The 72,089-nt window shown below is 46.4% G+C and overlaps 2 protein-coding genes across 7 annotated transcripts in view; both read right to left on the reverse strand.

Moving 5' to 3' along the window:
• Positions 1 to 19,477: 19,477 nt before the first annotated feature.
• LOC119456939 (chondroadherin-like protein) lies at positions 19,478 to 46,674 on the reverse strand. Its single transcript, XM_049669149.1, has 5 exons — positions 46,362 to 46,674; positions 37,753 to 38,794; positions 35,600 to 35,866; positions 23,558 to 24,637; positions 19,478 to 21,363 (listed from the first exon to the last, which is right to left on the reverse strand). The coding sequence occupies exons 1-5, from the start codon at positions 46,612 to 46,614 to the stop codon at positions 21,051 to 21,053; spliced, it is 2,955 nt and encodes a 984-aa protein (XP_049525106.1). The 5' UTR covers positions 46,615 to 46,674; the 3' UTR covers positions 19,478 to 21,050.
• Positions 46,675 to 59,422: 12,748 nt separating this feature from the next.
• Positions 59,423 to 72,089, reverse strand: part of LOC119456126 (uncharacterized) — a 241,705-nt gene continuing 229,038 nt past the window's right edge. For all 6 annotated transcript variants that reach the window (XM_037717734.2, XM_049669556.1, XM_037717735.2 and 3 more), the window contains 2 exons: positions 70,042 to 70,183; positions 59,423 to 63,696 (listed from right to left, as the gene is read on the reverse strand). In XM_037717734.2, the coding sequence (XP_037573662.1) occupies positions 60,434 to 63,696; positions 70,042 to 70,183 (3,405 nt within the window). In that variant the 3' untranslated portion in view covers positions 59,423 to 60,433. The remainder of the gene's footprint in view (positions 63,697 to 70,041; positions 70,184 to 72,089) is intronic.

The raw sequence follows: 72,089 nt of genomic DNA on the forward strand, positions 1-72,089 counted from the left end.
TCATGTACGCCTTTTGGTGTACTGTCACGTGTTCGAATTCGATTGAGGAGCTTTGAAAAAACACTTGTCCATCAGCCAGAACACGTCGTCTGAGACTAGTCCATTTTGCTACCCTGGTCGTATAGTGAAGATCTACACCATATTAGCAAGAAATATTCATTCCCAAGGCCAGCAAAGGCTGGAGTTAGAAATGATCTGTAGAGAAAAGTATGTAGTCGCTCTATTGAAAACTAAAAATGCTGAAATTGAAAAATAACAAAGAACCTTCAAAGTCACAGACCACGTAAGGATCAAAACGAAAATAAAGTAGTAGGCATAGCATTAATATATGAATGGACAGTACAGTGCGGTTTAGTGATCAAATGCCAATTAGCAATGTTTTAGTTTTGATTTTTTAAAAATAAGCGGTCTGTTTGTGAAGGTCAAGTAAAGTTTGGGCAACCAGATAACTGGTTGTTCACTGTAGCTACAAAGATTGATACCACAAGGAAAGATCGGCCGCTATATCAGCGGATGTACCTGTGGATATACATTAACAGGCTATACGTATAAAAGTAGCGTGAAGTGGCTTGTAGAACCCTTTCGTGCTCACCATTTATGCGCCCCTCCAGCCTGCGTATAATAAAAAATAACTTGCTACGTAACACGTGACCATATAATGTCAGCTTACATGCATCTCTAAAGCACACCGATCTTTTAATGGAATGGTGAATTATATTTAACAGATTCTTTTGTTTTTTATTTTCTTTGATTGAGCCACTCAGTATGTGCCACCGGTGGTGCGCCCGTTCTTGGCCAGTCTTCCAGAAAGGGTATGTCCCCCCTACGATTCTTACATGAAACCTGAACATTTAATGTCGGCTCACAATCTCTGAAGCATGCCGATCTTGCAATAAAATGGTAAATATCATATTCCACAAATTATTTTATTTACTTTACTTTCTTTAATTTAGCCATTCGATAGGTGCCACCGAGGGTGTGCCCGTTCTTGGCCAGTGCTCCAGCATTGCAGAATTGGATCTGCATAAGCAATCAAAATTGTACGCATTGCCGTAAGTTGTAAAGCATTTAAATAACCGCTTTACTAAAGCTTCGCTTCACATGATATTCAAACATGTACGTTGGATCCGCATAATTTTTCTTCTACCTTGTGATTTATGTCTGCCTTGTCGCTACTGCTATTTTCGAATTCGACGCACGTAACCTTATTGTCAAAAGTTCTCTGATCAACGCAAACTTCACAGAAGCTGGTGCTGCCAAGTATGTCTGGGTTTTTGAGATACGCTCAACATTACAAAGCTACGAAATGTAAGAAGGTGAGATTGCCTAGCTTTCAGTAACACTCTGGAGCGTCCGTGATGCAATACGAAAGTCATTGCGCTGCCCAGAGTGTGAAAGCTTTTCACGGTCGCAATGCCTTGGGAGATTTAGGCAAAGGCGACACACCCAGCGTGGTCGATGGATGTTAGCTAGGTGGAAAATATGAAACCTACCCGACGTCCTACTCGACGTGACTCGAGTCACCTTGTGGAATGGTCTCTCTTATGCTGCAGATAGATAGCACTGTTTTTTTTTCTTGTTTTTTTACGTAAGGGATGTTTCCATGACTAGTTTGAAGGCTTTCAACAGCGCTGAAATACGGATGCCAGAGGTCCTGCACATTAATTCTCGTTTTCGAGAAAGCCTGCTTGTTCCGTGAATAGTTCATCAGTCCTTCGGCCCTATATCAGCTCGCGGGCCAAAAAATGTATTATTGACAACGAACAAGAACTTTCAGTTTTTCGAACTGGGCGCACAAGAAACAAAAATTAGAAGCCAAGACCCGCATTACATTATTTTCTCTCTAGCGAGGTAATCAGAGAAGCATGAAAGAAAAAGATATGAGGTCAGCAAAGCTTCTCTAGCTAGTCACACGCATTGATGATCCTGTAATATGCTCGGTAGAAACGACCCATCATTCTATTCGGATGATGGAATGCACAAGCGAGCCGCTCGGGCCTAACAGATTTCCTGACTTTATTTAGCCTTTCTTGCGTTTATTTAAACACGTAAAATCGACTCGAGCAGCAACTCAGACGCGCTCATAACTAACGTTCAGGCGGTGGACTGAATATCACTCTCCGGCTGGCAGTATATCCCGTCGCATGCGATAGCGAAACCCATACAACTGCCTGCACAATGAATTCCGCAGTTAGCCGTTACTGAGTGTCACAGCAGCCCTGCACGAGATCACTTTCAGCCACTCTGCCCGGGTTCACAATATACACGCAGTGGTGGTGACATCCTTGGTGACTAACCGCACAATTCTCAAATTATAGCCTCCTCTTGAAGTCCTTCCTGATCGACACCGAGTAAAATTGAACCCCTATCGGAGCACAGCGCCGCTACTGGATTGAAGTTTAAACAACCGCATGCTCACGCATGATAGGTGACTATTTGCCGTCGCTCCGCTTCAAAGAGAATAGCATTAGAGATAATCATCATTGAGTCGGTGCGTAGTGTCGAGTTGAGGGCAGTTTCAGAATAAGTAGGCACATAACTTAAACAAGTTGTTTAGGTGTTTATTGTCGTGACGGGAGTGAGCTCTAGGAGCATAAATGTCCAGGGTGATAAGAGTTCAAAATCGATTAACCGCAGAAAACCTGTCACATGTTTATCTTATGACACACTGAGTAAGCACCCGCGCTCTCGTACCAACATGATACGCGTCATATTTTGTTGAACCACTATACTGGGAGTGCGAGAACGAAGACAGCAGCAAAGTTTTTCACCTTTTCTTTTGTTGTTTCTTATTCTGCGTGGTCGCATAGGTACAGTCTAGATGTTTGCTCTCTCAGGTGACTTGAATTGCGCATTTGCATGAACTGTCATCGACTAGCCACGTGATCACCTCCGCTTAATGTTTCTTCGCGTCCCTAAATCAAGCAGGTGAACCTTCTCTCTCACGGCCAGTGTTCTAGAGTCATGACGGGACGTAGTTTCCTCCAGGCCAGAAGCATATAAACAGTATAGATGTGAGAACGGGAACGCTACCTCCATTTAGTCCGCCGTAGGCTTCTAATTAGGAATTGCGCAGTTACTCGCGCTCTCGAGGGGTGCTTGTAGGCGCGCAAAGGCTCGTACAGGGCACGAGGCAGCTGGCAGCGCTAATAACCCGCATCCATTCTCATCACGAGTGCGTGCAACTATGGAACTACTATCTCCTCGACCACGTCCCCACTCAGCCACTCCTGCACGGCCAAGTGTGAGGGGCGGAATTCGTAGAGCTCGCTCTCAAAAAAGCGCCTCTTTCTCTCACCCTCTCTGTTTCTCTCGCACTCCGCAAGTGGGCACAGCTGGAAGTCAAGGTTCAGCAAAACAAAGTATGAGACAACTTTAGAATCACGGTGACGCGCACAGAGCGAGGCCGATTGTGAAGAATCAGTTACGCACGAACACATATTGGCGGTGTTGTTTACTCGTTATAAGCCTTTCTTTGGTTTCGCCGTTACGTTTCTCGCCGTTACGACAAACTTCACTTGTTAGCGTTACATGTTCTCAGAGAAGCTTGAGCAACAGAGACGATGCGGAAGAGAAGGCGAGAAGGACCCGCGAACACGGTGTTACAATAAGCAAAGTGAGGTTGGTGCGAATCTACTATAGTACTATGCATTCCTCGATTCTTCGGTGCAACAAAATTTTAGATAGTGTGGGACCTCGGAGTTCCGGAAATATTAATGAGGAGCTGCGCATAACCAAAGTGCTTTTCTCGCTTGCTTAATTGTCTGTTTCTTTCTCCTGAGGTTTAACATTTCGCACTTGCTACCAATAATGTCGGTAACAAGCAGCTAGCCTCTCCATGGTTCAAAAGCTATGCGCGTGTACTTAGCAAAAAAAAAAAAAACAACTTGTGATGGGAAAACAGAAGAAACAACAATCAGCTTTAGCATTATAAATTAGTGTCAGTCAATAATTGCCGATGGGAGGATTACACTGAAGCCCCCGAGTCACTGTATTTTCCAGTCTCTTCCATTAGAACGATATTGGACCCTGATGTTGCGAAGCTTCGCTTTCATTTTGCGCACCTCTGGCCATAACAACCTTGTTTATTGCAGCGCCTAGCTAAATATTTCTCTTGGCTGTTAGCTTTTGAATTCAGAACTAGGCTAACTTATTGTTTGAAAGAAACCAGTAATTAGATATATCAAAAAACAGCACCACTGGAAGCTGCGAGCTCGAAAGAAGCGCACATTCTATAGGAAAACGCCGTTTTCCTTACTTTGCTTTTCTTTTGAATAACTTATCTGTCCGGGGCAATCGCATGCGTTTAGCCCCGCAACGTTTAGCGCCATAAACCTTTAGCCCCACATCCCACATGAGCGATGCTATTTTCGCTGGCTAAATGATTTTCAAACAAACTATGGCATCGACTGGAATATTTCATGAGTTTGGCAAACTTCAGGGACTCCAACATGAGCCAGTTATAACAGCGCATCTCAAAACGACAAGAAAGTTGTTTTATGATTGCTATATTCATAACCAAGTCATGTCATCAAACGCAATATGATACGTGTGAGCCTGCTGTTGAGCCGAAAGGATCGCTCAAACTCGTTGATAACATAATCCCGAGTTCTCTGGTTTGGTTAAGGCATGCATAGCTTGTGAACGCTACAGTGAATAAGGATTGCGTTAGATAAAGTCGTGACTGTGCGATGCATAAACGCTTGTATGAGGCTATACGTTGCATAGGGTAAAAACAATTGTACACCTCGTATTTAGGTGTACACCTATTTACTAACTTCGCTTCACGTGATTTCAACATGCGAGCTTGATCTGCATAAATTTCGTTTTTTGCTCTGCTCTGCTTGCGCCCATAACTCGGCTTAACTTAGTTATTGGTGGCATATCGTACTCTACATTTGTATACGTTTCTGTTTGCCTCATGGAATTAGGAATGTACTACGATCTTCGTAATAAACTAGTAATCACTCCTTAAGGACGTGTTTTAATACATTTACGCTTGCGCTGGCAATGTCGCGTCTCTTGGATATCAGAAACATACATGCATGGCTATTAATCAGCGCATAATTACGCTGTCGAAGAGTGCAACATTACTACAGGCTCTTCGTGCAAACGTGCAACGCTTGGTACTTCGTAGCCACAGTGCAGTCCTTGCAGCCGCAGTACCTTCCTCGAACCCTACAGGACGTCCAACGGTCTAATTTTCAGTGACCCGCATTAGCGTCGTTGAAGACACTCATGTGGCCACCTACATGAAATGTATTTCCATTGCATTTCCGGGCGCTCCGCCTACGGGTCTTATCATTAGCTTTTTAGGGCTGTGCAAATATTCGAAATTTCGAATACAAATTGAGCCGTTCCTGCTATTTGATTCGTACAGGATTCGAGAATTCGCTATTTCGATGTTTTCAAATTTTTGTTTCTTTTCGAATATAAGTGACAGCAACGCATTTTTGGAGTTTACAGAGAGAAAGATAGATACAAGTGGTGGCTGTTTGGTGATGATTCTGATACTGTGGAGCTGCGGTTGCTACCAGTTGCTGAGCAAATGCATGCAGTGGCTAACTCCTGCTCAATAATTTCCAGTTATTCAACAAGAACGGTTAGGCAGCTAAAGTATTGGGTCTCTCCATTTAAGCAAAGCAATTGATTATTTGAGAAATCTCACCATATTTGCATTAATTTTAATCGACGGGCGGGGCTGCAGCATTACACTTCACTCCATTCAACGAACATGGCACTGGATACGTGCACCTGGTAACGTGCTTTTCCTCTGTTCTATTACTGTCAATGTGATGGTGGAGAAGATGCGATCCCCTTTCAGTTGTTTCTCATTTACAAGCTCCGCATTTGACCGGACGTCCAGATGTGAACGGCATTGCTTGTATCTAATTATTTAAGTAGACCTGGATGTTTTAGCAAACGGACTTTGCACAACCTTTAAATTTCACTATTTTTAGAAACGATAAAATATTCCTTATTCGATTCTATATTTTATTGTTGTTTTCATCGAATAATCTTGTTCAATTCGTAGTCACTACAACGTATTGAATGTTCGTAGTCACTACAACGCACATGCCTGAAAATTCTCGCCTATTATACGTATCTGTTTCGGAGAAGAAGCGCGGGTTTAGCCGCACAACTGTCCCAGGAAGTACAAATTCTCATTGCCATTATTTGCAGAGGTTGTTGATTCATTACAACGGTTGACGCCTCCTGTCTTTTTTTTTTCTTTGTGTTCCTTTCCGTATTCACATCACAAACATCCTAACGTCTCCTTAAACAACATCAGCCGCCTTCGACCCTTCCTCTGGCTCTGAATTTATCTACAGCGGCAGCAGCATCTCTCCCAGCGGGCACAGCAGCTCATCAAGTGCAAGTTCTTTGCAACGCACACAACGTTCTCTTCGTCCACTACAGTATTATCGACTCTGGTCCCCGAAATACATGCACAGATGCCGCAACTCTCAGAGCCTGTGTGGCACACAAAGGCAAGCGCCAAAAATTCGCCCGTCTTGCTCCCGTGTCCCTGCTCCCGGATCTTGTTTAAGGCGCACCACAAAGTGTAATCTCTTTTCCAGAAATAAAGTTGCGTAGACACAGAGTGTTCAAGTGTTCTAATCAACAAGGACAAGATAGAACAATTCAAGAGAAGCTGCGTGCCCTCGTGAGTTCTTTTCTTTAAATTTGGTTTATAGGTACTGACGGCCTAGTTGTTGATCCATGATTTTAGTGAAGCAGCGCACTTGGAAAAAAGACATTCGCACCGATATTAATGATTAGGACATACAATGGCGCTGATATATGCCAGCGCCTGGGTATGTTTAACGTTTTTGAAAACTTGCAAGGTTTACTGCGGAGCTCTTAACGCCCGACCCTGATTATGGGCGAGGATAGGGAACGTAGTGGGGAAGAAGCAGGGCTTCTTTTAATTAAAAAGATTCTTCGGCCATGTTCCAAAATTCAAAAGTTTCCACTGGTATTACATGCTGCAGCGCTCTAAACAACGTGATATTAATTTTGCTGAACCGATTCCCTGCAGAAGCTTCCACATTCGTATTTATCTTCCGATTGTGTACCTTCAATACAACAACGCGCCTCGGCTTTAAACGGTATGACAAAGATGGTCGTTCGTATCGTTTTTTTTTTTTCTCGTTTTTTTTTCTCGCGCATTATGATTATAAGTTCTCGTAAAGAACGTGCGTCGAATCACAGAGCATTTAGAAGGAAGAATTCCCACCATCGCTGAAAACAAGTTGCAAGACCATCGAGTCAGAAAAAACATAACAGCTGGCACAGCTGAGCGATGTCAGATGTCGTCGCACGTGATATTTCTTAATTCTCTTTATCAATCAACTGTCGTTTTAACTCTTCCGGAACGAAATGAAACTTTGGTACCTATCTGACTGCAGTTACAACACAGCTTCATTGGAAGACAGTCTTACCGTCACCTTATGCAAATTCGCTGGTGGGCTGTTGTTCCCCCGAGTCTGCATTCACTGCCGACACTTGTGAGGCAATACAAGCTTCGCTTAAAAATACAGGTAAACGAGAAAGCGGGAAAGTAGCCGGTATCTCCGGACCTCGCTTGTCGCTCGTAGAGGCGCTGACGTCACGGCAGTGGTTTGCGAACCTTGTGGGTAGGCGAAGCGACTGCCTAGCGCGCTTCTGCGAAGACTGTGGCAGAAAAGGAACAGAAAACTGGAAAAGCAAGGCGAGACCGCCATGACTGCAGAGCAACGGGAATAAACGTTGCGCCGACGACTTTCATGGATAATTCGGCGGATTCAGAAAGCTATTCGCTTACTTTGACATTCACCTGCATAATACATTCTGCATAATGTTTCCTTGAAGTTAAAGAATTCGTGCCTTTTGGAATTTCACAGATCGAATATTTCTTTTCAGTCTGGAGCGTAGCTAGGCATTCCTTTGGAAATGCGTCGGCATTCCATGTCATTTCGCTTCAATACGTGTACAGCGCCGAGCACACCTGTGTAGAGTGCGGGAGCGCGTGCAGATGATGAAGACTTCTAATGGCATTACCTTTGATCCGGCGTGCCAACAAAGTGTTATTTAGCCCGCGTGAGCTAGTTACATGCTACCATATCGTCATTTAACACACTGCCTTTCACTGCTTTATCACGTTAAGTTACTTATGCCTGTGACGGCACTGCCATTTTTGTTATAGTACAGGCTTTCTCTTCTTATTTCTTCCTCGCCGCTTTTGTCAATTTCCATGGACTTTTTTTGTTTCCATCATTTGCATCCAATTTACCATCTCTCTTTCACTTCGTTTATGACGACTTCTGTGTGTCTACTTGTACTTCCAATTACCCTGTGCTCTGTTATTAACTTTCCAGGCGTCCTTTTTCGTTTTTCGTGTCTACCCTGTTTTCTCAGGTACTGACATCAGCGCACTCTAGCTATCCGTTTATTTTCATCCATGCTCCTCAGTCTTTCCTCAAAACATATGTTGCTCTGCGCTTAATTCTCTGACTTCAAAAGAGGTCCAACTAATGTTTCCCTGCACTGCTTCACTTGTGCTTTTACCATTATGGGTACCCAATCGGCCCATCATGCTAAGGAGTGTGTCAGCGCCTCCTAATGCAGACGCCACTGATTTGAGATTGGTTCGTTTCTGCGGAAATGAACAAAATCAAACGCAAAACGTTATATGCTTGCTGGTGAGCAAGTGTGCTCGGTTGGGCAGTGGCGCACTGCTTTTTACAGACTGAGTTTAAACTTACTGATAAGATAAACGTCATGTTGATTCTTGCGTTCGGTGCACATTCTCGTTTTCTTTTTTCCTTAATCTATCTCATTTGGGCCTTAAGTGACAGTTTGCGTCACCATGGGAGATCACGTACGGGACGCCATGAGGCGGCGGTGGTGCACGTGTTGTCTGTGGTATCGGTAGTGTCGTTGGTGGAGTGGCCCACGCTCCATTCTAATATGTTCATAATTCCTGGTTGTGGAACACGCAAAAGCAGGTCTAACAGCTCAAGGACCTTCTATCTCGGAGTCCAAGATAAAGAGCTAATGATGCAATGGGGTTTGCTGCTAGTGACCCAACACGTTAGTCATTGAAATAAACGCACTGACAATAGACACAGTAAACATGACAAATAACGTTAGCTTTCTATTACAATGCTAATTACTTCTCATGAACACAGCAAGCGATACACACGAATGGTCTTTTCAGAGCACCCCGACAGCGCTGGAAAAGTCCTGTAGGACAGTAGTGAAAAGGTAGTACTAGAGTAAGAAGGCTCTGATACTAACGCTCAGCTTTCATTATTCCATTCCGGGGCCAAAAATTCCAGGGCCGCACAACGCATTCTTGATGGAGCGCACCAGCTGCCACCACACATACAAATCGTGTGGACTCCGGGGCATGAGTCCTTACGCGGCAATCAGCAGGCACACGCCTACGCCCGAGCGCATGCACACCGGGAGCCGTGAGATGACCGCGCCGAGAAGTTCCAACCAGCCCATGCCATTAACCTACGCGCACATCCTACAACACTATCGCCTTTCACGAACACTACCCCCCCCCCCCCCCCCCCCCTGTATAATGCTCTGACGCGAGAGGAAAGCCGTAATATGGCGAAAACTCCAAACAAACACATATCCACATTTGAGTCTTTACCACGCCATACAACCTGGCCAAGCGAGCGAGAAGGGCAGCTAAGGCCGCTGGACTCATGGACTGAGGGGACCACCCACTGCATAGTGCAGGAGCTGCCTACGCTCGCGTGCTCTTTAGATTAAAGTTTATTCTCTCTCTCTCTCTCTCTCTCTTTCTCACCATCGAAGCGTAGCTTACGCTCACATTCTATCTTCTTTGCTGTCCTAAATAATATCGGTAGCACTGCCAAATTGTTGTGATACGTTAATTCGCAGACAGAGCAGAATTCACCAAGCGAAACAGTCGTATTCGACCGATTTGCTCACAGGTTTTCCTGTTCGTCCTAATATTATCTTTTAACTATCAGCGCTTACACCGTTTTATCCGAGGTATAACTGTGATATCAATCATCTCTAACTTCCTTCTGGGAGTTTAATTCCAGCAAAACGTAGCTGGCAGCACCACGGAGCAGTCGCAAGGAAAGGTCTGCAAACAATCAAAGATGAAGTCACTAAGTTTGTATATTACCATCTTTGTACTGCACAACGCAAAGGGGGGGAGACGGTGAGAATGGGCAAATATTTCACCCGTACATGCACCACGCTTGTGCCTTCTCTGGTGATTTACGGTAACAGCCACCTGCAGACCAGGGCTCATTTCAACATCGCGGGTAATGTTTAGTTTTTCCTTAAGTTCCTACAGCTAGCAAATCTTTGCAATTTCAAACCGTATTCTCCCACGAGTGCTATTCGTTCAGCGCACCGCAATAAGCAGAACTTTTTGCAGGATTACAAAGCCACAGTCAAGTCTACTTCAGTATTTGTAGCATGGCCTCATTACAACGTTACTTCCGCAGCCTTAATGGAAACTGGCTCAAAGAAACAAACAAAATATAGCTACCTAAGTCGTGGCATTTGCTACGCCAGCGCGGTCTTTCATTCTCTCTCTCTCCTCTAGCAAGTACTGGCGCATAATGCGATATTGCGCAATCTAATGACCCACAAAGCCTCACTTATGAAAAATCAGTCAGAGAACTAAAAAGAAATGGCACTTCACTCGGTCTAGGCCTGCTGTATAATATAGTGATGACGACGACGGGCCAGTGCCCGGGAGGGGGGGGGGGGGGGGGGGGGGGTTGAAGAAGGAAGCCCGGAGAACAAGGCACAGCGAAAGGAATGCAGGGCTGCATATACCACGGTCCTCTTTCTTTTGTTTCTTCTTTTTCCACTGCGATGCGCAAATTGCCCTCGGTGGGGCTGTATAGGCGTGATGGAGGTGGTAGTTTTGTTGAAATATAATACCATTTTCTGAGTGCAAAGTCATAACTGCCACGCCGACAGAGAGGGTGTCGCGCGCGAGAATCTCAAAACCATTTCTTTTTTTTTTCTTTCTCCCTCTTCTCCCGTCGCCATATTTAGCAACGTAAGAGTAAAATCGCTGGCGCAGGAATCACAAAGGCAGGAACAAAGTTTCGGTTAAAAATAGTTTCGAACTGGTGCCCCTGATTGCCATAAAATCTACATTAAATTTCCCATTTTTCTCTTTCTATTTTTACGACGCAGCAGAGTGTATATAGAGACAGTTTTGTGATGCGACGTAGTTCTTTATAAGTTTCAGACAGTGTCAGTTATGTCTACGTGAGCGTACTGTTTGCTGTTGCCCCCGAAATACGCGTGCACACCATGCCACATGGAGGAAGTAAAATACTGCCTCCATGCTACGCTACAATGCGAGGCTGCATCGTGCACCTGGCGCACCCAGCACCCACGTGAATCCACGTAATGACCAGACGTGAGAGTTCTCCTTTTGTGCTGCACGTTTTTCTTCCTTGCTTTCTTTTTCATGAAACCAATTCCCGATGACATGGTTGCAAGAAGAAATAACAGGCCATTTATTGCCGCATGCTGACGACGGCTACTACTTTTCACTTAATTGTTAAATGTGATAAGAGAAATGCAATGCTGACGAGCGCGCGCGCGCACACACACTGTTACACTGATTAACTTACAAAAGAAAAAAAATAGTTGGGACACTTGATGCTGATTTTTCTCGGGCATGAAGTGTTGCAACTTTTTCAACATTTCACCTAATTTGACGAGATTCGTCGCATTCAAAAAAGAACGTTAAGTCTATTTTCTGTTGGTAGCAGATTTTTCGATGGGCCTTGATACTCTATAAAAACGACTCACAATAAAAGATCTTTAAAAAATGAATCATCGAGTTCACGACTCTGCGACTGCACAATCAAAACAGATTATACAATTTTGCGAGCTGCACAAGTATGTTCAAAGCAGACGAAATTCACATAACAAAGTTTTCAAGTATGCCACTAATTTTGTGAGCAAGACTTTTGAAAAATCTATGTAAATAGCGTAACAATTTCACTTAACCTGTCGAGCCGTGAAAGGGCTAGAATTCGTGAGGTTTGATTATTGAGCTCACTTGTTCAACATTAAAGCACTTGAAAAAGAAGTGAACTTAAGTATAATACTGGCGAAATATTTTCGTCAGGAATATTGCTGAGTGGTACAGGTTATCCGAGCCGCGAGTGTATACTTTAAATATGAAAACGAAGTCAGAAAATGCTGTAACGCCAGTGCTGTAACGCCCTTCGGTAATGTAGCGTGATTCTTAATTAAGAATAGTAAGCTAACGTATAAGTTTTGTCCATCTTACGCGCTTCTTAGTACATACAGGTGCTAGTTGCATATCAGGCACTTACAATCTACAACAGTCTGTCGCTGACGTTCGTTACTCACTCGCTCATTTGTTTCTCCACGGGGATGCGGGGCTGGTTTACCAGTCAAGGGCGCGCACGTTACAAGTCGTACATAAAGCGCAAGTCAGCATTGGCTCAATGGTTGGCGATTTGCAATACGAACAGAGTGTGGTATACCGCGTCAGTTACTGTTATTCCGCGGATGCATTTTTTTTTTTTTTGCGATGCTCTCAAAATTACCTGTCCAAGAAATATTCCAACGCACAGTCTGATCCACTGTTAAAGAGAACACGAGTGCTGTGGTGACGCAAGTTTTTCTCTTGAACGTCAACAATGGCCCGGCTTTGCAGCAGATGACTTTTGGTTGGTGTCACTGGCACCTTTTTACGCATCTGTGCAGTGCACTGACATAGTTTCAGCCGCCACTTGAAGCTAGACTTGCTCCCTGTAACTGTAGAACGCATGCACTTTATACGGTTACCGTCACAACAGTCCCCGGAGGCTTCCGATTGCAATCGATAGACGCGGGCAGAGTGCCGGAAATTGTTTGCACGCACATCATAGTAACAGCATCGTTCCTTAATCACTCGTAAATGCGAGTTCAGAAGACACAGCAGTTTCCAGTTACTCTTCCAAATTTAGCAGCCAAGTTCAGCAGCGTTCTTTTGTGTCCAAGTTAACTGAGGAAGCTCAAAACCCTATTAAACTTCGTTCGCGCCCTTCTGCCGCCTCGGACGTCATTACATTTTAATAAGTAAACTCGTTATACCGAGACCAGCTTGCTGAGTCATACTGCACGCAGCAGCGGTCACTAAGTAAAAACTAGCGAAGCGCTGCACCCAACTCGCTGTGGCTGCTTCTCATGCGGTGATGCACCAGTGGAGCCAGTGTTGCCGGTGCGTGTTGTGCTTCGTCTGCTTTGGACTCAGCGACGCCCTTTATTCGGTGCACTCGCTCGCTTAAGACGATTAGCCCCCGTGCTCTGCTGAGTTCCCTAATTAAAGTAAGAAGTTTCCACTCCAAAAAATCTCCCGGACACATGACCCGCGCTCTCGACGTCGCCTCGCCCGCCGCAGGCGTCTAGGTGAATATAAACACCGTCATCGCTGGCGCCTTCGCGCGCGAAGTTTCCAATTAGCAGTCGCTTTCTCAGTCGAGCATCCCAGCAAACTACAGCGCCGCACGGCGGTAGCAGCCCTCTCGACAGATGGCACTGCAAGAACTCTCCGAAACTCTTTCTTTAAACGGGAATAGCTTGCTGCAACTTCGCATACCAATATAAAGAAAAGGAGGTTGAAGCGTGGCTCAAGAAGGGCCATACACAGAGTCTGTCGCGTAACTGTATACAACCAAACTTCTTGAACATATACATCGTGGGCAGGTATTATCGACGGCATGTTGTTTAAGGTCGCCTTGAGCTAGTCAGGATATTTTTTGTAGAGCGCTTTGTTATAGATACGTGAAGATAAATTCTTCGCTTTCTTGATGATCACGTGTCGTGCTCCCAGAATAACTTGGTAACCATCGTTAAGCCTCCACATGACGTTAATTCATTTCTTTCTGTTCTTATTGGGCCGTCGATCATGACTGTATAAGTTACGTTGCTTTTTCAATAAAGAACTAGTGAGAAAGCTCTCGTGTCATCCTTTACGTCCATATCTCGTTCGAGCTCACTTTCACTATGATAAGCTAAAATCAATTATGCAAATTTTATTTATTGAATTTTAGTTACTTCTGCTTTGGAAAGCTGTATTGGGTGATCACAAATACCATATCGGGTTGTTTCTACGTAGCTACTCGCGACTCCAACTAAATGCTAGCCCCCCCTGCCGGCCGCACCGAGGACCAGCTCTGATCTAGGTTCAGCCTCAGGTTCTCACATTACAGCGTGCGCCCCAACGTTTCCTCGTAGTTCTCAAATCGTCTTGTGTCGCCGCGCATGTTCGGAAAAGAAAAATATGGATATCGGAAGAATTTTGCTATGTACCATTATGCTTCTCATCGCGGTGGAAAGACAGCAATGTATGATTTTATCGTTTCCCTAAAGAAGCAGACGACGCGCATCGGAGACCGACGTGGATAAGAATCTTACGCGTTGCGAAAACGTGACCGATACTATGCCGGTTTACTCGAAACACTTCGCTCGGGACGACTTCTTTATTGCCGGCGAGTAGGACACTGCTTTCTTTTTATACATTTTAAACATGTTGCCGGCGTTTCAAATCGCCGAGTGTACTTTGTCTAGGCAGGCACTTTCATAAATTAGTGATGAGCGCCTAAGTTTCATTTGTCTTTTTTTAGTTTAGTTTTCTGCCCCTGAGTTATTGTTATATGCCTTAATTAAGCAACAGAAATATTCTTGCTATTGTATTTTTGTCCGCAGGCACCGGTATAGCAGTAACAATAACTAGCTCGGAAGATCTGAAGTTGATCATGACACACGTTATGCCGCTAGGCGACATATCATTTTGATAGCCTGCTTTAGTTTAGAGGCGTAAGAATAAGATGATGTATTCTCATTCGCGTGGTGAGTTGTCAGTTTATTTGCTGGCAAGAAATTTAGAAGCAAGCTTCAAACAGCACTCGTTCCAGATTTGGAGCATTCGAGCTGGCCACAGCGCCGCTAGTTTGCTTTCCGACTCTGTGCACACAGCTAAATTCCATCGAAGCGGGTTCGATTAGGTTCCAAGTCATGCATTTACACTAATACAAGTGACCCTGCTCGAAAGAAAACTCGAGCTAAATTTCGGAAGCTCGTTAGAAGAAACGCAGATTGGTCTGATTGGTCGTTATTTACGTATCACGTTTCACCAGAGTTTCAGAATGCCTACGGGCGGCGGCTGTCTGCTGTGTTCCCAAGCCGGGACCCTACCTGGAAGGCTGCGTACTGCGAGCATCAGACGAAGACTGCCTTTCCACGAGGACCAGCTAACTATAAAGAGAAAGGTACACCCCGACTCACAAACCGAACTCTCATTTGTTTTTATCCCAATACACATTGATCAGGTAACTTAATAGTTTTTAGCCTCGTTCTATCAGTGCACAATATCCGTATTTAGCTTTTGAAGGCACGACAGGCATTAATGTCTATAAATTGTGGGTTGCTATGTGATACACTGCAAACGAGTCGCGGTGCAGGAGTTGCTTAAATGAAGGTCTAAAACGTCAAGTATCGCAAATGTAGCAGCGGAGCAATGCCGCGAACAAGTGCTTGCACCTTTCGGATGCACGCTACACAAACACTTCCCTTTTTTAACCTCCGGCTAGCTTGAAAGGCTTTGTCTTTAAAAAGACTGATGCGGCTCGCTAGGCAGGCCAGACGTTTGTACGAGTGCAACTATTTCCGCGGTTAGGTCGCTGAAATCCTTGAGACCGATCAAAATAACGTAATTGGCAGCAAGGATCCTTTCGACTTCGACGAAACACCTCGATTCTACACCACAAACTTGAAACTTCAGCACAGCACACACAGTATCAAGTGAAAGAGCCGCCGTGAACCTGAATGTCGTATACAGCCATCTGTTTATTTAGACAGTGTCGCCAGTGCAGATAACGGATTCTGGAGTTGCCAATCGCTTTTAATTTAGTATTTTCCGTGCTGTCAAGAGACGTAGCGAAATATGTAATAAATGATGTCGCCCTCGTTCGCGACTGGATAGCAGCTCTCTCAAGTATGTTTTCAATAAGCATGCGCGTGTTCACCGTAAAACAAGAACAGAGAGTTTCAGTATGCCTCCGGCGACTACCCATCTCTTATCATTTGCGACCTCGGCGGCTTTGTGTCTTCACAATGAAGTTGCTGACGTGGCTGGCTGGCTTACGCTCGAAGCCGAGCCGGTCGCTTGTTGGCGGCCGGCATGGCCTGCATGCGGGAGTACGGTTTCACGAAAACACTTCAAGCGCTCAAACACGTATACCTTTAATATTTTGCTGGCGGCGGCTCATCAAAGTAAGGGGAACATTTTTGAAGACTTAACGCACATGTTGGAACCTATGTGAAGTGAAGCTTTAGATAAACAGCGTGTATAAAATTGTACAAACTGCTTGCAATGACGTCATCGTGACCGCCATCTTGGGGTACTTGCACGTCAAGAAACGTGGCAGCACGACCGGTGCGTCATGCGCAGAGCGACAAATCGATAACAGTGATAATCCGGTGAAACACGGTCACCGTCAAAAAGCAAAACAATGTACGTGTGATAATATGGTGCCCTGACGTCATCGTGGCTTTTATGTTTGGGCTTCTATATCACTAGATAGGACCGGTGCCTACGGATACGCCAGCGGAATAAGGGGCAGAAAATGGCGTTGCTTAAATTTCTTCTGGAGACGTTTCAAATAGCTTTGCGTCTTTGTAATTCGACCATATCCAACAAAATATTTGCGTCCTAAATGCACGCAACAACTTACAATGATTATGCATGCGCGCAGAGTTCTATGCCTTGGTGTGTTTAGAGATATTCGCATATCGACGCTTAAAAATTTAGACAAATAAACCGTAATAAATAAGGCCACAACATCGTCTTAAGCTAAAAGCATATGCTAAAAGCGCGAAAATTGAAAAATTCGATGTGTAACCCACTATGGCTGAACGATCGCAGCGCCACAGTTCCCTCTAGTGATTTTTGTACGAGGCTGATTGCAGCATGACCTTCGAGATGAGGCGGCACGCACACAGTCATATATTAGAAGCCGTGGTTGCGGACGCCACGTCTCGAATAACGCTGTGGTATGGTGCACAAGATGACCACGAGATGAGCACGACGAAAAACCCGCCAGGGTTTGACCCAAACAGCTGGGCCATTTTTCAGCCCTCGTAACGTAGCCATTCTAGAAACTCACGCGATAATATATGCCATATAAGAGGCATTTCTACTTACTAAGCACCAGTCCAATAAGGCCAACATTTATACCGACTCCAGCTAAACGATTCGCAACACATACAACGCCGACTACTGGAAACTCACCTACATGACATTCTAATATAAGCCGGTAACCGCAACCCGAACATAGCTGAACACTACAAGAACATCAAGCAAAACCGCATCAAAACCGCATCAAACTTTAAGACCACATCTTAGTGCTGGTCCTTAAAGTTTCTTCCTCCTCCACCACCTCCTCCTTTGTCAGAGCACAACGAAAATGTATTTTTCTGTTCGCTCCCGCAAAGGCGGTCGTGGCCAACAAACAAGTTTTTAGGACGCCAAGAATCGCACTTCCTTAAAGGTGGCATTGCCAAGCAACCGATCTTTGTTTCAGGGGAGATCGCTTATCTGTTGCCTAAATGCAGAAGACCACGCACGAATTCGATGTGAATGCAAAGTATGAGCCTAATGCCTTTGTTGCGTGTCATCGCGCAGATATCAGCGCAGATGAGATGTTTCTTTTTTCGAGTAAGCGAGCGTGATTTGGCATTTGAAATCAATGGTTTTGCCTACAAACTCTACCCCGTACGTTCGCAAGTGTTGCACAAAGAACGCATTGCGCGGAACGTTAATGGTGACGAAAACCCGGAACTGCGGTTTATGCCTCATTGCTGCGTCAAAGTTGTCAGAGTAGCAGGATTCCCGTTGCGAAACTAAAAGACACGGCATATTGCGAGATCAACCTCGCGAACGTTTCTCTGTTGATCTCTGCTACGAGATCGCTCTTCATAGCATTAGCGCCGAACTCAGAAATGCTATTTTGTCTAGCTTGTATGCGTTACAAGCGAAACACCAGCCTGCACTTGTTCCAAACGCCGAAGTGTCGGCAGGGGCTGAAGTTCAAGCTTTTCCCAGATTCTCTTCTGACGCAAAAATGCATTGCTATTGATATGTAAAAGCGTAGTTTTGTGCATCGTTTCCTTTTTCCTCAAGTAATTCAGAATACAACTGTAGTGAACAGAAAGGCGAGAACACGCCGCATAACCAACTTCATCTTTCCTGCGAAATGGCGGACTGACGTCGACAACTTTTTTTTTTTTTTGTCACTTGTGATCATTTGGACCAGAACGAAATACGTCCGTTTGGCATTTTCGCGACTGGTATATATAATAATATATAACGTCTCTAGAGTTGAGGTATACTCCCAACGGCAAAAGCTTCGAAACACGGAATCCGTGGAAACAAACAAAAAAAAAAAAACGAAATCTCGGCGAAGCCGGTATGCATCCGCCCTCTCAACAAAACATGAAACAGTTCCCCGTACGACCAGAACATCGCTCACCTCGATTCCAGTTAGAGTCGACGTCGCGAGGAAATACACGAGTCACGGTGTGAAAGGTCAGGCGTAGAGAACACCGGCACAAGAGGAACGAAAAGGACAACGAAAACGCATACTATCAACTGAAAGGTAGCACAGTGGGGTCACGGGAAGACGACGCAAGAAGCTACGTATTAACACGTGCTCAGGCGAAAGCAGCGCCAGTCCGTCCATCATGAGCACGACAGACATGTTCAGGCACGACAGTTCCTTTGGCAGTTCTTCCATAGAATAACATACGAATACTTGTATATGTTGCTCTATGGTTCTTCTTTGTAACCGATACCGGAGGCTGGCGTATACGCGTGCTACCGCAGTTACTGATACGGCATGACTCGACGATACGGCGCACTTCTTCATTCCTGTGTCTGATTAAAATTTCACAAATTTTGAGCACATTCACATCCGCGACAGTGCCAGAGAACTTTAGAAGGGCGTCTTTCTTATGATAGAGGGCGTATCATTTGTTGTAAGGCTTCATCGTAGTATCTTGCGCCTTGCTGCTGCAAGTTTATGTTCTATTGCAGTAGATACGAAGCATCATTTAAGTTATTGTGTTTACGGAAAAAAAGTGATATTCTCATCCTTGTAATTGATCCCTACCGTGAACAGAATAGCACACTGAAATATTTTCAGTATAACTATAAAGTGTTCAAACAATGGTTCAGATAACTTTCTCCGCAAATCATACAACTTTTCGCAAGACACCAGTTTTCTTTTTTTTCTTTTCCTTTTCTTTTTGTCGAAATGCTTATTTTATCTTCGTATCTTGCTTTCTTCTCATCCTACGCAGAACGTTGATGGTCCGGGGACACTGCTTGCATGCACGTTGTACAAGTGCAAGCAAAACTACATAATCCCATATGTGGAACAGTGACAGACATGTGGCGTCCTTAAACTCTTTTTATTATCACAATTAAGTGACAGGTGAAAACTATAAATAAGAATCTGTGCGCAAATAAAAAATAAGCATACTCATTTTGTGAGCGAGGGTGCGTGATATGTTTATGCTCAAACGTAGACAAGGAATGCAAAGCCACGTGGCAGCACAAAGCAAAAAGCATTACAGTGTGGGGCTTAAAATGGGGGACAAGTGGCTAATGCTCTTCTAGCGTGCGCGCTTGAACCACAAGGATGTCGTTATTTCGATAACATACTCAACCATATAAAGGAGCTGCCTCGTGAACGCTGATCAGTTAAAAAGGCTCGCTGAACGATCGACATTTACGCGCGCAGGTTTCAGAAGCGGCGCAGCAGTGGCAGAACGGCACAAAATAATTATACAGTTGAAAAAGCGAACAAGGGGAATTAAGAGACAACATGTCGCTAAAGGAGTTATTTCTCCCTTCCCTCTCTTTGATCATTGAGGTGCAGATTTTTTTTTCCCAGTTTGGCACTGACTAGCTAAGCATAAATCACAAAACGGCCCTCAGATAGCAGCCCCATATGGGAAAACAACAGTGGGAAGAGAAAAAAAAAGGTCGTTGTGAGATCTATGTAAACTTCTCAATATGTATACATCAAGAACTAGCGTCAGCTAAAAGCGAACTTCTACGTTCAGTATGGATCAAGCTCCTACTATGGCGCGAATAAGTACAAGGCCTTTTGTACAAGCCCGCTACAGAGTGGCCTATTTTGTAAGGCGTGTGTGGGAAAATTGCCTACCACAGCGCGCTTTGCATGAAAGAGCGAGCACAACCACTGAGAACGAGCATGAATAACGGGTTGGGTTTACGGTGCCTCCGATCACATATGCATGAGCGTATTTCGCACCGGGCCAGAAACTTACCCGTTATGCCGCATGGCTGAAGCGACGATGGTTCTTTCTAATCGAAGCACCTCTACATGCCAATTAAGTTGGGTGCGAGGACTGTGTATATTCTGTTCGTCAATACTGAATATGGGCGTCCGGAGGCTCCGCATTTGTTGTTGTTGTTATTGTTGTTGTTGTTGTTGTTGTTGTTGTTGTTGTTGTTGTTGTTGTTGTTGTTGTTGTTGTTGTTGTTGTTGTTGTTGTTCCGCATTTGTACCTGCCCTCGTGCTCAACTGTCTGTCCTTGTCGTCTTTTTCCTCTTTCCCCAAATATCTGCCCTCCCGTAACACACACTTCATCACACTCCGCCAGTTTCTAATAAAGATCAAAGTGAAAGCGAGCGGGAGCGAAGTATCTCGGCATAGTAGCAGAGGCATAGCAACAGCCCGAGCTGCACCAGGTGATAGTGGCGGAGAAAAGCCCATATGTAGCTATTTTAAAAGAAGATAACACATAACTGGAGGAAGCAATTGTGTTCGTAGGCACGCTGGCGTTTCAAACCGAAAACACTCAAAGCAGTTCCTTCACGATCCTTCCAATGCTATACACTTGCACCAGCAGTCCTCCTGAAGAAGAAAAATGGGCGAGGGGAAGGGTGCTCTGACGTAGATGGGCGAGGATTCGTCCGATTTTTAATCCGGCGCTGGTCAGACCTGCGAGCAACGCGACGTGGGGCCCGAGTTGGCCTTGACGTAGTAGACGGCGCCGATGCGCTTCCGGTCCTGGTACCAGTCGCGGATGTCCTTGTGCCGGAAGGCGACCAGCGCCACGGCCAGCACCATGAGAAGCGTCACGAGTCCCGCAGTGACCACCAGCAGCCGCAGCGTCATGTGGCCGTGGTGGTGCTCCTCCTCCTCTCGTTCGTTGCCCGAAGCTGCCGCACTGTGCTGCACGCAGTGCAGGTCATCGTCCGTCAGCTGCGTCACCAGCACGCCCGAGAGATCGGCCGGGGAGTCGCACCTGCGCGACGGGTGTGGCGGTGACTAAAACACTTCACTTCGATTTGAGATCCGAATTGGAGAGAGAATATGTGGAAAAAAAACGTTTTTTTTTTCTTTAGTATCTGACAAATTAGCTAAAATTTACAGTCCCCTAAAATAGCAACGTAAAATTTAAACAAAGTTTTGTGCGAAAACGGGACCAAGAAATCCCCAAGCGAAAGCAGTGATATCGACCACAATAAGCAGTGCACTAACTTTTGTTTCGTGTGTTTTGTATTTCGAAATATTTACATTGTGTTTGAAGAAAATGTATGCTTTGATGTCACATTGACTTCGGCAAATCTGCTTATTCTTTGAATTTCATGCCAAGCGAATAAAATATATTGACAGCTTGTTCATATTGTTTACTGGATAGCGTACAAAATGTCCATGCTACGAAGCAATAAGCTTCGGCGCGTTTGTCAGCGCGTGCGTGTTTCGGTACACCTTTGCAATGGCGTGTTGGTGCGCGAAATTTCCTTCTATTAAAACGCCACGTCATTCCTTTCCCGCCACTGTGTCAGCGCTGTCGGCTTCACGTGGTTCGACACATCTAATCCCCGCGAACTTGACAAAACTTTCTCAGTTTTCTCTGAGCGTCATACGCGATTTAATCTGCAGCGTCGAGTAAACGTCTTTATTTTTCTTTTTTTTTTCTTCTTTTTCCTTTTTTTTTTTTTTTTTTTTTTTTGTCGCTCGCAGTGGAGTCTTTTTGATAAGCCGTGTACAAAGGAAGCGACTGAGACGTCACAGGCGCCACGTGAAACGCTGACCGCACGTTATCTTGTGCGCGTGATTTCCTCGCACTGCTTCTTGTGGCTCGTGGGAAGTCAATAACAACGATTTCGATGAAATCCAATCGGTACCCTACGAATTGCGTTCGACGACTGCTTTTTTTGCCGCGAAGTGAGACTAGAGAAAAATTTTATGGTTCTCGTGGCAGAGCACGACCAAATGCAAGCGTAAATATGTCGCTAAAAGGGATGATCACAAACTCCCTGCGAGTGCAGCAGACTAGTCGCAACGTTGAATTTGCAGGGCCTGCCCGTGTCCGGCAGTTCCTCCTCCTTATAGCAGTCATGCAGTTAGAGCTTGAAAGTAATCTTTGCTTTTTCTCTTGACGTGTGATCTGTTTGAAGTAGAATGACGGCGTACTATATTCTCAAACAATGATAACCTAGAGAACCATCCCGAATTTGAACGGTTGAGTAAACGAATAGGTAGAGGGGATACCCAGATGATAGAGTAAAGGCAAACTATTTACATATTTACAACGAAACGACGAAGTAAAAATGTCCATAGTTCGCTTGTGGAGTGACTTCCGCGAATGTGTTTGTCACCCGGCCCAGGACACCGGCACTGTTGGTAACGCAGAGCAGTCGAATGGCAAGGCCCGGCTGCTCGAGGTAGTCGCACAGTGTATTGTAAGCTGCTTCCCGCACGCGAAGGAGACCGCGGGGCCCTGCCATGAACTTTTTTACCTACCGACCCACCCAAATGTACCCGCTATGAGGCACAGAATGCTTCGCATAAAAAAAATTGAAGCACGAAGTTTACAACACCGCAACTTCGCCGCAAAAGCAGATATCGATGTTTCTGTAAATTGTGTTGAGTATTTCAAGCAGGAAAATCTGACATATTAATTTTACGTGAAATTGGTGCATCATTTACGTGTGTTACTCAAAAAGCTTATTCGCAAATTGCTGGTATATTTTACAACACTGTATTGTACATCATAGACATTTACAGTACGTACGTCCTAGTTGATGCAGCTCGCGGTGTCGTGCTGTGTATTTTCACTGCGGAGTTGCGGAATTGTATACTTGATACCTGATACGAGTTAGATATTTCACTTTTAGGTAATATTTAAATAAAACCATTAAAGAGATAAGGAAGAAATCTGCTTCGACCCCTCGATAGAGTTCAACTTTCTCTTTTAGGTAGAACAAATCTTGCCAAATTAACATCATTGAATGCCAAGCAATATTTTTTTTTCATTATCGCATATTTATATAGGAGCTCCTTATATAAAACTTGCTCTTATACCTTTGAGTAGTAACTAAACATGATGCACTGCCCACGGTAGTGTCATATGAAATCTTATACAGTAGAGAAGATAGCATTCGAGAAAGAACAGGGACATGCAAAAGTTAAAAAAAAACATTATCGCTTACAAAAACTTGGTCTTAAGTTCCGGTGCGAAGTGGCAGCCTTTGACCCAATACAAGGAGCAGTCACAATGCCAAGGGTTTCCACGCAGGTCCAGAACGTCGATGCTGCACCACTCGAAGCCGGCAAAAGACAGTGACGTCAGGTTGGCATAAGCCAAATACAGTTCCTTCAGGGTATTGTTGCTGGGCTCTATACTAAGAGCGCCGGCAGCGATGGAACTCAAAGCAGGGTTGTTGGCCAGGTCCAAGATCTTCAGATGCTCAAGGCCAGTGAAGGCTCCTTCTTCCACAGACTCCAGTTTGGGCATCGCCGATAAGTGGAGCTCTTCGATAGCGAAGATATCGACGAAAGACTCGGAAGTGAGCGTAATGATAGGATTGTGCTCCAAGTGTAAAATCTTCAGAGACTTCGCGCTGGCCAGCGCCTTTGTTGGCACGTCTTCGAACTCGTTGTCAGAAAGTTCCAGCAGGTGTAGCTGCGGCAAGTCCCGAAACGCGTCTTTGGGCAGCGAGCGAAGGCCAAGCATACGCAAGTCCAGGTGTTCCAGCCTGTGCAAGCCGGCCAGCCACGATGAGTCGATGGCCGTGAGAGTGTTTCCAGCAAGCAGAAGCTTCTTGAGGAGGGGCATTGTGCTAAACACCTTGGGCTGGAGAACCTCTAGGAAGTTCTCAGTCAAATTCAACACCGAAAGCCTCTCGAGTCCCTCGAAGCATTCCGGACGCACGTCAGCGATGTTGTTGTGGCTCAAGTCGAGGAATTCGAGTGAGTTTAGTTCGGCAAACACACCGGCCGGTATCTCACTTATGCGATTGAAGTGCAAGTCCAACACTTCGAGAGACAGTTTTGGGAATTTGATCAACTCACTAATCATGTTATGGCTAGCGTCAATGCCGACCACGGCGTTGGCCAGTTCAGGTAGCCTCTGGAGCGAGCGGTTCGCACATTGAAGGAACATTTCACCGACGTCATCGAACACGTTGCATGCACAGCCTTGGCACGTGTCCTTGGCATTTTCAGATGCAACTTTGGCGAGTAGCAGCAACAGCAACCACGGCTTCAGGGGTGTCTTCTTGCCCATGGCTCACCTGGAGAAAAACAATTACACTGATTGAATCGTCAAGTAAGTGGGAAACAGCGACACGCAGAGTGCGCAGTAGTTTTTCGCACATGCTTGAACTAGGCGTCTTTGTAGCACGCAAGCATGTCTCAAAATGAATGTGCGAGATGGGCAAGGATGTTGTGAATTAGCGAGGCTCGGCGATAGCTCTGCTGAAACATGCTTAATTGATACAGACTGCAAGCATACCATGCGTTCAAAACCAGGGACTACATTATCGTCATCGCCATCAGCGCTTTTTAAGACTATATTAGGACAAAGGCCTCTCCTACAGGAATCACCGTTTACCCATGTCCGATAAAAAAACGAACCCATATGATTGATGACAAGATTCCATCTAAAAGCCTGGCGCCTTAAAATGTATTTTCCTCCCCTTGGCACGCACTGTGGTTGTCTTATAAGCCGCCGCTTATCTGTTACACACAATGCATGACCTTCCCATGGAGCTCCACATCTTCCTCTCAAGGGCCAGCTTGGCAAGCTCTACTTTGGGGCTCCTACTGAAGTGCATGGGAACAGATAAATCGTTTGTCTGGGTATCCAGTGAAATGAGTTTAGTGATTTTTGTTGCATTTTAAACAGCGATAAACATAAGAACAATTAACTGCTGGGAGTAAGCGTTTTATTTAACTTCTTCATTATTCCGCTCAAATTGCCGAAAATGAGAAGCATTCAGTAATTGAGGCATCAAGTTTGCAACTCCCGCTTAGTAATGAAAACAGATATGTCACAATACCAGGAAATGCACGATTGATACACTTTACAGATGCGTCATATCTGTTCCAGTATGGAGTCACGAAGTAGCAACTTGAGGCTCCAGCTGCCTGTCTGTTTGTTTTTGTTTGTTTTTCTTGTTGTTGGTGTTGTTTATTTACTGAGTCCTGGCAATTTTTTAAAAACGTTTTCGAGGTTATAAATTAAAATTCTGTTTTTACGTCTGCTTGAGTTGGTTAATTATTCATAAATGCGGCAAAGAATTACGTTGCATACCAAATGAATGAATCAAAGTACTCCAGCTAAATACGACGAAATAAATACTTTTGTAGTCATTACTGACGTCTCAATGACGTACCGGCGCTTATGTTTCAGCGTGAAATTTCAGACAAAAAAATTTGTACGGTATTTTGCTGGGCTATAGTCAGTGCATAACGACAGGTTCGGCCAGCATAACGACAATTAACGGTGCTCTCGTTTCCTTTCTGTCGTCCTTGCGTAATTTGTAGCCTGTCAAGTAGGTTTGGGTTATAATTTTCTTCAAAATCAGCCAACTCCTTCCCCGCCAAGTGACTCTTTCAATTTTCCCCCAATTTTCCTCCTCTAAGCTTTGACAGAACCAATTGTCAGTCTAAGCTAATTTATGTACTCGACAGTGCCCCGTTAACAAGATAAAATATCGCACGGAAGAATTAGGACCACGTGTCCGTAAAATCTCCTCTAAATTTGTCTTTATTTAGATTTCAGAAACATTCGCACATGCCATGGACAATTGATATATTTGGTACTCTTATGTGCTGTAAGCACGAAAGCCCGACGATCTCATATCACTGCAACGATTCCAGAGCGAACCAACCAAAGTAACCTAAACGTCCTTTATTTATTTTTTCTACTAAGTTTCACAATGGTCCACTCTTGTACCCATCGGTCACATCTGCTGAAGTGAATTTGCTCGGTAGTCCTCCGTCGGACGCTCTGCGACTTAGTTCAACCAGTACTGATGTTATCGTAAACACTCCAACAGTCGAGGCCCGTAAGTTTTCAGCTTTCCGTAAAACAAACAGAAATGTGCGCTTTATTACTATTTTTCGTGGTACATTCGCCAGTGAACAATAACTGAAGAATATTACATGCGACAACATAAAACAGTCCCTATAACTTCAGTCGGCAGGAGCAACCTGAGAGAGTCGGGCTTAGGAAGAAAGCGGCGATTCAGAGTTCATGTCGTAGCATCTTCATGCGGCAAAACAAGTTTGAGCAACTCTGTGGCTCAGAGGCCGCATCACATTAAATACAAGGCTCGTATTCACAAAGACGTTCGTACGCTAGATCGGTGCGTAACGACAATCGTAATTGTATGCATGAGATCAGTGATGGCAGCAAAGCAGTGCATGCCAAGCAGTTTTTAGAATGGAGACCTTTATCCAACCTGAGAATGGTGTCCAGCCGCGTGTTCGGTAGAAGAGCATCAAAACGAGGGTTTTAATACACACGTGGCTCTGCTACCCTCGACCAAGTGGAAGAAGAAAGCAAACTGTGCACCTCGTGCGTGATTGAAAACAACTAATCGTGTGTATGTTTACAATAATAATAATAATAATAATAATAATAATAATAATAATAATAATAATAATAATAATAATAATAATAATAATACACATCCAATGCCCCGCAAGGCCCCCTCCATGTCACGACAACTTCATCATACCTTAGCTAAACTGTGAGCGGGGCGAGTACAACGCTCGGACACTCGATGAGCGTATCCGGAAAAAAAAAAAACATAAACACGTGCGTTTGAGAAGAAATACAGCACGTTACCTTTCCTGAGAATGGACAGTTGAGCTTTCCGGTTATACGTTCACATAATCGCCGTCCGAATACAAAAGAAGACGACGAATCACTAGCACCAGCTCACGTGGGCACGGAAGGCGTCCACTTATGCGTTCCCGCTCCGGCTCACGGCGAGACGTGTTTTGCTCGCGGTTATCGCCGCCCGCCCAGGCTCCATAGTTCAAGTTTTGCCATGCTGAGGCAACGGTGGTGCTCGAAAGCGGCCGCCGCGCATATCGGCTAACCCTCCGAAGAGGAAGGAGCGCAGATTATCTGGCGGCTCGGCCCATAAGTGCGCGCCTGCTGGGGACGCGCCGAGGACGGAGATAAGCGTGACAACGCGAGCCGTGTAAGTGACGGCGCGGCAGATAACGAAGTGACGTATTACGTGCCTTGAAGACGACGCACTGTGGTTACATACCACCCGCTATTTGGTATCTCACGGTTCAGCAACGCTTAAGTTCGAAAGAAGGGGTTTTCTGTTACTGCGATGGCCAGCAAGAGAGAATGGAGGGAAATGGAGGAAGGCATTCGGAATCTAGCGTTGACGAAACAACAGCTGGCTAAAGAATGTTCCATTGTTGTTATTTCAGTGTGTGCACGCAACCGACAAATGCACGCACCCCCCCCCCCCCCCAAAAAAAAAAAAAGACAGAAAAATAAAAATAAGGCTGGCTCTCGGCGTGTTTAGCCGCGGTGACGTATAAGCACAATATCGCAATGACGTCGTGTGAGTGCACTCAGTTGCCTGTCACGCTCAGGTCACATGTTCAATGAGAGATAGACTTTACTGACAGCTCGAGATGTTAACCTAGCAAAATGCCTGGCATGCTACGCCAAATGATTAGTGTGAAAGATAAAAAAAGAAACAAACGCAACCACGTCAACTTTTTGATCTCATCAGAGGGTGACACGGCATTCAGGAATCAAGCGCGTCACATAGAGAGTGACGCGCTTGATTGCGTGACACATCGAGGTCTCCTTTGATAAAATATTACTCGATGTACTTACTTGGGAGCAAGCACTGCTTTTCATCTGGTGTCGTTTCTCTCTTTCGCTATCTCTCTCCGTACACACATTTATGAGGAGTATGCGCTTACGTCATCTTAGAAAGTCGTCTACAAAACTAAAAACTTAGATTACACTTGTTCCTTAGAGACATATTTGTTAATCTTCCTGCCTTGCATGCATAGCTAACCTATAGCGACCTGTTTTTAGCTATGCATGACCGGCAGATCAACAAATGTCACCAAGGAACAAGTGTGATCCAAGTTTTTAGTTTTGTAGACGACTTTCAAATCACCATTGACAACGCCAATGCGGATTTTCATCAAACAGATGGAAGTGTGCTTGACATTTTCAAGCGAAACTTAACACCTTTAATTTCTACGCATGAACTCCATTGGTTTTTATGAGCTCCAAGAATTCCATTAGGCTTTTAGAGCAATGTCTAAAGTTTTTTTAATAATCACATATGTTGGGGTTATGAACCAAGAGCAAAAAAAAAGCTTTATTACCCGCTGCATGTGCCTACTGCAAGCTCATGAAGCTTAGCATTGTTAAGTACTGCTTTACTAATGCTCTGCCAAAGTCTAGCGAACACGTCCTCCGAGAAAGCCTAGCACTTCAAAATAGACGGCTGTCTGACGCGACATACCCGGAGCCCCTTGTGGTCTTCGTGGCTGAGGGTTTGCTGAAAAAAAAAATGAAAGCAGTCCGGCAATCTGAGAAGAAAGATGTGGCAGGTTCGGATGTGCGCAAAAAAACAGCCGTTGTCCCGTATATCCACAAGGCTTCCCACAACCTGAAGAACTTGGGAAACGCGTAGTCGTTGATGTTCTGTTTTCGGCTCCACTAAAACTTTCAATCCAGGAAACAAACCCGCGCAATAGCAAAGAGAAAAAAATCAAGCACGATTCGACACCAAAATTGTTTTGTCACTTGCGACAAGGGTGTCGTATATCGCGTGCCGTTCTCTTGCGGACGCGAATATATTGGATAGATTGACAGATGCATAAACACCAGACTAAAAAAGCACACCAAGAATATAAGTGACGGTAATCAGGGTCAGCTTAGCTTACATTGCCGTAAATGTGGTGATAAGTCGACTCTTCGTCTTGCGAAGCCATGCGTGCCTGAGTTCCAAGAAAAGCCGAGATTGTTTCTCGACACAACGATCAGTGCGTCGGAGAGATAATCGAGGCGGTTAAGATTGCTCGTGCAGGAGAGGTGTTTATATGGTTGGTGATTAGGACCATGGTGTTATCACCTTGTGCCATTCATGCTGATTGGTGTTATTTTCCTTTTCCTTTCTTTTTTTTTTCCTTTTGCTGCTGGTGCTTCGTATTTGTACATATGCCTAGCATCGTCAGTAGAATAAACAGTTGGAAGTCCGCACTCTTTTCATTCTGTCTCTATCGTCCTCCCTCCCTTATTTTTCGCGCTGTTACATAAGTAGCGTATTGTTCGCTGTCGTCTTGAGGTGTTCGATTTTTTTAAATGCGATTAGATAGCTAGTTAATTGCGTTTAATTATTTAAAATCCTAAATATTCGTTCTTAGGTCAGAGAGAGAGAAATAACTTATTTAAAAGAAGGCAGAAAGGTCGGGCTGAGACAGCGCACTCTGGCCTGCTACTCTGCACAGGGGGAGGGGGAATGGGCACTTAAAGGTGTGATGAGAAATGATGATGGCACAAAAGAGGGATGCACAACGGCGAAGGAAAGGCAAGCTCAGCATTGTGTTTATTCTCAAGTAAGTCCAAAAATTTCATTGGGAAATGTCAACCATCAAGCCACTGGGTTCCAGATCGTGGCTGGGGTAACTAATTCGAGTGAAACTTCAGAAAAACGCGTAAAGAAGAGATTCCTGCGTGGGCTTCCCCTGCGTGAGCAACACAGGCGCCAAGAAAAGGACTTGTATGTAAAGAGCTGCGATAAGCAGCTCCAGTGTGGCGAGCCCCTGCACGGCGCCTTTGGCGGCCGGAGTCTCACGACCGCGGAGAATCGCGAACATTGATTCTAGCACATGCTACAGCTTATTTTTTTTTCAGCGCTTTTGTTCTCATTCTTTCCATCTTGTTACTCGCCTCCAGTGTCGCCATCTTTATTGCCCCTATCATTCGATGCTTTACCTAGAGGACCACTACGGCACGGTGTCACGCCCATGGGTCGAGAGTACAGCAAAGGCGATTCAGTGTCTGTATCAGCCAGGGGCGACGAATACTCGCACTGTGCTCTCACCAACCTTGAATAGAAGTTGTTTCCATAACGTTACCTTTTAGATGATTCTTTTTTTCTGAAATCCGAGCAAAGCACGCGAAACGTTCTTTTTTTTTTCCTTTTTTTTATTATGTTACTGCGCGCCTACGCGTTTGGATTGCAGCACCCTCAATCGTGTTTCCAAATAACGAAGCAGGCATGCACATTGAAAAAATGAAAGCGATCGGCCACAGTGTCCAGCGTATGTTCCCACCGTCGCTATGGAGATTGAAATTTGCAGCGGTCCTAAATGATAAGTGATGGACTACCGCTGAATACAAATGCACACACTATTTGTCTTTCGACAGGCATGCGGGCTTCATTCTTTTGAAACACGATTGCGTGCGCTGCAATTAAGACGCGAGAGTGCGCAATGACGTCATTTTTTTTCGCGGGCTTTCTTCAGGGCCCGGAAGAAGGAATCACGTAAAAAGATAACGTCATGGAAACAAATTTATGCGTTTCTGAGCACGCTCCGTTACTTATTCCCTCAAATGAATATTTGAAATCTTGTTTAAAAACAGAGCTAACTAGCAAACTAATCGCACTTCAAAAATAACTGTTAGTAGCTCAATACGATTGCGAACATTATGCGTTAGTCTCATTCGACTAATGTGTGTCAGACTATATTTAATGTTCGCTTCTAGTTTCTTGAAACACACGGTATAGTATTGCGTTAGTGCTTCATTTTTTTTTTTTTTTTAATGAGGTGCATCGCAGACACGGTGTAAGAATAAGGAGAGGTGCTGACACTCTCCCCCCAACGCGCGCAAAAGCGCCGCTCGCTCGCGTCCAGATTATGTTCGGCTTGGTTGCAGCTGGTTCGGCGCCGTCGTAGAGGGCGCTGCGGTATGCGGTCCCAGCCTCGGCGGGAAGGCGCGTGCTTCGCTGTCTTTGTGCGCTTTGTGCTTGCAAGTGTGGCCGTGCTGTTTTGAAGGCACATTTTTTGTTCACGCGCCTTTCATCATCTTGTGCTTGTGTATTGTCGCCACGGGTCCTCGACCAAGGTGGAAGCGGCCTTCTGAGAGTTTGAAATGGGTAGAAAGTGCTTCGTCACGAACTGCAATTCTGGATACCGAACTTGTGCGGAGCGTGTGCCTCTATTCAAAGTGCCGTCCGACAGCGACCGTGTAAATCTGAGGGCAGACCGAACTCTAATGCCTACCGACCATGTTTGCGCCAAGCATTTTTCAGAGGATATGATATCGACGGCATATTACGCGGAGCTCGATAAAATGGTGCTACTTGACGCGCCAAAGAGCCCTGTTCTGTCTGCAAATACAGTTCCCACCTTATTTCCGAACTGTCTAAAGAACCTCACACGGTCAAATAAACCTCGAAAGCCGCTGCGGAAGAGAGAACCTCCTGTGTGCCACAAAAACTGTTGTGTCCACAGCAGTCTGTGCAAATTTTGCTGCATGTATAAGATATATACCGGGTGTCTTAACTATCATGCACCAAGATTTAAAAATATGAAAATGTCACATAGCTGGACAGAACCAAGGCAGTGTTGTCTGTCGTCTATATTGAGATTATTTTTTGTATTCCGCCTTATTACATAATTATTTTCATAACTGATTAATCAACTTTTCTAATGCTATAATTAGATAAAAAAAGTGTGAACGAGAGAATTGCACAGCAACATGAAAGATTCCCGAAACAGCTTTCTGTTGCTCAATGCGTGATACATAAAAAGTGTTATCCGAACGTGAAAGAAACCCGCGAATACACTCAAAATTGCCTCGAGGCACTTTGCGTGTATTCGTGGGCTTCTTTCACGCTCGGAAAAATACTTCTACGTAGCGTGTATTGAGTAATAGAAAGATGTATCGGGAGTCTTTCATGTTGCTCTCCAATTTTCTCATTGAAACTTTTAATATAATTATAATATTTGAGAAGTTGATTAATTAATTAAGACTAATCATGTAATTAGGCCGAATGTAAAAAATAATCTCAGTATCTCCAAGGGACGGAAAACAACATTACCTTGGTTCTGTTCAGCTACGTGACATTTACATGTTTTTAAATCTTTGTGCACCTTGTATAATACTGCTGTTTTCTGTGCAGATGTGTGCCTGATTTTCAAATTTGTGCCATCCTGGATGCTGAATGTTTTTTACAATGCGCGTGCGGTGTATATTACACACTTGCATGTTTTTATTCAACATTTTTGCATTGTGGGAGTGTATGAGAGGGTAAGCTTCTGGGAAGGCTATCCTCTATCAAAATTATCGAGCTGCTTTATGCACAATTTTTTTTATTATTCTGTCATTGCAAAATAAAAAATAAAAAGTCTGTTACATTATTGTGTGCTGGGTATAAGTGTATTTGTGGCAGGCTGTAGCATGCATTGTCAAATACGCTTACATTGGCACATTCTCATATGCAATTTAAGAAAAAAGAAAATCACCTCTTAGATCCTGCAAGAGTCATTCGCTCCCCAAACGACGAAAGTCAAGTGAATAATATACACAGTCTATGTTAAGTGGAACTGAAATAAAGATTTTCACAAGTAAAGTGTATTAGTGATATTGTAATCCAAGATAAAACGCATGCCTTCGTCCCGCCTGATAAATTATCTTTTGAAAGATTTCTTTACATAGCTATGTGCTTTCTCATCATAGGTTCTAGCCATGAACACCCACTTTGCTCTAGTGCTTTGCATATCGCGAGCTTGCGCCGTTTCATTTCTTAAATTATATCGCGCCCACACTGAATTTGCGCGACGATGCTTGAACGGTTTTCTGAGTTTGAATTTTCCGGTGCAGTCAGTATTTTCTTCTGATCGAGGGGTAGCACGCGGGCTTACGCTTTCATTTTTTTATGCTTGAATGCATGACTAGATCGGCCGCAACAAAATGTGCGCGCGAGCGGAATGTGAGTGGGCGTTGAGTGCTGCCCGATTGATCCGTGTTCGCGTCATCCACGCCCTGCACAAGGAACCTTCATGTTAGCGAAGCCTGGTACACTTATCACTTTAATGTGAAATAACGATTTTTTTTTCGCGCTTTGAGATTTACTCACTCCACTATGAACGAAAATTTAGCGGAGGCAGAGGAATGCCAAGCCGCCGGCGCCGCTAAGCTGGGACCGCTGGCCGCGGCGCCATCTATCTGCTCGCAGCAGAGCTACTCGGTGTGCCCGCGCGCGGCCGAACATAATCTGGACGCTCGCTCGCGCGCAGTGTCAGCACCTAAATATTCTTCCACCGTGATCGCAGACAACGCGAGAATTCCAAAAGGTGAAGCATCACCAGACAGCTAACGTGTACTACGCGAAATACAAGAACGGCAGGAAAGAAAGATAGGACAGAGCGCAGTGGCCCTCTTTCCGACCTTGTATTTTGTGCAGTATAAGTTACTTGTTCAGTAGGAACCAAGTCCAGCTGCAAAGCATTTCTGACGCATTAACCTTACAACCCTTGTGACTTCGCTATGAAAGCAGATAATGTGAACGTATCAATATGGACGACCAAATCGGGGGAAATCTGTCAGCGCTGTGAATTATGTCGCTTGTAAATAGATCTTTATGAAGCTCACGCCAGCGGTGTAAAAATTGCACGTGAGCTCCAATTATATCAAATTTGTTCGCTTAAGACACTAACATGCAAAGCTTACAGCGTTGCAGTACGTGTTTTAGGTGCAACTTACTAATACTTACTGTTCGTGTCAATCACAAGCTCGTCAAAGCTGTATATAGGATCTGTAAGAGTTCCACATAGACAGTAACACACTTGAAGTGACGTGATTTCTGTAGTTCCCACGAATGTAATAGTAGCACTGTCATATTAAACAGGGCCAGCTGTCGAGACGGCCATGTCAAGCCGGGCGAAGGGGTTGATGGAATGCTCGCCACTGAGCATGACGATTACGATAATTGCATCATGGCTGAACACGCTGCCAAGTATTGACGATGATGAAGTCCCACCAACTACCCCTGTCGTACCTTTGCTATTCGATAATTGCACTAAATTACTTATGAAGAAGCACTATTGAAATGTAAATAACCTTGCAATAGAATAATAGTTCCAAAATAAAATATTCTGATTTCGATAACAATTTATCAGCAAGCTCCTTACTTTTTCAGTCGAAAGACGCATCAGCGCGCGGTGGCTGAGAGCACCACTCTGTCCACGCACTGGTTTCCAGTAATAGCTTCAAGGCTCTTTCCATGTCACCCCGTGCACCAGTGGTTCGTATTTTGTCGTCAGTTAACAAGGAAGGCGTGATAATGCCATTGGTTGCTTATGTGAACAGTCTATATCACGAAATGAACGTATTCAACGATTATTTGGTATTTGCTTTCAATTTCTATAGCTATTGCTAAATTAAGAAGGTTGGAAGGCAAGCTCGTTGGTTTGTATCCATGGTAGAAAACAGCGCTAAAGACATGGACTTGAACGTTCGTGTCTTTAGCGTCCTGTCTTCTTTCGTCTAGTCCGTGTCCTATAGCGCTGTTTTCTACCATCTAATGCTATTAATAACGCATTTTAAGCCTCGTTTTTCTGGCGGGTATATAAAGGAGTACACTCCCTCGCCAAATCACTGCCATCACCTGCTCATCACAATTTGTTGAAGATGCAACAACCTTTTTCTCGATTTGATAACTGTGGTAAGACTTCATTGTATGTGCTGTATACCCAACCCTTAAGCATATCCATACGGGAAATGAAATGATATCAGGAAATTTGTTCATTGTTGAAAAAAATTTAACAACAATCGAACAACAACATTGTTGTTGGCTATGTAGTTTTGACTAAAAATGAAAAATGCAATCTTTACTGAACAATGGCATTCATTTTCTACCACGAGAAAAGAATATTGCGATATAAACATGACTGGCATGACACGAACGTTTGTAATCAAGCACATATGTGCTTGGGACAATTGTACCCACCAGTACAACTGTCCTAAAGTTTTGTGAAACACAGATATTATCCGTTACGTGCAGCGTGGATTTCGGTGGCGATGTGGTGCGCTGTCACACGTGAATGGTCTATAATTGCGCGCTTGCTGACGCAAGGTCAAACGGTCTCGTCAGTGACAAACGGTGCAGTTTCGCCCACTGCAGTTTGCGGTTCGAAGCGCGTTCCTTTTTAGCCGGAAGGTCCACGCGCACGTTCACGAAGCGTCGCCTTTCGGAGTCACATGCACGTAGTGGACGGCGCTGTAACGGGTGTCTTTTTGCAGGTGCCGCTTCCGCCCCCGCCAAAAGCACAAACCTGCGGCCAATGTCACAGTGAGCGCGCTCACCCCCACAATCGCGAGCATGAGTTTGTTGCTACCAGTCTCTTCGAAGCGAAGGAGAAGTCGCTGGCTCAGTGGACAACTCATCTCGGACAGCTTCAGTTGGCCGATGTATTTGCCAGCCAAGGTTGGTGGGCTGTTACACCTTCAAAAAAAAAAAAAAAAGAACGCAGGAGTCAGAAAGTCTGCCCGAAATATACGATCAAAAGCAAAGATAATAAATTGAATACTAAAATGATTCTGTCGGCGGAGAAAGCGGGTGGCTTTGATGGACGCCCACCTCATCAACCCTTTTCCCGCCGAACAGCACAGTATTTTTTTACTTCTTCGCTTTCTTTGGTTTTATGGTGTCTGTCATCTTCCTAATACCGTTTTCCACACTTTCTTCTTTTTTTTTTGTGGCTTAACCTCACTGTTAATGTGACAAAAGAGACAGATCACCATCGACACCCTTCCTCCTAACTCTTGACCATGATGTATTCTCGACCACGTGTTGTGTACGTTATGAGCTAATTGCACCTTCCCAAGACGCTACTTCTGCAGACAGAATGCAATATACGTTCAGTGAAAATAAATCGCTGTTCCTATTCACACAGGGCGCACAGCCAGGCAGATATCTATGTATCACTGTTTTTTGTTTTTTCGTTTTTTTTTCCTCCCTTCTCCGTAACCCTGTCTCTCTCCTCTTACGTTTTATCGTGCTCTTCCAGCATTGTTATACTCTTGTGCATCAGTGACACCCTGTGGAGGGCTCCGTAAACGTAAGAGACAATTGTATAGCTTCCAAGATTAGAACATCAGCGCGCCGCTGAAATCTCTGAGGCTATGTACACACAATGAAAACTACGCGCAGACAACGCCAGGGAACCCCACAGTTTAATAACAATCTTCTCTGCCAACAGACAGCGCAGAGCCGCTCACAAAGACCTCCTATAATAAGTATATTTACCTTCTAGTCAAATGATAGAAATTGTCGCTCTGTGCGTGACGTCATGTATAGGAAGGCCTACATACCTGCTTAACAGCGGTATTTTTGAAAACGATTATCACCCCAAGCGACACCCGCCTCTCCTGCTGAAACATATGTGCTCTCGGCCTTCCCACGTGACTTCACAGTTCAAAGCACGCATTCTTTCTTATATCTATGAGCTGTTGCACCAGCGCGCCACTGCAATGAATCAGGCAGTGCATTAAAGGTACGCCTTGATCCTTCTCTCTTCGCCTAGCCTTCATATTGCTCTCAAGCTCAACCATTAATTTCACTAACTCGTTTATTCTGTGCATACTATTGCTCCTACTCCACTGTCATATCTGCTATCCTCCCTCCCTGTCCTTTACTCGCACATCCTCAACCCCCTCTGCTTGCGTCGTTCAAGTGTCAGCCACTCAAGCTAAACAGTTACAGCGCGGCCAGCGGCAATTTTCCCATTTTCCCAGAACTTGACATTACCCACTCAGTTCCTGACGACTCAACCATTCACTGCTACGTCCTCTCCCCCTGTTTTCTTTTAGCCACAATGCCTTTGGAAAGTGCACAGGCAACGTCCATGTTACACAAAAGAAAACGACTACTAACTTTCTGCCAGTGCGATATTGATCAGAAAGGAGGGGAGGGGGGAGTGCTTGGCAATCTCATATATTTTGAATCGAAAACATAAACTGTAAGGGGATGCAGTGAGGTCTCCAGGGACACTGCAGACTGCACTGGTCTTTGTTTATTTTTTATGGGTTTTATTGGGTGGTAGGGAGAGGGCGCTTCAGCATTGCTGGTTGCCATATTGAATTTCCGTTGAGACCCAAACGTTGAGGAGAACACCTGAACTTCTTCAAAACCTAAAAGGTTCAACTATTGCTCAGAGTGTTGTAGTAAATGCTCGGCGCGGTGCCGAACTTCCACAGATTCAACTCTTAAGATCTCTGGTTGTGACAGAAAATGATTTGAAAGCGGAACCAATAATTAATGTTCCCGACAAGGTTCCTATACGCCAGGTTTCGTATACATAAAAGAGAGGACCACACGCGCTTGCTCACCTTAGATCTTGCGTCGCATTGCAGCGTCTCATCCAAAGCACTTGACAGTCGCACATCCACGGGTTACCATCAAGGTTCAGCATTCCTGCATCGCAGAGTCCGCTGTATGCGTAATCAAGAGACTGCAAGCTGTTGTTGGTCAATATAAGCTTGACGACCGGCGACTTCACCCAATGGAACGCCGAGTCACTTATCTGCTTTAGTCGCACGTTGTTGCTCATATTGACGAGGGTTAGGCGCCTCATGTTCCAAAGACTGCCCTTCTCGACGCTTTCGAGTCGCGGCATTTCACTCAGGTGAAGCTCCTCCAAATTTCTTGCACCCGACAGAGAAGCCCTGCTCAAGTTCACCACGGGATTCTGGTCCATTCTTAGGAACCTGAGATTCCGTGCGCTGTCAAGCCCTTTGGGAACCTCGGTGAAGTCATTTTCGGACAGATCGATCGTGTGCAGCCGGGGAGCGAGCACGAAGGCGTCGGCGGCCAGGCTGTAAGCATCTATTGCCCGCAGCTCTACCAGTTCGAGGACATCCAAGTTCTTGAACCACGAGCTGTCGACAAACCTCAGCGGGTTTCCCGATAGCTTCAGTGTTCTCAGATTGGGAACCCTGTGGAAGGCGTATCGCTCCAGCTTGCGGAGTTCGTTCCAACTCAGATCCAAATGTATAAGCGATTCCAAGCCGTCCAGATCATCGGCTGACAGTGAAGCCAGACAGTTGTGATTAAAGTCCAGCGTACGCAGAGCTGTCGTGTGGGCAAAAGTGCCGCGCGCAATTGTCCTTACGTGATTGTGGCAAAACGTGACCTTGGTGAGTCCCGCGACGTCGAGAGTCGGAACGACTTCGATGAAATTGAAACTGACGTCCAGTTCTTGAACGCGGCGGGGAAGCGACTCCGGAAAACGGTGCAACTGCCGGTGCGAACACGCGACCACCGTAAAGTTGTCCCCACAGTGACAGTCGTGCGGACATATTGGCGTCAATTCAGGTTCTCCATACGCTGACGAACAGAACACGATGCACACAATTAGTGCGGTCTTCATTCCTGCAAGAGAAAGTGATGTAAACAGCCAGCAACTAAGGACGAATGAAATATGCGTCGCCAGCTGTCTCTGCCCGTGCCGTCTGTCTACAAGGTTCTCGCGAGACTTCTATATTAACATCCGCGAAAGACTGAATACTCAGGGAAGATGACATCCTTCATACTAGGTTTAGCATTTAGCTTTACGCTTGGGCAGGACGCACTCACTGTTGCTTGTGCGGCTGCTAAAATGACAACGGCTGATATAGCCGTTCTGTGTTCGCTTACGTGACAACCACGTGGAATGTAATGGCACCCTGGTTACATGGTGAGCATCGCTCGTACGACCTGAATTATACGGGCCGTGCCAAAAGTATGGGGCAAATACGTTGACACGGTGCATGATTAACGCTAAGTACGGTGGACCTTAAGTAAGATTTGTTAGCATCGTCGCTTGTTTACCGGTGTCGTTATCGCTGCGCACAGCCAAAAGAAGCAGAAAAAGAAAACACAATCTACGACTACTATCTCAGTTGACATATAATCGCACATCACTTCTCTAGAAAGGCTGAACCAGATATAGTATTTTTGTGCATGCCTTGCGTATAACCCGCACCACCAGTTGCCAAACCCTGTGAAATAATTTCAAATACAGTAATACCCCGTTAACTCGAAGTAGTAAAAACTGTAAACAATTTCGAGATAAGCGGAGTTTCGAGATAGCCGAATTCACGAAAATATAAGCATAACCACCGTGTCAAGCCAACATGACGCCTTTCCAATATGGCGCCGGTAACCGGCCTCAAGATCTGTATCTCTCGAAAGCGCCATGCCGCGCGTTGCGAGCAAACGCCACGGGAAAGCGCTCGCCACCGCCCTGCTTAGTAACATGACCACCGCCAGCGCAGCCACGGACAACAGTTGCCTCCGAGCACCGGGCATCGAGGCACTGCCGTGCGTGTTTACAAGTGGCGGCGTGCTCGCCTTTGGCCGACGCTAAGGCCCCCCATACACGTTAGATGGAGTGGCTTCAGCCGACGCTACTCTTTCTCGCACTCCCTGCGCGCGTCAGCGGTCGTAGCGACGCTCCGCCCACGTAATCAGTAGGATCAGCCGGCCGAGAACTGTAGATGAGGGCGAAGTAGAATCAAGCAAAATGCATTGGGACGAAATTGCAGGCCTGGGCCGGTATTTTGTAGCGACAGGTTATGCTTTATTCTATGCTAGTCTTATCATCCACCATCCCCAGCTGGCTGATCCCGTTGATAACGTGAGCGGTCCGTCTCTCTGACCACTAACCAAACGCGAAAAGCACGAAACGGCATTAGCATCGGAAAAGGCATCGCTACAAAATACCGGACCTGGTTTCACTTTTTGGCGATACCACAGCTGCACAAAAAAGTACAAAAAAAAAACGTTTCGGTACTGTCTTCCTTTTTTTTTTTTTTCTTCCGGATTTTTAACAGTCTAGGTTTCGAGATATCCGGAGTTCGGCGCAGTGGCGTTTCGAGATAAGGGGTGAAAAATCCATGGAATTGACGCCGTGCCAGGGAAAAAATTCGACTTATCAGATAACTCGGGATATCAGAGTTCGAGTTAACGAGTGTTTACTATATGATATTCGCGTATAATCTGCACAAATAACCACATCATCATCATCATCATCATCATCATCATCATCATCATCATCATCATCATCAGCCTATTTATGTCCACTGCAGGACGAAGGCCTCTCTCTGCGATCTCCAATTACCCCTGTCTTGCGCTAGCTGATTCCAACTTACGCCTGCAAATTTTCTAACTTCATCACCCCACCTAGTTTTCTGCCGACCTCGACTGCGCTTCCCTTCTCTTGGTATCCATTCTGTAACCCTAATGGTCCACCGGTTATCCATCCTACGCATTACATGGCCTGCCCAGCTCCATTTCTTCCGCTTAATGTCAACTAGAATATCCGCTATCCCCGTTTGTTCTCTGATCCACACCGCTCTCTTCCTGTCTCTTAACGTTAGTCCTAAGATTTTTCGTTCCATCGCTCTTTGTGCGGTCCTTAACTTGTTCTCGAGCTTCTTTGTTAACCTCCAAGTTTCTGCCCCATATGTTAGCACCGGTAGAATGCAATGATTGTACACTTTTCTTTTCAACGACAGTGGTAAGCTCCCAGTCAGGATTTGGCAATGCCTGCTGTATGTACTCCAACCCAATTTTAGTCTTCTGTGAATTTCTTTCTCGTGATCAGCGTCCCTGTGAATAATTGACCTAGATAAACGTACTCCTTTACAGACTCTAAAGGCTGACTGGCGATCCTGAATTCTTGTTCCCTTGCCAGGCTATTGAACATTATCTTTGTCTTCTGCATATTCACCTTCAACCCAATTCTTACACTTTCTTTATTAAGGTTCTCAATCATTTGCTGTAATTCGTCTCCATTGTTGCTGAATAGGACAATGTCATCTGCAAACCGAAGGTTGCTGAGATATTCGCCGTTGATCCTCTCTCCTAAGCCTTCCCAGTCTAAGAGCTTGAATACCTCTTCTACGCATGCAGTGAACAGCATTGGAGAGATTGTGTCTCCTTGCCTGACCCGTATCTGGATAGGTAACTTTCTATCAAGAAAGGGGACAGGCAAGGAGACACAATCTCTCCAATGCTATTCACATAACCACATATAGAATCGTAAAATCGCGGTACAATTGCCGGCACAAAGCTCTGGAAACTACTTTATTTTGCGTGTCATCATCGCTTTCTTCGCAACTCTGTGTTAAAACACTATATTCGGCTTCACGAAAATGCAAATTTCACCCTAAAGTAAGGCTTCACGGCAAACACACTTGTCTTTAACTGCAGCCTTCACGGCACTACGCAATGGCATTGCCATGAACAATACTAAGGGGCAAAATGTGATAACTAACACGCAAGACTACCTTCTACTTTTTCAATACGTATTCGGTGAGAGGTATACGCGCGAAAATACGACGTTCCGAACTTCCTTTCTCAATTTTTTTTTTCCTTCGTATAAAACGAATCCAAAGAAGTAAATGACTTCAACGAGAAGTTGTACGAGCGTATTGATATTTGCATCTTTTTACATCGACAATTGGCTTGCCAGTTACGGTGCAACTGTCGCTCTATGAACGAAAATCGCGCTTCCATAGGACATAGTACTTCGCCTTTCTAGAGAAGCTGCAACACGTACTACTCGGTTCATGTACAAACGCTGCCGGTGCATCTCGCGCAACGATAACACTTTCACCCTTCTTTAGATTCACTGGTCTCACTGAGATACTTTAGTTTGTTGAGGGATATTTTTGAGTTTTGTTTATATGTTGTGTATCTGTGTTGTGAACTGTGCATGTCATTTCAATTTTCATCGTACCCAACTGGTGTAGCATGCTACAGGCGTGCCGCTAGGCAAACCTCTCCATGCAAGATTCATTAAAGAGCCTCCTCCCTCCCCTCTCTCTCTCTCTCTTTCTTTCTCTCTTCAAATGAACATGACGAGTGAACTACGTAGGAGGGCTTGTTAGTTATCTGCGCAGTCGACTTAACTTCATACGAGTCGGCACAGTGAATGGGAAGAAACAACCATGCCACAACATTAAACACTGCACTTCATGCTGCTTCCAGAGTAGCACTCTGTCCGCTTTTGTCCCATTGAGGATACGTTTCCTTCTGCGTCATGTTTCCTTCTTCTTTTATTTCTTTCTTTTCTCTGCTTAATGTCGTTGTTTACAGAGCTACGTGAATGGTTATGCCCGTACTTTTCACGGTTCACGGTTTCCCCTTGGGCAACATATTTTGACGGAACGAAGAGCGCTCACAGTGAAGGTTGCTTTGTTTAACCTAAACACCGAGAGCGCCTGTTTACAACTCTATGGTGTAGTGCAGTCGACTTTCGTTATCCCGAACTCGGTGGGACGTGCAAGTTAGGTTGTAGTTATCCTACTTTTGCAAGCGTTGCAATCTTGCATCTACTTCCAGATTCACCTACTGGAAATGTATTCTATTTCCGTGCCTGCTGCCTTGCTATCTGCGCGTGGTTGTTGTTGTTGACGCAGCTAATGTAGGGGGAATGCGCCAGGAATTGGGCTGTATGGGGGAAACGAAGTGAGAGGGAAACATAGTGACTTTATAAAATAAAGCAGAACTACTAGTTAGTAAAACGAATACTTGGGAGACGCTTACGCTTAACCTTTAAGGGTAGAACGCGATATCATTCAAAGATCCCTGACTGCTTCTCACGCTCCCCGGCAACTGCAGCTTATGCAGTCGTAATGTTTACCGGGAAATACTGGCGGCGAACGCAATGCACGAAGGCGAGCGTTCTGGTTCATTTTTATTTTTTTTTTCCGCCCGGCCGGTCGGCACCGCCGCTGCTGCGGATGCCGCGGCGCCTTGCGACGATTGGTAGAAATCACGGGACGCGCGTCTCTCTTTGATTGGTAGAAACGAGATACGCACCACGCTGGGATTGCTAGCGAGTTTTCGCTCACGCTCAACGCCGTTGGCGTCGTGCTCATCGCGCAATGAGGACCTTAAAGCTATCGCTTTAAAATATTGAATAGCGAAATTGTCAAATCGAATCGAATAAAACTATTTGTGAAAGAGTACTGTTGAAAATTGAATGAAATACCGCATATTTTCTTATTTCTAAACAATGTGAAATATAAAAGTCTCGTGGAATATCCGGTTGGTGAAAAAAAAAGGAGGGGGAGGGCTATTTATGTTTTTTGGCATATGTATAATGCCCTTCCCAATGAGAATTCCGGTTTAACTGGGGAGCTTGTAAATTAAAAACAACTAAAAAGTGTCCATATCTGGCACACCATCACAATGACAATAATGAAACACACTAACAAACACCACGTGCAAACTGTATACTATTACAGCAGCGCATATCCTTATAAAGTGTTCCAAACATGGTGAGACCGTTCAAATAATGAATTGCTTAATAACTAGATCGGAAAAACAAACTCGTATAGAGTTCATATAAGTGAAGAATCCTTATTGCATGGATGGAAATTATGAAGTCGAAGTTAGCTATTGCGAGTGTCCGTTCACCAGCTGCCTCCACCGCGGCTCTACAAACGTATAACAGGAGCATCGTTCGGAACAGTTAGCATTTGCATCCTGCTTTCTCCTTGTATACACCAATAATGAAGTGTAGTTGCCCTTTGCATTCCAGCAGAGACGCATATTCGACAACTTCCAATAGTGAACTCTCGAATCGAATATGAATCTAATTGCGAAATGTATTTGATTCATATTCTAAATTGCAAAAATTCACCCACACCTACAAAATATCAGTTGTATTTCATAGAATTTTAAGCCGACTGCTCTAATGAGCAAACACGTTTGCAAGGCAACAGATTTGTATGTGTGTTGGTCGGCCGGTTGCAGCTTAAAAACCTCCTCGTTTTCAACGCTGCAGTTGTCAATAAATCTTTAATTTTGCGCATCTATGCGCCTGCAAAGTCGGCGCTGTTTGATTTCTGCAGTCCGCCCAATTTCATGGCCATCGACAACGCACAACTTAACTTTCCACATCGAAATTGTCACACGGTGGCGTGAAACCGTACTTTCTAAAACTACCGATGTGTTCAGGACATCTGCAGGCTAATGAATAAAATCAATGCTAAGCTAGCTATTTGAACGATCTTCTTTCGCCTACTGCCGACTTTTCAAAACAAACATATCGATTAGGTAAGTTAAGTAAAAGCTACATAAGCCAACTTAAACAATTATTTTGCAAAATGAACAAAATATACTTATGACTAGCATGAACAACACCTATCGAAATATACAATGGGCGCCGTTTCCTTAAAGCCTTCCATTCATTGTTAATTCGTTGCGACATTTCGTTTGGACACGCGCTACATAAGAAATACGTTTCACACACGGTGGTGAGCGAAACGGCATTCGATGCAAAGATAGAAACATAATTTCCAATGAAATTTAATGCGAGAAAGAACAAATATTTTTGAACAGAGGAATGACTGTGGAATAGACAACTCAACACAGTCCTCATGAATTAAATTTGCTCGTGCAGCAGTCCCAAACCAAAGCTATAAAGAGTGGCACACCCTCGAAATTTTCTGCCGCGCGATGTACTACGGGCTATACTCAAGAACAAGGCGAAATGCACGCGTGCGAAGCGGTGGCCCAAGTAACAGCCACCAGGCTCAGTCGCTCAAGGGCGAACATTCGCGTCTATGTCTGCGTCTTTTCACGCTGCTACGAGGTACGACACCCTATACCAACTGCCCAGCTATCCATATCATATTACAGTATATGCATCTGCATAGTTAGCTCTTATAAGAAGAGAACCTCGTCGAACAGCGATCGCTCCTTGAATACCAAAAGTCGTCCTCTCACTTTCCGCTTCCTTTTTCTATTCCTCTCTCTTTTCTTTCGTGGGAACAACATCGAGGAATTCATGTCGAGGACCCTCGCAGTAACGTTATTCACAATGTCAGTATGCACCGACAATTCAATTTACGAGGAGGCCCTCCACACAATGCCGTCTTGTCTACTCGTAAGGCGAACTAGGTTCGAATAGTCATCTTGAGGAGGCAACGCAACATGTTCAACCACTATACCAACTCGCCCAAACGTCGATTCTTCGAATATAGTCATATTAGCGGGATTGCGTATTCAAGATATTTACGGGCAGAGGCTGCAACAACACAAGCAGATTCGAACTTATCCCGCGTTTCTTTTGCAAAGCTTTGCAATATCGAGAATACGTCAGCATGGGAGAGGTGTGTTGAACTTGGATCCTTGGAACGGTGCCCGTGTAATAAAGTTGTGTGACCATGTGCCTCACAAATGCGGGCCACCTTAACAAAGGCTGATTCTGCTGCGAACACACACGATGCCAACGTGTCAAAGATGACACAGCCACATATCAATACAAGACCCGTCCACCTATCGCAACGTCAGAGCGCATCTGTCAGAATCATGGTTCAAAATTACTTTCACTTTCCTCGTTTCGTCTTACATCGCAACTCCGGATAACGCCGCGTTCTCCGCAGCGTTAACGTACTATCACGTTCGAATGAAACGCAAGCACCAAAAAGCAAACTAGAAGGCGCATGAATTCCCTTACCGCATTCGTATGTGGCGCTGGCGAGATTCATTCGCAGACTCTTAGTTGCAGCATAGTTAGAGTACGTTTAGCGCCCGGTTACGCCAATATACGTCACAGCTATTTCAACTATAATATATTATAGTTAAGCGTAGGAGGTGTTTCACTCCGACGTCTTCTATCTAAATGACACCAGAGGTATACATTCTGTGGGCATATGACGTTTACTACACACCCGGAAGTACTTCAAAACTTAACACAGAGCACCGTTAAGCTATGTCCGAATTAGGCTCATCATTCGTATTCACACTCTTCTATGTACACGCGCGCAAAGACGGGATACAAAATATAGAATGGCTCACGCACACAATAGTGCGTGTGCTATTCTTTCGTGCCTCGTCTTTTTTGCGAGCTGTACGCAGAAGATCACGAATTAACAACTAGTCCTAGCCCTCCACCGTATAGCCATGCTTCGTATTCACAACAGTTCAGCACTGCGCGTACCATCAACACGTCGACCTACCTGCCGCCGAGCTGGGTCTCCGTGGCTGCGGTGCCTGCGCCGCCGTTCCCGTTGGTCGCCGCCTTCGCCGATAAGACCCGACGAGAGCTGCGCGCAGCACGGGTCGCCGTTATCGCCCGTTATCTCGAGCCCGCGGAAAGCTCTAAAAACCACAGCCGTGCACGAGAAGATCCGAGGCGCACGAGCAGCGGACCGACCGACGCCGACGTCCGACCTTCCAAGACGTGCATGCATCCGAGGAATTCGGAGCCAGCTTCCCACTCACACCTACCCTTCCGTCGGTCGGCCGCGCTGTTTCTCGTGCGGATGCAACGGAATGCATGCACGCAGCGTGCGCTTGAAACGAAGAGCGGGTAAACAAAAAAAAAGAAGCATAAACGGAAAGCCAATACAGCTCATTTGCACTCCGCTGTCGACACAACACGTGACGCCACGCGCACGGATGACACGCTTGGGAGCCGCGTTCTCCACTTGGAAAGAGCATCATATATCAACCCGACTCGCCGTCTATGTACTCTTCGGACCCAAAAAAGAGTGTGGCGACACAATTATTGGTTCCTCCCCCCGAAGTGGAAAGCTCACGGTTCTCTCGGATTGCGTTTTCAGATGCGAGCAGCAGCGTGGTTCCCTTAGTCTTCGCCATACGTTTCGAAGTCAACCTGTGAATGAGCAGATCCGTTGCTGATCCCTTAGACTCGGCCAATGTAGCACAGCTGGTGCTCATTTAAGTTCGGGATAGTGTGGGGTCTAGCTCAGTTTCTGAGGCACAGGAGCGTAGAAGTTATATATATATATATATATATATATATATATATATATATATATATATATAGGGCTCGATGTCAGGTTCTATCAAGCGCGCAGTATACATGGCTTGGCGATTGCAAAAACTGTACTTGAATAATGAGGCCAACTTCGTAGCACGTAGAAACCTCTTCCTTTTGCCTCAACGGATTGGTAGCAGTCGAATATCGTGGAACAGTGCCTTATTTTCATGCTTCACCCTGCCTTACATCTTTCAGCTTTCGATATTATTCGTTAAAGAGCCTTTTACCTCAATTTACCGTTGACGACTGCCGTAATTTTCTTTCCTTTTTCATAATGCTGACAGCAACAAATTCATTAAACAATTGACACGTGTGTGGTGTCACGTGTTTCTGGCTACAACTTGCAGCTGCATTTCTTAGATTATAAGTTTCTTGTCTTAGACGATTTCTTGTATTGCGCAAGCGTGCAGGACAAGAATCAATTCATGTAGATTAAGACTATGACGTGGATTGATATGCATGGAGCTAGTGTACACCAGAGTGGTCCCGGAATCTGAAGTGACGTGCAGCCGGTGGGAAATTCGCTGATTGCGGGAAACGAAATTTAGCGGCCAGTGCGAGGAACGCATCTCTTATCAATACTGCTCCAATCGATAGAGGTAGAAAAATCTCAGAGCCAGAGCGATTGATCACGTTTGTGCACATTAAGCGTGGTACCTCACGAAAAAATAGAGAGTGATCAAGTAAATATTGCAAGAAACCGCGAGCAAGATCCGCAAAGCTTTTTATTCGAGAGGAGTGCCTTGTTATAATATATGGGCCAGTGCCTTCGCTGTCACAATTCGTCCGGGCTCTTTCTCATGCGAACTGTTCTTTCGAAGAAACGGCCTGGAGGCCAGTACAGAGGACAAGAATTACGCTCAACAGTCATTACGCATGCATGTGCGGTGTCCGCATAATTTTTCGACGGTTTTACTGATACAAACGCAGAAGACGCGCGAGCAATTAAGCCATAAACGACAGACACTTGCACGCAGTATGCCACCGGCAACAGATAAGATGTCCAGCCAAAGCGCCATTCCGGAAGCGCCTACACTACGGAAGCGCCTGCACAAAACGCATGCCACCGCGCAATAAAAACAAGGACATAAAAGACACGGACGGGACGAGGGGGGCAGAGTTCACATATCTGAGCTTCTGTTGGGAGTTCGTGCGTTTCCATCGTCCCATTGCCCCACATGATGTAGCCGCTACAACAGAACGCGGGCGTAGCCAGGAAGGGGCACAACGGGAACGTGGCCCTCCTGAAATGTCTGTGTACTCTATAAAATACCTGGCATAAAACGACGTGCGACAACATCCACCTCCCCGCACGTGTGCGAAGCGATAAGCTTCAGAGAAGCAGTTACTTAAATGCCATAAACTAAGTACGATTATTTAATTGTCTTTATTGTCATCTATGTAATGTGTGACGTCTAGCAATGTTTATGTTTATGCATCGTACCGGCCACTTAACTTTAGCGTGATCCAATGATTATGCGCTACACCATTCCCAATCTAATTCGAAATGCAAACAGCAGTTTAAGCGAATTTCTACATCGTGAGGAGCCGACGCAATGATGTCACGAAAACGAAGGTGATGTTTGTCTAGGAAAGAATGGCGAGGACACATGTATGCCGAGAAAAGTACGTACACAACGCGAAAGACAGGAATCAGGGTTGACTATCATTTTTCCCGTCTCATTCCTGCGTCCGCGTGGCCTAATTGGAAACTGTCGCGTGAGCATATGTTCTCGCGATCACGTTATACGGAACGTGAAGCATACACTTATTAGGCAAAAAAGTTTTGATGATATGCTGTTACCTGTTATGCTGAGACCATCAGCAGCAGCAGCAGCCACGGTCAAAAATTCCGCCAAGGTTCGCTTAGAAAGCATTCGCTTTAACAAGACAGGGCTATAGAGACGCAGAACGCTCGATGGTGCTTGATCAACCGTGAGCAACACGGCCGCCCCCCGCACCTCCCTTTCTGCGAATAGCTGGCTTCGCTTCTTTCGGCCGATTTCGTGGTTGGTTGGACTCGGCAAGGGAAACGTTCGTTAATTCGTTTGTTCTGACCACTCGCTTAAATTTATAACCATTGTCGATTGTTTCTGCAAATTTTATTGCGGTAGCATTTATATGGACACTCCAAGCGAATTTTTGTCGTCGTCGTCGTCGCCGTGAGGTTCCGCATATAGGGGGGCAGCTTCTACTCAGCCAACAACTGCATACTTGTACTTTGCGTCGGTGCGGGCTGTCGCGCGAACCGTATCTTGAAACCGATCTCCACACGGCTCTGACCTTTGTATGCGCTGTGCTTTCGCCGCTCAGTTTCCGTTGAAGCGATAGACCACACGAACCTTCGGTCACTGCTCCCGCCGCGCTTGCTCACGCCCGCGTTTTGACAGTGCTTGTCTGCTGATCACCGAGTGTGATCTATGGGGCTCTTGCGTTGCCCAGGGGGCGCTGCAAACATGGTGCTAAAAAGCACCCTCAATCCGAAACTGGGTAGTACCAAGCTCGAATGTCTGCTTCGGGAAGCACGTTTACAATATGGACCCGCCACTTTCGGTTGTGTTGCACCACGGCTTGCAGCGAATATCGGGTGCCGAAGATTTTTCCATGGGAGGCATGCTGCGTAAAGGCAAGAAATTATGCAAAGCCGAATACGTGTACGCCGTTCAAGAAATAAGCGGCGAAGTTTTAGCGCGGTGTCAATCGCAAGTGAAGCGAGACACGCACGTGTGAAGTTGAACTTCAGGTACGGTTTGCACGCTGCTAGATTCAGGCGCACAAACGCGAGGAAATGCTTTCTATAAATTAATTCACAGCAGCGATAAGCAGACATGTGTACGGAACTGCTCGAGCGCACGACGGTACGCGCCGCGACGGTAGCGGTCTTTCAGTATGCCGCGGTGTACGAACTGCTCGAGCGCACGATCGTACGCGCCGCGACGGCAGCGGTCTTTCGACATGCCGCGGAACGGCGGGTCTCCTACAATCTTTGTTGACTGCATGCCGCTAGATAAGCAATTACGCATGCGCTGTAGTAGCAGCCATCTGTCCATTCAGCAATTGATAAATAACTGACGCAATGCATATAAGCTCGCAGTAACGTACGTATACGTGCGAATCGCGCTGCAGCGCGAGCTCGTGCGATGCTCGCTTGATGTAGCTTATAAGGACAGCGCTCGAACATCGATGTGCTGTAATCAATACTACCTTGCTGTGCTGCCTCAACGTGCTGGCTTGACGTCAAGGATGAGCACATTCAACTCTCTAACCTGTGCTGCTCGTAGTGGGGTAGTGAATTGTCACCGAATCAGCCCGACCATTTGTGGTCATTTGTACACACCGGGTCACTTCACCACTTCGCACTGGTCGAATTGTTAATTGTCGCTGTGGCCGGGTCTCGAATCGTGAATCACCAGCCATGCCTGCTGCTATGTCGGTCTTCCATTTCGCTTACCCAGCGCGACGAACTGCAGTTATCCAGCACGCCCGACGCTCCACTTCGTGAGGCCTTTAAGGAAAACGGTAGAATCTGATGTTGGGATTCAGGCCTTCTTGTTCATGGGAGCCCACGACGCAGCAGTAACGACGTTGACGCTTTTTCGAGGTCTCTCCGGATCAGCGTCGCCAATGCCTTCCGCTTCCAGCATTACGTCCCACGGCACACGTAGAGTCCGTTTTCGTATAACTATAGGCTGCGGCCAGCTCGCAGCCTTGTCGCCATGGTCTGTGAGAAGTGACGAGCCTTTTCGCACTCGAAAGAGGGCAGAAAAAAGTGTGAATCGACGCAAAACGTGGGCTAGAAACATGCTTCGCCACAGCCAGGGCTCAATACTATCCAAGCTGGTACTACCCAGATGACGTTTTTCGCCGCCACCAGGCGCCGCTACTATACCTCAAACTCCAGCGCAAGAAGCCCATTCATGTTTGCTTGAGCGCGCTGACACCATGATTGTTAATTCAGTTAGTAAGAGAATGTGTCCAAGCTTATGCAGCCCATAATACTACTATCCTTACTTCTCATACTCTACTAGTAAATTTGGTATCGCAATTAATGGTTCGCCTTTCGGGCGAAACTGCGACTTTTTTTACTCAGTCGGTTTACGTTTACTTCAATTCATGCTGCCACTACAGCTACGAGTCTTACACTTCGTGTAACATTCTAACACTTTATCGCATTCATTGCTTCGCACTTATGGCGAAACAGTGATATTCTTTATTAATAATAATTAGTATTATAATTATATTATTGTAATGATATTTAATTACGAACAGGCATTGTCATCCCTACAAGCAACGCGGCGAACAGTGGCCCAATATTACTGCATGAGTGGCCATAGAAGTGGCTTTCACTTGCAGCAAGGCGTGCCGGTAGTAGTACGTAGTAGAGCACTACACGGGCTCGGGCTTACCCGAAAGCCCGGGCCCTGCCCGGCCCGTGGGGCGGGCCGGGCCGGGTAGAGCAGTTTTTTCACGGGCTCGGGCCGGGCTCGGGCACGGCGTGTGCTTTTTGACCCGGGCCCGGCTCAGGGTTTTTGACGCGGGCCCGGGCCGGGCTCGGGCTTTCTGGTGGTGAGCATGTAACGTGCAGCGAGTTACTCTCGGGCGTCTCAACTCTGGAAAACATGGATTTTTTGGTCTCGGGCCGGTTTCGAGCCGGGCTCGGGTCGGGCCTAAGGTAAAGGGGTGGCGGGCCGGGCCGGGCGGGTAACGTAAAATATTTTCGGGCCCGGGCCGGGCCCGGGTTTCGCCATAAAAGTTTTGATCGGGCTCGGGTGGGCAGCCCAAAGTAAAAACGGGCCCGGGCCGAGCCCGGGCTGAAAAAATCGGCCCGTCAGTAGCGCACAGACGCAGGGGGGGGGGGGGGGTTCGGGGGTTGTAACCCCCCCCCCCCCCTGAGGCCGACTTAACCCCCCTCTGTTGTTTAACCCCTTTTCTTTCCTTGCGCATTTAAGTACTGCAACTAAGATGTAAGACGCGCAATCGTCTGCACACTCACAAAAAGCGCATTTTTTGACAATTTCCCATGAAGAAATTGAAATTAGTGCTATTTAGATGGTATTGGCAAACTGTCAACACCCCCCCCCCCCCCCCCCCCCCCCCCTGGCAGAGATTCTGGGTACGCTACTGCGGCCCGTGCAGTGCTCTAGTACGTAGTCCTTGGGCTCAATTCTCGACCCGCTTGGCGGCTGCATGGCCGCCATTATCCCCCATGTTGACTCTCCGATTGGCGGTCGAATGGTCACTTGTTTTAAAATTAGTGCCGGGAAGCGGAAGTTTTGCAAAACGCAATTTTGCGTTTTCATCAAGATGACGAAACGTGATGTGAGCTGCAAATTTTATTATTTTTTTTAAATAGTTTTTTTTTCCCCTTGGCAGCTTTTGCGATGGTTAGCGCTTCAAAAAGAAAGTGAGCGGCAGTGTACAGAAGCGCGTGCAATCCATCGGCAATTTCGCGAATATGTGGTGGCGGTCCAAGATAGCCGCCATGTCACCTTGCTGATTGGCTGAAGGAATACCCCATGAGGAGCGTCACAGGAAGGGCCGTTTCGTAATGCTTAATTTGACGTTGCGTGACGTTGCGCTGCGCCGCCATTTCAGAGATTTTCCGCCATAATTTTGGTGCGACGAGCTGCGCGAATTATGCTAATGAGCGGCCACATGTAAGGCCATATGTATCGCTATATTTTCCCCGTCGTCTGGGGCCATTAAATTTTTTTGTTCATAACGCGTGCTCTAGCATTTGCATCGCTCTCAGGTGGTGTTGCCATTTGTGTTTTGTGTCATCATCTAAAAACGCGTTTATTTGAAATAATATTGGTTGAACATTACCAACCTTTTGGGAACTTTTGCACTTTCACTGCTGCTTTCGTATTGCAATGACGATTAATGACTTTTCACATCATCAGAGGTTATGGCAATGCTGCTTTTTTATTTGTAAAAATAAAGAAACTTCCGGCAAAATTACTTCCTGTGGAGTGTCCCTCATTGCCCAGTGGATATCCTCGCACGTGGGCATCGCCGGAAATGAACAGGCGACGCTGATCGCCTCGTTTCAAGTTGTGCCCACCACGAATGTGGCATTTCCTGCATGTTTGAAAACGCTCGTGTTATGATACACCGACACCCCCTAAAGCAGCACCCAGACCGGCGTGTTGCAGACGGATTGTTCCCTCCCCGTGTTCGTGGTCGAGGCTTGCCCCGTCGTGCTAGAGCACTGTTTATAAGTTAAGGGTTGGGTCCATGGAGGAAGGAAACCCAGGAGAGGCCCCGGCCAGCACGGACGTATTGGAGAGAGCGTGGCGGAAGTCACGTGCTGTTTTTCGCAAAGGGGCACTGGGTCAGGTACCCCAAATATCAACGTTGCCATAGCAACCGCGCTCCTGAAGCTTTCGCTGCTGCTATCGGCCTCTGACAAGTGAGATAGGATTCCGCCGGTGTCTTTTTCGCAGCACCTTTTGTTCGCGACAAAAGCTGACTTTGGATTGTGGCGCGTAAGCTTGAAAGTTGTTTTGGGTCTGTGAGTGTCAGCCAGCAACAGATACACTCAAGCAATCACGGCGCGGGTCTTCGTCGTCGTCTTCAACGTACCACGGAAAAACACAGGAGCGCGTCTGCGTCACTGAAACTGTTACAGAAGTTTCGTAGGCTTTGTTTTGATGCGCGTCGGCAGCACACATTTCCGGCGGCTCGTAACAGTGCAAGTTCAAAGTTCGCGCCCATCTGCTCTGGCGAGCTGCAGAACCCCTGATTGGAGGCGCAAAGGCAGATGGCACACCAACATGGCTGCACTTCCGGCTTCAAAAACGTGATGTCACGGCCTCTACTGTTTCGTTTCTTTCCTCCATGGTTGGGTCTGTGTTGGTGCGCGAACGCCTATACCGACAAGGACGTGTGGACAGCCCGTCGTGTACGTTTTGTGGCTCCTGTGAGACACTTGGACATCTTGTTTTAGAGTGTCCCGCATTTGTTGCGCAGCACGCATTGCTAGTTAAGGAATATATACTTATTGTGCTGCAATGTGCGACCCTCGACGATTACCTATTTCCAAGGGGGTGCGCTCCCCGACGTGACCAGGCCCATCGAGCCCTGCTAACTTTTCTGAAGGACACTGACTAGGCCTCCCGTTTATAGACATTATTTGTATTTTGTTCTGTCTCCGTCATTTCTTTATTTCCTCTTTTCTTTCATATTTTAGATGCGAGAGCATCTTATCTTCGGGGCAGTGTCCGTTCTGCGGCGTCCGCACCCATACTGCGCATGCGCAACTCTCCCTCAATCTCCTCTCCTACGCAGGTGTGCGCTCTCCTCCTGCTCTCTCCCCCTCTCCGCCACAGGTGCGGCGCAGCAAATCACTCTGCATATAACTCTCTCTCTCTCTCTCTCACTATCTTTCTAAGGGTACGCCGGTAGGCGGCGCAAGTGTCACGGCGCAGTATAAAGCGCGCGTTCGCTTTGCTTCCGTCATTCTCTCTCTCTGCAACGATGTGCGAAACGCCATGAACAACGTCAACGTCGGCGCTAGTTGCAGCGGCAGCGCCACCGCCGCGGAGCAGAGGAAGGCTCGGGAAGCCGAACGTAAACAAGATCACAAGCAACCCACCACCATCAGGGGAACGTGCATAGACCTCGTCTTCGCAGATTTCAAACTCGACCCTCTGCAGCAAGACCCATTGACGCTACACTTCACCGACCACAAAGCCATCGTCTTCAAGATACTGCGCGCACCTACGCTACGAATCACGTACGATCTCTAAATAAAGACGCAACAACCCCGTACAAACGTATCCTCTCTTCTCAATACATTCTCTCACTCTAACTTTCATTGGGTTGTGTTGCCAAGTGAAACGAAACGGAAACTCGATGCACACCCCCCGCGATGCTTTCGCATCCCACCATGGTTGCCCGTAGGGTGAGATGATGTGATTTTTTTATTTCCTCTATTCCCTTTCAGGCAGGCGTTGTGCCCCTCTCGGTGGCAGCTGTCAGCTTGCTCCCTCCCTATTTCCTTCGTGTCCTTGTGTTATATGTGTACAAACCAAATAATAATAGTAATGTACGCAAGGCGGCGTCTTGAAGTTTCCTCAAGTACCCTAAGTGATTTTTGGTGATGAGAACTCTTTTTTGTCTTTTAGAGCGCAGATTTTTGGCGCCCGTTCCTGCTTTGAGCGTCGGCATCCCTTGGCGTAACCGAGCGAACAAGCACAACGAAGGGCGAAAGAGCGAACGCGGAGCTCATCGGGGGATAAAAGACGGCCATAGCGAAGAGAGCGCGAGGAGGAAAGCGTAGGAAGCCACCTTGAAGCGCCACCAAGTAGCGCTCACGTCCGCACATCCGCGGCGCCGGCCATGCGAGGGAAAGAAAAAAAGAACCAGAAAGCGCGCCTTCGTGCATAGCATTCGCCGCAAGCGTCTCCCGGTAAAGATAACGGTTGCATAAGATGCAGTCATGCAATTTCTTTAAGATATAGGTAGGACATTAGGGGAAATATGAACAAGAGCTTGTTGGCGCAACCCACCGCTCCGTTTCAGAGGGGACGCTGATAGCATCCATCCATCAATGCGATGACAGCAGCGAAGTGAACGAGAGATGGCAGCGCCGGCGCTCGCGTCGCACAAGCGGCTATACCTGTGGCGCGCGCAACGTTATTGATGTAAAGCCCCTCTATCTATAAAAGTAACGCCATTCTTAGATCTTGTCGCCACCGCGCTCACCCCGGCGTTTCCTCCTCGCCGCCTCCTGTCGCTCCAGTCTCCTTCGCTCTCCCATTAGCCAATTCGTGTCACGTGGAAGCACGCGTCGTACTTTTGTATATTTTTATTGCGATAGCAATTGTATGGACACTTCAAGCGGATTTCTGCCGTCGGCGTCGCCGTGAGGTTCCGTATAAAGACCAAGGGCGATAAAATAGTCGCCGCGCGCCATATGTGCGAGTGAAGGCGCGCGGGGGACGCGCGCTATCACGGAGAGCGAACGCATGGCGGAGTGCAAATGCGACTTCCGTCGCGTGAAAGGCCATGGGGGTATGGGAGGGAGGAAGGGGGGGGGCGACGCTGTGCTGCGGCACCAAATCCGTAAAAGGAGAACTGGCGACGAAATCTCCCACGCGAATGGAGCAAAGCGGGAAGGCAGCGCGGGAGGGAGGGGGCGGCTTCTAGTCTGCCAGCAACTGCGTACTAGTACTTTGCGCCGGTACGAGCGCTGGCGGGTACCGTATCTTGCAAGCGATCTCCACAGGCTCTGACCTTTGTATGCGCTGTGCATTCGCCGCTCAGTTTCGTTGAAGCGATAGACCGCACGAACCTTCGCTCGCTGCGGTGGCCGCGCTTCCCCACGCCAGCGTTTTGACAGTGGTTGCCTGATTGTGATATATCCATGTTTGCTTGTGCGCGCTGGCACCACGCTTGTTAATTCAGCTAGTAAGCGAATGTGTCAAGTTTATGCAGCCAATAAAACTACTATCCCTACTCCCACTAATTTGCTATCGCGATTGATGCTTCGCCTTTCGGCGAAACTGCGACATTCTTTTCTTCCAGCGCGCTCCGACCGCCATTCTCGGACCTGTGCGACGAAAATGCTCTACGTGCAAACGGATCAAACATGTTAGGGACAAGAACTTCGTTGTGATGATGCGCCTTCAGTTGCCGCAACCAACAAGGCGAGGGCAAAAGGCTTTTTATGTTTACCATCCGGCAAGAGCAAACGCTTGCTGCACACTTGGTAATGCGCCGTCTCGCATCGTCGCGTTGCTGCTTCCAAAACGTTACTGACTGACGAAGCAAAATCGCGCCTCAAAAACTGATCCGCAGGGCGCGATCGAAGTTTTCCGCGGATTTCCTCTGGTAGCACGTTAGCTGTCGTCTGCTACGGCAGGTCCGACGTAGGCGGCGTCACTGTCGAGATCGCGCCTCAATCGCGCTGGCCGCGCCGAGCGCGACAGAGTGGAACGGAGGAGGAGGGAAGTGGTTGGCGCTACTTCTTGCATTGAGGGGTTTTACATCGGTGATATTCGACTGCTTCTCAGCCAGCCGTCTCTTTTCACGCGATAGCGATAACGCCGCCTAGAACGTGCGCTCATCACCACTGGGAGGTCACGTGTGCTGTCTCGAGGTAGAAAATAAACGCGTTGGCGCCAATGTACGATGACTTATTCACTTTCTCGAAGAGACGCATCCTGGCAAATGAAGAAAAACAAAGAAGAAGAAAATGTGAAGAGACAGGAAGAATGCGGCGTGGATCAGAAAGCAAACGGGGATAGCCGATATACTAGCTGACATTAAGCAACAAAAAAAAAATGGAGCTGGGCAGGCCATGTTATGCGTAGGGTAGATAACCGGTGGACCATTAGAGTCACAGAACGGGTGCCGAGACAAGGGAGCGAAGTCGAGGACGGCAAAAAATTAAGGAGTAACTGGGGGATCGCAGGGAAAGGCCTTCGTCCTGCAGTGGACATAGAAAAAAAGGCTGATGATGATGATGATATTAACTCTATGTCCAGTATAGAGCACCTAAGCGGGAGCATGGTGTGTTCGTTTCATGAGATTCATGACAAACCTGCTTGCCTTCGAGATCAATTGACAGCGGTATAAGCATAACAATCTACATTATAGGGAGGTTGAAGAGTTGCATCCCCTCAACTTCCCCATAAAGTTCACAGGGAAAACGTTGCCTTGAACATTAGTAGAGCGGGAAGCGGTGTGGACTACTGCAGTAATGGCATCAGCAGGGCCGCACTTTCCCACAATGCCGCACAATGGCCGCACTTTCGAAGAGCGCCAAGAACGTTGTTAAAGTAACTGTGCTTAATGCGCCCTTACGAATAGTTTGTTTCACGCGTGCTACGCGCTTGTTTTTCTGCGACGTTAGTAACGAGGGGGGGAGGAGATAATGGATGCTCCCTGGCACATATGCTTCGAGCATTGCATGCGCTTTCTACATTTTCAGTCAGAACGTTCACGACGACGTTAACAGCGCGCTCTGAACGTCGGTGAGACCGGTGTATTGATAAAGGATACGAAGTACTCGAGTAGGGCGAGAGCAAGCGTGCGAGAAGGCGAAAACCTTTTTTGGACGTCGCTGTCGGCGACTGACTACAGATACAGGCAGAATTAACTTACTGGGCCGAAACGGTAGCGGCAAGCAAATTGGCCACCACCCTTCGGACCACCGGCAAGCTAATTTAACGACCTCGTTATGCCGTAAATAGTTGTTTCTATCTCTCTCTCTCTATGGGACATTGCTGACGTTTATTATGCGATTGAGAGATTTAAGTAGCATTCAAACGCCGTAGCTCGAATCTAACGGCAGAAGCGAGAACAAGGGGTACGCCGTCCGCAGTATTGAGTGCCCGGCGGCGATAACGCCGAGTATTACGACACCTTATCTTGGGTCGATAGCCGATACATCAAATGTTGCAATGATGCAGTTGACAGCCATCACACCACCTCTGGAAAGGGTCCGCACATAAAAGCTAGCCGCGCAAGCTGGCACGTGGCCGGGTGGTAGTGGAACAGCAGACTAAAAAAAAAAATAACAGTAAAAATAGAAAAATACTTTATCACTGCCTCCAAGCACACCCGGCCAGCTATGGTGAATACGTGTAGCACTCGCCGTGCACTCAGTTTTCATGCCAGCATCATCGTGACGAAAGAAGCTCTCTATGCAGCGATATTTCCATACTTTCAGTGACGTCCCTTCACTCAGCCCGAAGTGGTTGCCCTCCAGTAGGCACCAATGCCAACAGTACGCATTGGAGTATAGTTCCCTTGCCGAAGTGTTGCAGCATGCGAATCTTCAACGCTGTGCCTTTGACCATGCAACCACAGTACTTCACAGCACAGGGGTCGGTCAGATTGGCAAAGCTTTGCCCATGTGCAACTGACTCAATTGCAGATACTGTTGTTTAAATCTCGGGTAGTTCCTTCGCATTTCCCTCTACGCTCTCGCAAGCACTGGCTTACCTCGTAGCTATGGTAGTGACAGAGTGACCATGTGCACAAGCTATCCAACCGTCAACTCCGCAAGCTCTCGCAGTGGTGCACTACCTGTGGAGAGGCTACTAAACAACTTGAACGAAAGTATTGGCACATATCAGGGTACTAGCTTTTCCTTTTCAGCACTAGGAATGCAGTGCCAGCAATAGAACATGCAGGTCTTTGCAATCTGCATTCACTTATAATAAAGACAGTACATACATTCTTGTCACCACTACAAAAAAAAAAAACTAATCTGCAGAGCTTTTTATTTAACTTTACTTGCTGTTCATGCAAATGCATGACAATGTCAACGTAAGCATTTGCTCCCACATATTGGTAGCAGAGTTCTCTCCCCTACCTAATGAAGCCCCGCATCACCACAGTGATTTGCATGTGAATTACGCATAAATATTGCTTATAAAAGAAAGCAGGCCACAAGTGTGTTGTTATGATGATGCCACATACATATATATTTTTTCTCATAAATGTTCATATGTATATATCTATAATATATATATAAATCTTATTACAGCATAAAAACCAGCAACAAGTATGTACACAGCTTTCAATGAAAGTAAAAACAAAATTAAGATTCGAGAAAAAACAGAAGCAACAAGTGTACTTCACCTCTTGAACCCCATTTTCTAGGCATGAACAAAAATGTCACTCGCATGGTATAAATGAATAAAAAAAGAAAAGACGTAATCTCGGTGCACTGTGAAAGAAGACGAACATACAACATGTACATTCACCGAGCGCAGTTACCAGTATACTGGAAAAAGGAGAACAGCTATTGTACAGCAAAGCGACACTCCCTGCTTTTGTCACTACGCATACTTTGGCTTTTCAGTTGGAAGCTGTTTTTACGTTTGCAAGACAGATAAAATGTTCAAGCCCTACTTAGCACAAGCCCTTGGCAAGAAGCTAGCAAAGTTTTGCACGTCATGGAAGGTCCCTAATTTTTGTTCGTCATTAACGACACAGCATCACGCTATTTCCACCATTTAACTCTTCTACAAACTAAAGAGTTTGCCAAATGCTGTCAATGCTTGCAAGAGTAACAACACGGTGCCCCACAACATACACGCAGAACAAGACTACGACAAAGTAGCACCAAACATTTTTCTCCATGCTCACTTGCGACGACACAGTGGGAACCTAAATGAGGGTGCTTTTTCACCCAATAGAAGGTGAAGAGTAATAAGAGACTCCAGAAAGCGACATGCAGCAGGCGCTGTGGAATGGTGGCCAGTTTCTTAAAACGAAGAAAGATCTGCCCGGGCGAGCCGCGGTGGTGCCGGACGTGCCTGCTCCTTTTGGCTGCGGCACTCAAACATGGCCGCCCTGTCGCGGATACGCTTTGGCGGGGAAAGATCCTGCTTTCGCACAATGGTCTCTGTCTGCTGAGCCGGTGACCTCGTAGGTTGCGACTTGACGGGTGATGACTTAAGAGGCGAGGTCTTCGTAGGCGAACTCTTAACAGGTGATGTCTTCACTGGTGAAGTTCTGCCAGGCGGCGGCTTTTTATCCACAACGTCGACGGCGATTTGCTTTGTGGAGTCTCTTCTTCTCTGGTCCCCTGGAGTTGCCTGCTTCGGCCAGCTCCTGACACTCGATAGCTGATGCCGCTCGTTCTCACGATTCACTTGCCGAAGCGGGACAACGTCCATGTTCCACAGTGCGACATCTTCCGAAGTCCGCCTGAGCTTCACTTCTGCTTTAGTTGTGACCGCCTCATCTGACTGAGAGCGGCAGCCCTCGGACTTTAGCTTCTCCCTCAGCTGCGCACGGCGCTCTTCTTTGATCTTTTCGATCCGCCTGCGACTCACCTCACTCTCAACAGCTGGTACTGAAGCACTACGTGTCGCTTCAGGCTTAGGCAGGACCGGGTCAGTTCGTTTTTCCTCAGCCTGGATCGGCACATTGACCTTCCGCAATTCAAGTGTGGAAGGTCTCGCAGTGCCATCTGTTACAGCAACGTCCAAAACAATCTCCGTAGTGGAATTACTGGCCTGTGGTTCTGAAGCCGAATGTTGAGTTGTCTGCGCTGCTCCTACTCCCTCATGAAGTGCATTAATCTTGGGAACAGTGCTAACACTGGAAGTTTCCTCAGTGCAGCACAGCCTCTCCTCTTGATCCTCTTGGTCAAGAATGGGGTCAGACCAAGGATCATAATTTGCAGAAGGAGATGATGGGTTTTTAAGTGACTGTAGCCGCATAACCTTGAGCTGTGTAAACAGGCTAGGCTGGCAAGTTTTTGAGGGACTTAAGTCTGCAGTGCCATGTGCATCACCTGGTTCAAACTTCGACATTAGTTCCTTCACAGAGCCTCGTTTCTCTGAACGGGAATAGAGTGATGGTTCAGATAAGCGCTTTCTGTCAGTATCTACACCGGTGCCATTTGATCTCACCATTTCAGACTTTCGCTTTGCTTCAACTACTCTTACTTGTCGCGGTGATGATCTGAGCTGCACCTCATCATCACTGAAGTCAATCAGTGGTTTTGACTCATTCGGCGCAGCTAAGTCAACTGGCTTGCTAACACTATCAAGTGGTTCTACTTCCTTTGTGTGGTCTGAATCAACACCTTCGCTTTGCTGAAGTTTCCCAGCTAAGTCATCCATGACTACAGTTCCTTGATTACATAAATTAGTCTCGCTCATGTCAGTGGTATCAACAGGATTTTGCAAATTGGAGGGAGTGGCACTTTCCAAATTGGATCCTGCCACAACATCATGGTCAGGTAAGCAAGTAGAATTAAGTGAGATTTCAGGACTAGAATTAAGTAGAGAATTCTTCCCAGTGTCAGGTGAACCCTGATCACAAATGTTTTTTGGTCCTTCCCCACAGTCGCTACTAAAATCTAATAGTGTGTGTTCCATTTCCCCAGAAACTGCCTGCCCTGTGTCTGCACCACTGTCACACAACATCGGCGCTGGTTCGATTACACAAGATTCTACCTGCATCCTGCATTCTTCAGCCGAGCCCAATATTTCTTGGGCCATATCACTCATCTCAGCTGGACCTGAAACTTCTCTCTCATCCTCAACAGCTGTCGGCTCCTGAGGGGAGAGGAGGCAAAGGTTCTGGTCCTGGCTTTGAGAATGCAGCATGCCAACACAAGCATCACTCAACAATGGGCTCTCATCTAAGTAAGAGTATGGCATAGCTTCCTCATTATCCTCCTCCTCATCTGAAGAGGAACTCTGTCCATCAACAGCCACGACACTTCCACCTTCAGCAGCAGGAACAACACTGCTGTTCAACGCTTCCACTCTCTGAACCATGTCAACCCCTCCACACAGGCCATGCAGTTCACTGTCCGAAAACGTCCGAAGGCCATCGTCCTCTGGCATCACAGACACAGGGGTCTCGAGACTCTCATCCACAACCGAAGCCGCCACAAAGGACGAGCTCATGTGTTCACTGCTGTTGGTGTCACAAACATCACTCTGCTGCACATCGACGGGTGATGGTGTTGACCTTGTGGTTGACATATCCTGGGGCAGCAACTCGCACCCAGCACAAGGCGATGACAAGGGTGATGCCGATGTGTCAGTGTCCTCAATATACGGAAGCGAGGCACTCATACGGTTGAGAAAGCTTGTTTCGAGGCTTGCAGCGCGCGTGTCGCCAACCAGGAAGTCTGTGTCAAACTGGCAGCAGCTCATCTTAAGCGAAGTTGCAATGTCCTCGGCAAGGGACAAACTCGTCCCAACATTGCTTTCGGATTCGTCGAAGTCGGTTGAACCGCCCGTGCTCTCACACCGACCACTCGTCTCGTCAACATCTTCAACAAAAGGGCGATGAAAGATGAGCCCACCATCAATCATTTCACGGGAGGAGTCACCACCTTCCTCGACGGCATGAACTTCTACAAGAACCATCTTCTCATTGCTATGGTGAGGTGGGGGTACCTCCACATTCCTGAAGTGGCTTGGTGGCTGCGGGTACTCTTGAGGCGACGGAGACGTGTACGGTTCAATATCGTCGGGGCTGTGTACAGCCATTGGTTGTCGGCTCGTATAGGGGGTCAGCGAGCGACTCGACTGCTGCCGTTTGTCAGCTGTCTGTTCGTCGGAAGCTGTCGCAAACGTCGGAAGCTGGGGATGAGAGGAAGCATGGTGGCCAGAAGGAGCTGTGTCCATTTTGGTACATGTGCCTTCCACGGTGGCTTCCTGACTAGAGTGGAATGTGGGGGCCTGTGAGCAATCACTGAGCCGCTGCACCTTGGGGCTGGCACCATCGCCAGTGTCAGGACAGAGCTTCTGCTTTCGAGGCGACTTATGCGGGCCAACCGGCGGAGCAGCTTGGCTGTTTGCTCCCCGGTCGACTCGAGCACCGTTGTACTGAGAACTGAGCCCAAACGCGGCGTGCACATCCTCCAGAGACATGTCCAGGCCACCCCGTTCGAAGTAAGAGTCGTGGGAGACAGAGCGCACGTGTTTGTGTGGACCACTTGGAGAGGAGGCAGGTGTGCCTTCAGGAAGCCACTGGAATGGCTGAACTCTTGAAGCATCTGCAAAGGGAAAGAGGTGACAAAAAGGCAGAGTGAGAGGTGTTGTGCTGACCACAAGCAGTTTTGTGTTTTGGTACCTTGCTGCATAACTAACTAGGCTGTCTATGAACTACAACAACTTTCTTTAATGACAATAATCATTTTTGAAATCATAAAATCATAAAAGCAGTCCTTACTGAGCAAGTCTGTCCATCGGTTGGTTTTTGATCAAAATTACCACTCAGCAGAAAATTCCTTGTCTCTGAGCAGCATTTGCACTCAGGACTTTGTTTGCAAGCTGGACACTCTAACCACTGCATGAATGACGGCATTTTCAATGAAGTGACAGAACAGTGGAAGCATGTTATGTGGCTCAGCACATGTGTGGCAAGGCAATTCGATGCGCCACTTCGCACATGCTTCGGAGAGGACTAAAGCCTAGCATTGAAAACACTAGAATGCTATGCACAACAGTGAAAAGGCAGACTTCTTTGAGTGGGCAGCCATATTTTATCCATGTGATGAATAACAAACCAGGAACCATCATTGGAGGGAATGTCTCTGAACAAGCAGTCCGTACACTGCTTATTCCATGTGGGTGTCAAACTATTATAAATTATAAATACATTGTGAGATGTTGTAAAATGCATTTTTCAAAACAAATGTGGCATCCCGTTGGATGATGTATTTAAATACATCATGTTCCCTCTCAAAAATGAAAGACCTGTGTATTTTTCTTTTTTGTTTCTTAAGATACATCATGCATCAATAGCCAAATATTGCAATTTGGGAAAGTGGGAATGTATGCATTAATTAATGACTACATGCATGCTGTTGTCGAAGCTGGGTCTTCCTTGCATTAGCTCCGACAGATTTGGCGACTCGGAAAACAACATGCAGCTCCAACTCTCCGACATGGATTCCTGCAGCCATGTTTTTGTTCGGCGTGACTACATGCGTCCATCCCTCACCCCGGCCTATGATGGACTGGGGTGAGGGATGAGCTGGGTCTTCCTCGCATTAGCTCCGACACTGTCAATGCCGCTATGTGTACGGGCCCCCCCGCAAATTCAGTTTGTACACCATGGTGTTCCTCCCCTAGAAGAGACCCAATGATATGTTGGAAAATGAATGAAGTCAAATTCAAGCAACAATGTTGCAAAGAGCAACCGCAAGCTCCTCAGAACCTCAAGAGCTGCAAGTGGAAGCATCAATAAGTCATGATGGTGCATTGTGGGTGCCACCCCATTAGACAATGAAGAGAGGTCACACTTGGCATTGCCTCCGAGATCAGTACCCTCCAACAAAATTTTATCATACTTCCAACCACACAGTGGACAATGAGAAGCATCAATCACCGTCTGGTCTCCAAAACCAGGAGCATGCACACCACTACGGAGGTCATGTTGCGTTTGGCCACTCTTCATCAAATAATCGACTGAATCAATGACCCGTAGAGCCAATGCATAAAGAGATGCAGAAACCTTTTGCAGATTTATTGCAATGCAAGGAAGTCTCAAACGGCTTTATTTGAAGCCACTATCACTGCCATTTTGATTATCTCGCAGCCTCGAACCAGCGCTCTCGCATGCCAATCTGCTAGCAGCCATAGCTACCACGGCAGCCACCATAGCCATTTGTGTTTGGTCTCATACTGTGGTCATGCGCTCTGCAACGTTAGGCTTAGCTGCTTTGAAATTCGCTACCAAACTTCCTGCTGTTCGGTACCACGTTTTTCATTGAAAGGATTTGCCATTGTGAGCAATGGCACCAACTCCACCTGCGTCATCTGCGCTGATGACACAGCAAGGGCCTAAGAAGCATTCAATAATGCCCATTCCCAAAAGTGAGCTTCGCAGCAATAAGGAATCTTACACGGTCAAGCATATGCAATGTATTGTGCTGAAGCATACCAAGAGTGAAAAGGGGCCACTGTCACTAGACACAGTATGCGTTCCTTAATTATAGACGCGCACCTGCCGTATCCTGTCACAGTACGAGCATCGAGACTCTTAATAAATGTACTACAGTAGAACCCCTCGAATACATTTTGCACGAACGACGAGAAGGAAACATAATACCTGGGAAATTATTTACGTGAGTATGCTGTTAAAATCCCCGCAAACATGATGTTAAATATTATAACAAGAACACTATGCATGTCTCAGCCTCTACAGAACTTACAGTCAATGACAGCTGATTCCTATTCGGCGAGGACCACCGACAATTTCAGATAATCGTGAGTTTGAAATTTTGGATTCAGCAGAGAATGAGTTACTTTATTCAACAAGCAGCCAAAAAAAGGTGTGGTCTATTCTCGGGTGGTCACTTTCAGGGATACCTTCAATTTCACGCGACTAGTGCAAAACGCATCAGTGTCTACGAGTGCTGGCATTCTTGGCACAGTGCCAACCCCATGCTGTCGTATCATAGTTCCAGGATGCCCGTCATCCATCGACACGTCCGGTGCTACGAAACTGAAAGTATATTATTATGATACCATTGACAGATGCTCAAGAGACGAGCTGCCGTGAGAAAGACGAAGTGTCTGGGCTCTTGGCACGAGCGAGTGTCCTGCCTGGCGGTCTGGCTCCACTGTAAATAGCGTGTAAATAGCCTCTTTTGTCTGTCTTTCCACACGTAACATTCTGGTGGAGGTTTGCGATCCCTGTCCTCACCATGGAGCTCCGCAGCGGTCGGTACATCGAACTTGTCACCATGTCTCCCGGTAAAGAGGCCGAATCAATGGCTGCAGCTCGTCAGACTGCTCCAATCGTCACAGTTGCATAACATCGCGACCCTGGTGTGTTCTCTGGCCTGGAGGGGCACGACGTTGACGAATGGATCAAGCTCAATCAACGTACCAGGGCAATTAAGAGGTGGGACCCCATGATTATGCTTGCCAATGTCATATTTTATCTCAGCGGCACCCCTGGCGTGTGTCTTCAAACGTATGAAGACGAGATAACCAGCTGGGACAGTTTAAAAAAAAAGCTACACGAACTGTTCGACGACCCCTATGGGTGCAAGGCTGCCACGAGAAAGGCTCTTGCGTCTAGTGTTCAGTCGTCTACAGAGCTGTACGTTTCATACATCCTCGACGTCTTGGCTCTTTGCTGCAAAGCTGACGACATTATGTCTGAAGCAGATAAAGTGGCTAATGTGCTAAAAGGAATCACTGACAACGCTTTCAATTTTCTTGTTTTCAGCAACGTCTCGACTATCGACGCATCATAGAAGAATGCCGTCGCCTTGAACAAGCCAAAAACCGCCGTATCACACACCACATCACGTGGCTACCCAATACTGCTGCTACATCAACATGTGAGGGTCGGTGGCGTCAGGCCACCACCTGCGACGATGTAACCCGTATTGGTCGCCGCGAGCATGAGGCCGCCTGTTTGCCAACCTTCTCCGCGACGCTTCCCGATCTGCCAGCAACCACGATTGCGATGATTCAGGCCGTTGTCAGACAGGAATTTGAGAACATGGATCTCAACTCTGTGTGTTCATCAACTCAATCCAGCGTTCCCCAGTTGTAGCGGCCCTCCTCGTCCACGGTATTCCGTTTCTGCCACATATCAAAACCCGTCTGAATGGCGTACCCCTGATGACAAGCCTACCTGCTTCCACTGCTGTCGCATCGGCCACGTCACTCATCACTGCCACAACCGATGACCACCAATGCCTCAGACATATGCCTGCGTTTATTCTCGCACCTTTGGACCTACTACTTCCTATGCCACCCGCCGTGAACCCACTGCCACTGATGCCCCAGCTCTGAACCTTCGCTACAGTTGCTCACCCTGACCTTGACACCATCAGTCTCGTTTGCCCCAATCCCATTGCTTCTTCTCGCTGTCTATCGTCTCCCGGATTCAGCCGGAAAACTAGGCACTGCAGCTTCCGAGGTGAAGCTGCATTGTCGACCCTGCCCTCAAATCCTCTGCTCTCTTTACCTACAAACCAAAACCTTCTTGACTTTGACATTGACAGCTATCCTGTCACTGCAGTGATCCATACAGGAGCCCATCTTTCTATTATGAGTGCTGCCTTCCAACGACGAATCGGAATGCTCATCATTCCAGCGTTGGCACGAGTCGTCCGCGTAGTGGATGGCGGTACTGTCTCTATTGTCGGCATTTGTACAGCATGTGTCAGCATCGCCAGCCATAACACTCCTGTCCTCTTCACCATGACTGTTCATTGCCCCACAACCTAACTCTTGGGCTAGATTTTCTCTCTGCTTTTAAATTATGGGGTTTTACGTGCCAAAACCAGTTCTGATTATGAGGCACGCCGTAGTGGGGGACTCCGGAAATTTGGACCACCTGGGGTTCTTTAACGTGCACCTAAATCTAAGTACACGGGTGTTTTTCACATTTCGCCCCCATCGAAATGCGGCTCTCTGCTCTTACTGACTGCTCTGCCAGTACCCTTTGCCTTGAGTTGCCGATTCTTGCAGAACCTTCTGACACACAGCAGTGCCGCTTACGCCCCACTGGCTTTATTCCCCTGCCACCAAAGTCAGTAGCCTATATTGAACTGTCGCCTTTCCTGATGGCGAGTACCTCGTCACTCCTCTGCCCGACATTCCACTGCGTAACAATATCGAGTGCATAGCATTTCTTCAGGCATGAAGTCATCATGCGTATAGCATTTTGGCACAATATGCACAATGTTGTGCGAAGTGCCGCTGAACCAGAAGTTTGGCCCACTTGATGTCGTTCATATATACAGGGTGACCGAGAAATACAGTACCGCACTTTGAATTTTATTTTATTTTAGATTGTTTGCATTTTTTGCACTGACATTGTTAAATTTGTGTTCCTTGTGCTTTTTTGATATAGAAGTGTTATTATTGCTGTCCTTGGTGTCCCATCTTTTTAAAAAAAATGGTCTCTGAAGAGTTGCACCACACAATCGTTGCCCACCACAAGCAGGGTATGACAATTCCAGAGATCGTAAAGATGTTCAAACTGCAGCGTGTTCAAGTCCATCGTGTTGTCATAACGGTTTCAGGAGACACTGGGCGTCAAGGACCGTCAGCAAAGCGGGAGGCCTCAATCGGCAAGAACCCATGACCTGAAATTGGCCCTCAGCAAGAAAATCAAGATAAATCCACTGAGAAGCATAAGAAAACTCACCCGAGAGCACAGAGTTAGCAACTTGACCATGCAGCAACTCGTGGAAGAGGATCTCAAGCTCACGGTGTGCAAACCAGCAAAAGGTCAGCTGCTCACGGACCAAATGAAGGCCTCCAAGCTGGGAAAGTGCCGCAGAATCAAGCAGCTGAGCCGCGATGAAGCCCTGAACCGGATTCTGTTCACCAATGAGAAAATTTTCATCGTCGAACCAGCTTGGAATTCACAGAATCACCAAGAATTCTTGCCAAAGGGTTCTTCGCGAACTGTCAGAGTGGAAAAAACCTATTTTCCCAAGAGCACTATGGTCTGGGGCGGAATTCCAGGCCTTGGGATGACCACGCTCGTTTTTGTTCCAAAAGGGGTCAAACTCAATGCCAAGATCTACCGCGAGCTGATCCTGGAAGGCGCTGTCATTTCCTGGGGTCAAGGGAATGCAGAAAACACTGACTGGTGGCTGCAGCAGGACGGGAAATCTTCCGAGGAGTACAACTTAAAAAACACTCGGAAGTACTGATAGAGTCTAGTGCTGACGAGGCTTCGAGCACGCCATCACACTTCGCAGCTGCTACGGCTACGAATAACCGGAGTGCCCGAGTCGTACTGCACCGGATGCAGCTGGTCACACAAAAAAGAAGGCGAGACAAACAAAACCGGGCATACTCGCAAAAAAAGCCTAGCGAAGGTGACAGGTGAGACAACAGGCCACAGCCTCCTATACAGAAACTGTGCCTGCCACAACGACCCGAAATCGCCGTCATGTCTGAGGGCACCACTTACGTAGGGTGGGTCTCTATGTTGAGAGTAACAACAACTAGTGACGTAAGGTTGTCGTCAGGTCAGTGGACGACCGACGACAAAGGCAATGTCACAGAGTGAGAAATGTCCCTACTCTGCAGACAATAAAGGTTACGACACACACCCGCACCTCTATTTGCGCCACCTGCACGTTGCACCCCCGCCCACCAGTAACGGTGTGGCTTTATTAGGAATTCAACATTTTTTTGTGAATAAAACCAATTTTTTGTAAAAATTGAGCCGAAATTGAGCCGACAATCGTAAAATCGTAAGACGGGTCCAAAGTTGTACATTTTACGGAAAATTCAGAAGAGTTGGCAGGTATGTGATAGGCAAAGTAAAATTGTCAGGCAAGTTTTGCCAGCCAAGCAACTGACACAATAAACCCAGAAGCACACTGAAAACATCAGCCACTAGTACATACCTGAAGACGAATTGCAAGAGTCCAGGACATCGGAGTTTCGGCCTGAGTGCCCACCACTGGAGATGAGAGACTCGGCACTCTTGACACTCCTAAGCTGCTTGGATGCACTGTGTGTAAGGTCTGCCTCTGTAAGTGCTTTGTCCTGCACAAAAGAAGAGAACAAGAAAATATAAACATTAGCTAGCCTGTAAACAAGTCGCACTTATTTATAATGTTGTGCTCCTAACAGTTGTTACCTATATGATAACAGCCAACAACGAGGAGGACAATGCAATACCGATTAGCAGATCATTGTGATCTGATGATCATTGTGAGTTATGACCGCAAAGGATCTTTTGCTATCATCACGACTGATCATGGAACAACTGTCGCTCTCAGTCACGAAACACGCAAGCATAAGGGATGTGTCACATTTTACAGATCCAGTACTTCCTTTGTAACCTACCCCTCTGTCACACTTATGCCGTGTGTTTATGCATGTTACAAATGTCTAGAAAATCACCTCTACCATTACTGGATCATAAAAAAATGGCGAGATTTCTTGAATTATATATTAGCAAACTAAAGCACTCAATAATGACAAATTTGCTTTTGTTCATGACCATTTCATTCTCACCTCACCAAACAGTGACTGCTTGCTATGGATGAGCTGATACAGTTGTCTTCTGTGAACTCAATTACCTTAATGGAACTGACGAAGTTTAGCAAATTATCCAGCAGGTCGAATTAAATAAAAAAGTAGGAAAGATCGCCAACACATCGCTGCTTTATATGGCAGCATTTACCCATTTCCATTCTGCACCCAGTTTTCGTGGTTTCACTGAAGAAAACATGATGCATACCTTATTTTAAAACAAGCAAGATGTAGCATGGTTCCTTTTCTTGCAATCAGAAAAGCATATAAACTAGTGGTGTGCTAATATTCGAAACTTCAAATATTCGATCCAAATATGTTAATGTTCGATTCGATTTGAAAGACACTCTTACTATTTGAAATATTCGATCCCTCCACAATTGCTGTTGTCAGTTCTTCAAGTCAGCTTCGGTGCATCACAGCCCTGTTATGCGGCAAAGCTTACAAAATATTACAGTAAACCATACTTGCCGCAAAGTGAAGCTTATTAAAAAAAATCCGCCTCCATTCGACTCTGTGAAAGTGGATGTACAGCGAATCTATTCCCGAAGTTAGACAAGCACAACTAGCGTTAGACGACGTTATACAAGCACCACCATCACAAGCGACGTACATCACGCGTGCACACGCACATGTGTGGAAGTGCAGCATACATCCTCATTCTTCTAGACCCTCCGCCAAGCGCAAGTGCCTTATTGAACTAATTGAATTTTTCAAAGTAAATTGCATCAGACAATTCATAAAGTACGAATTAGCTGCAGACATGATAGCTGTAGATTGTACTTCGAGCATATGACAAAACATATTTCTTTTACGCAGAAACTAAAAGAGAAAGCCCTTTTCCAGCTGCCGTTTGAGGTCTGCGAGTGGCCGCGGCCACTAGGTAGCAGTACTGTTTGTGGGTGAGCACAGAACAAGCCCACGAAAAATCTCAACCAACTAGAGGATAACAGCTTCGCTGTATAAAAAAGTGAGAAGGGGCACTGACACTGTGCTTGTGATAGCTACCCGACACTATCAGCTCAAGTACAGTGGAAGCTTGTTGATACAATGTTCAAGGGAACTAGAAAATAAAGTGTATCATCTGAAAATCGTATCATCCAATGTATTATACAACCAAATCGTATTGTTGGAAAAGAAAAAGAAACGCGTTATCCCGAAAAACATATTATGCATAATCGTATCAACGAGATTACACTGTCCCCACACAGTGCTGGCTCGTAATGCATCTGGAAAGCACCAGCCACCAGGTGGAAACCTCTGTCTGCTACTAATCTTCCAAGTGCCTAAAAACATGATTTCCAAACTACAAATCTGGCGAAGTAGCAAGCTTGGCGATGTTTTTAGACCCTCGTTCTAAGGTAGTTGAGTACCACCAGGATGCTTCAATGGCAAAACGGATACAAAACCTGGC

This window comes from Dermacentor silvarum, chromosome 6, assembly GCF_013339745.2.
Source record: "Dermacentor silvarum isolate Dsil-2018 chromosome 6, BIME_Dsil_1.4, whole genome shotgun sequence".
NCBI lineage: Eukaryota > Metazoa > Arthropoda > Arachnida > Ixodida > Ixodidae > Dermacentor > Dermacentor silvarum.

Bases quoted from the DNA above. Each gene is read 5' to 3' on its own strand.
- LOC119456939 (XM_049669149.1), bottom strand. From the start codon at position 46,614: ATGCATGCACGTCTTGGAAGGTCGGACGTCGGCGTCGGTCGGTCCGCT. The intron at 38,795-46,361 runs GTACGCGCAGTG...TTTCTCTTGCAG, and splicing joins GGTAGGTCGACGTGTTGATG to GAATGAAGACCGCACTAATT. The intron at 24,638-35,599 runs GTGAACGTGCGC...TTTCTCCAGGTG, and splicing joins ACTCCGAAAGGCGACGCTTC to AGCCATGGGCAAGAAGACAC.